Source organism: Melospiza melodia, unplaced genomic scaffold (genome assembly GCF_035770615.1).
Source record: "Melospiza melodia melodia isolate bMelMel2 unplaced genomic scaffold, bMelMel2.pri scaffold_197, whole genome shotgun sequence".
Lineage (NCBI taxonomy): Eukaryota > Metazoa > Chordata > Aves > Passeriformes > Passerellidae > Melospiza > Melospiza melodia.
This window is the reverse complement of record NW_026948536.1, coordinates 22,072-92,155: the sequence shown is the minus strand read 5'-3', so window position 1 is coordinate 92,155 and position 70,084 is coordinate 22,072. Positions and strand designations below refer to the sequence as shown.

The 70,084-nt window shown below is 48.7% G+C and overlaps 2 long non-coding RNA genes across 5 annotated transcripts; both read left to right on the top strand.

The window, feature by feature from the left end:
* Positions 1–9,994: 9,994 nt before the first annotated feature.
* LOC134433539 (uncharacterized) lies at positions 9,995–14,246 on the top strand. Of its 3 annotated transcripts, none has more exons than XR_010031611.1 (7): positions 9,995–10,274; positions 10,804–10,868; positions 11,488–11,551; positions 12,241–12,316; positions 12,438–12,697; positions 13,088–13,205; positions 13,800–14,246. It is a non-coding gene; the product is annotated as an uncharacterized LOC134433539 (long non-coding RNA). The 3 variants fall into 3 exon arrangements; XR_010031610.1 differs by having other exon boundaries at positions 12,438–12,747; positions 13,866–14,246; XR_010031609.1 differs by having other exon boundaries at positions 12,438–12,747.
* Positions 14,247–42,998: 28,752 nt separating this feature from the next.
* On the top strand, positions 42,999–43,979 carry LOC134433540 (uncharacterized). Of its 2 annotated transcripts, none has more exons than XR_010031612.1 (3): positions 42,999–43,086; positions 43,476–43,633; positions 43,755–43,979. It is a non-coding gene; the product is annotated as an uncharacterized LOC134433540 (long non-coding RNA). The 2 variants fall into 2 exon arrangements; XR_010031613.1 differs by lacking the exon at positions 42,999–43,086 and adding an exon at positions 43,118–43,203.
* Positions 43,980–70,084: the final 26,105 nt, after the last annotated feature.

Sequence of the window (70,084 nt, the reverse complement as noted above, 5' to 3'; positions counted from 1 at the left end):
GGGAAAGCAATCTCTTCTGCAAGGGCCTCTTAGGACAGCTGAAGGGAGAGAGGCTCTGCTTTTGATGGCAGCTTTCAGGCGGGCAGTGCAGAACAGCTCTGGTCTCTGTCGTGTTGTCCGGTGTGCCATGTTCCCTAGTGTGTCTTTGGGGTCCCTTTTGCCTTCCCACCTCAATCCCCTCAGCACAAGCATGATGTGTTGTGTTTTATGTCCCCCTGTTTGTCACGTTCTGTGTCACGGGTGTGTGCACACATTTGTGCTGGAGCTGTTCTGCCCTGCCGCATGGCCTGCTGCCGTAGTAAAAATTCCAGAAGTAGAAATCTTGACGCAGAAATATTTAATCAAATATAAAAAAATATGAATAAAAAGATATAAAAATTATGAAAAACTACTCGCATCAGATCTAATATAGAATATAAATTTAGTTTTAAATAGACATTGGTAAAGATAAATGTGTAAGTAAGCAATATACATTAAATATACATTATAAATACAAATATGAATATAAAAATTGAACATTAGGATAAAACCTATTTAAATTTTGTTTAAAATAAAGGGTTGGGGTCTTTTTTAGTCGTATTGTGTTAGAGGCAGGGTTTTTATTTTAAATAATATGAGTGTAGATATTATTGTCATATATTTCTAAATATTGAGATATACAAACAAGATATAAATATATATAAACACAAAATACAAAGAAACACAAATAACAGGAAGAGATGTAATGAAGAATACAAATAACAGTATACATAAGTATACATTTTAAATGTACATGTGAATATGGACCTGAAAAATAGAATTTTAAAAAATATTTAAATACACTTTAGAAAAAAGGGGTTCTTTTTGGCTTTAATTTGGATGGAGGTAAAGGTTTTATTTTAAATAATCCAAGTGTTACAGAAGTAAAAATCGTAACAGAAATATATACTTACTATGTAAAAATATGTATAAAAATACAAAAATACGTTTAAGTTTTAGGGATATATGCAATATGGAATAGAAATGTATTTATAAAAAGAAATGTATAAATGGACAGTGTACATCAATATACATTGTAAATAGAAATGTGAATGTTAATATGAAAAAATATTTAAAAAAAAACTTAAATATTTTTAAAATAAATTGATGTCTTTTTGTGGTTTTTTTTTTTTTTTTTTCTTGTGTAGTGTTTTTGTTTTGTCTTTTATCCTATTAGATTAGAGGCAGATGGTTTTTTTTCCCTCTTCCCGGTTGTTTTGGGGCATTTATTTCAGAGCAGTTTTCGGCAGGGGTCGCCCCTGTTCTTTATTGCCGCCTTCGCTTCTGCAGCCCCGAGGCGCGCTGCGCCCCCGGCTGGGGCGGGCGGCAGTGCTGCCGCCTTGTGGGCAGAGCGCGGTACTGCAGCCGTGCACCGAGAGGCCGCCAGCTTGGGAGTGGCGCGTGGCTGATGTCACGGAGTTTTGGTTGACCTTCTCAAGATGGCGGTGAAAAGGGCGGGGAAGTGGAGGACTGGGTGGGTGTAGCTGGACTGCCTGCACGGAATACCGACGTCATTGCGGCCCCGACGGATTTTTTTGTGGCGTTTCATGTGTACTCAAGACATGCTGTGGGCTCAGGGGCGCCGCGGGCAAGCGTATTTTGGCGGGTTTGTTACAGGCATCTGGGTAAATGCCTCGCTGTGCTGGGGTCCTCTCGCGTCCACTTTCCTGCCCTGAGGCAGCCGAGCCGGGCTGAATTGTTCCGAAGAGCCGAGTGTGGCCAGAAACAGCCTACTTGAACCGAAGAGCCGAGCGTGGCCGGAAACAGCCAACTTGAACCGAAGAGCCGAGCGTGGCCGGAAACAGCCAACTTGAACCGAAGAGCCGAGCGTGGCCGGAAACAGCCAACTTGAACTGAAGAGCCGAGCGTGGCCGGAAACAGCCAACTTGAACCGAAGAGCCCAGTGCAGCCGAAAATAGCCGAGTTTACACGAAGAGCCGATGATAGACGACTGGAACCGATAGCAGACTGTAGCCGACTTGAGCCGCATTTAGACAACGTGCCGAATACGACCGAATTTAGCCGAAGAGCTGAACTGAAACGAGTTTAGACCAAGAGCCGAACCAAGCCGCATTCAGCCGAGTTTAAACAGAACTGAATGACGGCGAAGTGCTGTGCCTGCAGTGCGCCGGTGCAGACGGCAGGGGGCGCTGTATAAAGTATAAAATATCAACTATCGATAAGAAGGGATAAAAGCTCTCTGTCAAGTGCAGCAGTAGAAAATTTCAGGCTCCCAGGGAATGAATAGTTTTCTTTAAATCATTTTCGTTTAAGAGTTTTTTTTACTCCCAGGTAGCCTGAAAGTTACTACTGCTGCTTTTTTATTCTAAAGCTAGAAAGGAAAACCAAGATTAGAAATGCAGAGAGAGAAAGAGAGAGAGAAAGAAAGAAAGAAAGAAAGACAGACAGACAAAAAAACCCAAAAACTAGAAGGGCAAGGAGAAACCTAGGAAAAAGAAAAACAAAAGAAAAAAAAACCAAAAAAAAAACCCACAGAAAAAAACCTCGGGATGGGTGAGGAAACCCCCCCCCCCCCCCGAAAAATCCAAGATGGGCAAGAAAAATCCCAGAAATACCACAGAAAAAAAAACAGGAAAAAAACAAAATAAAGACAAAACCAAAAATACCCATAAAACAACATCAAGGGCAAGAAAAAAACACAGAAGAAAACCTCAAGATGGGCATGAAAAAGCCCAGAAAAAAAAAAAAACAAAAAAAACCAGAAAAATATGTAAGAAAGGCAGAGGAAAAAAAAAAACACAGAAAAAAACCAAGAGGGGCAAGAAAAATCCCTGAAAACAGACCAGAGAAAAATCCCAAGATGGGTAAGAAAAAAAATCACAACAAAAAACCAAGATGGGGAAGAAAAAATCCAGAAAAGAAAAACCCAGGAAAAAAAAAAAACAAAAAAACTGAAAAAAAAAACTCAAGGGGGCAAGGAAAAACCAGAAAAAACACCAAGATCGGCAAGAAGAATCCCAGGAAAAAAATGCTGAATGGACCAGAAAAAACCCCGGGAAAACCAGGAAAAAAAAAAACAGGGAAAAAAACAAGAAAAAAAACCCCAAGATGGGCAAGAAAAAACCCAGAAAACACCCACAGAAAACCAAGGAAAAAACCCCAAGATGGGCGAGAAAACTCCCAGGAAAAAAAAACAAGATAGCCCAGAGAAAAACCTTAAAAAACCAAGAAAAAAAAAAAAAAAAAAACAGAAAAAAAAACTGGAAAAAAACCCAAGGATGGGCAAGAGCAATCCAGGAAAAAACTCAGAAAAAATCCCCCAAGATGGGCAAGAAGCAATCTGGAAATAACCCCCCAAGACTGGCAAGAAAAAAAAAACAGAAAAAACGCCAAGATGGGCAAGAAAAAACTGTCGTAAAAGGTGCCGTAAAGCGCGACTGTCGTAAAAGGTGCCGTAAAGCGCGACTGTCGTAAAAGGTGCCGTAAAGCGCGACTGTCGTAAAGAGTGCCGTAAAGCGCGACTGTCGTAAAAGGTGCCGTAAAGCGCGACTGTCGTAAAGACTGCCGTAAAGCGCGACTGTCGTAAAGGGTGCCGTAAAGCAAAGCTGTTGCAAAGACTGCTGTGAAGCGCGACTGTCGCAAAAGGTGCCGTAAAGCGCGACTGTCGCAAAAGGTGCCGTAAAGCGCGACTGCCGTAAAGACTGCCGTAAAGCGCGACTGTCGTAAAAGGCGACGCCGCAGCGCTGTGCCTGCAGTGCGCCTGTGCAGACGGCAGGGAGCGCTGTGCCTGCAGTGCGCCCATGCACACGGCAGGGGGCGCTGTATAAAGTATAAAATATCAACTATCTATAAGAAGGAATAAAAGCTCTATATCAGGGTCAGCAGTAGAAAATTTCAGGCTCCCAGGGAATAACTCGTTTTCTTTAAATCATTTTCGTTTTGGAGTTTTTTTAATCCCAGGTAGCTTGAAAGTTACTACTGCTGCTCTTTTATTCTAAAGCTAGAAAGGAAAACCAAGATTAGAAATGCAGGGAAAGAAAGAAAGAAAAAGAATAAAAGAAAATAAGGAAAGGAAATGAAATGAAAGGAAGAAAGAAGGAAGGACAGGAAGGGAGGAAGGAAGACAGACAAAAAACCCAAAAACGAGGAGGGCAAGGAGAAACCTAGGGGAAAAAAAAACAAAACAAAAAAGAAAACGAAAAAGAAAAAAAAAAAAAAAAAACAACAAAAAACAAACCCACATAAAAAAAAAACTCGAGATGGGTGAGAAACCTCCCCTCCCCGAAAAATCCAAGATGGGCAAGAAAAATCCCAGAAATACCACAGAAAAAAAAAAAAACAGGAAAAAAACAAAATAAAGAAAACAAAAAAAAAAAAAAAAAACAAAAAAAAACCAAAAACAAGAACAAGATGGGCAAGAAAAAAACGCAGAAGAAAACCCCAAGATGGGCATGAAAAAGTCCAGAATAAACCCCCAAGATGGGGGAGAAAAATCCCAGGAAAAAAAAAAATAAAAAGAAACAGAAAAAACCGTAAGAAAGGCAGAGAAAAAAAAAAAAAAACCCACAAAAGAACCCAAGATGGGCAAGAAAAATCCCTGAAAACAGACCAGAGAAAAACCCCAAAGTGGGCAAGAAATAAAATCAGAACAAAAAACCAAGATGGGGAAGAAAAAATCCAGAAAAGAAAAAAAAAAAGGCCAAGAAAAACCCAGGGAAAAAAAAAAAAACAACAAAAAACAAAAAACACCTGAAAAAAAAAACCCAAAGGGGGGCAAGGAAAAACCAAAAAAAACCCCAACAAGATGGGCAAGAAGAAATGAAGAAAAAACCCCAAGAAATGCCAGAAAAAAATCAAGGAAAAAGGGAGTAAAAGCCCCAAGAAACAAGGCAAGAAAGAGTGGCAATAAAGGCCACAAAAACTCAAGACAAAAAAAACCAAAAACAAGATATGCCAGAAAAAGGTACGAAAATGGTTCTGCCAGGTGCGATCAAGGTGAGCGGGTTCAGTTTCAGGTCCAGGAGATGAGCAAGTGTCAGATTAGTTTGGGGCACTGCTGTGCAATGCAGCCGTGACAGGATTTATGTTTAAATATAGTTTAAATAAATTGGGGATTGTTTGGCTTTTGTTGGGGTATGGGCTGGAGATTTCATAAAAAATATAAAACTAGAAATCCAAATATACCATATATATATGTCGATATCAATAAATATTTAATACATATAAATATAAGTAAAAGAAATCTATTGTGTCAAAAGAAAATATCTATTATTATATAAAAAGGTATTCTCTCCAATATATATAATATCTATAAATATAACAAATGAAAATTACAAATATAGATGTGAATAGAATTATGACAAACAAAATTATTTTTAAACTTTTAAATGTGTTTTAAATAAAGGGGTGTCTTTGCTTTTTATTTCATTAGAGGCAGGGTTTTATTTTAAATAATATAAGTACTATAGAAATGTAAATTGACACACAGAAATATATAATAAATATATAGAGATACAAAAATATAATACCAAACTATGAATAGAAATAGAAATCTATGTAACTAACATGAAGAGATGCAATATATAATATAATTTTTATTATACAGTAATATAAATTCTAAATATACATGCGACTATAAATATGAAAAATATATGATGGGGCCTCAGATCAGCACCAGGTGTGTGTGAGGATGATGGGGGCTCGGAGCAGCCCAGGTGTGAGCTGTTAGGATGATGGGGGCTCGGAGCAGCCCAGGTGTGAGTGTGAGGATGATGGGGGCTCAGATCAGCACCAGGTGTGAGTGTGAGGATGATGAGGGGCCAGGACGAGGCTGTTTTAGGGGGAGGCTTTGCCTCAGCTCCCTTTTGCATGGAACTGCTGAGTGGAGGGGTTTATGGGCCGCTCCCGGCGCTGTCTCATGGAAGGACTGCGAGAGCTTCCCACAGGGTCGGGGGGACACCTGGATCCGCGCTTGGGTACGTGGAGCATCGCTTAAAGGAGGTGCCGAGGGACAAATCTTTGTGCCGGGGAGCAGCAGCCGAACAGGTGAGCCCGTGTGGGTTTGGAGCGGGGAATTTTCTCCTTCCCCTTTGCAATTTCATCTTGCTAGTCCCTCCCCGGTTCCCCAGGAACAAAAATGGAGCTTATGAAGACAAAAGGAATTAAGGAGAAGGAAGCAGCTCCTCTTCTTTTATTGTCTGCGTTTGACCTGAGGGGATCCCTCTTGACTTGTGGATTTAAGGGTGTTGATTGCAGGAAAAGCTGCCTTTTCCAGGCTGTTAGGGGTATCCCGGGGGTGACAGGGAATCCTTGCGTTCTATTCTAAGGGGAATGGGAAAAGTATTCTTGTGGCATTATGGGTTTGATTTGAAGGCAGCCCACCCCATTTTCATCACCCTCGGGTTTAAATGGAGGGGGCAGCCCTTGTGTCCCTCCTTTTGAAGGGTTTGAATGGAGGTTGAAATCGCCCTTTCCCATCAGTCGAAGGCTTTCATTTGGGGAGCGCCCCTTCTTTTCTGCTCTCCTAGGGGGTGAAATTTTAGGGGAGAACGCATTTCTTTGCCCTTGTTGAAGTGAGGTGCGCCCCGTCTGCGGTTTCGGGGTTGGCTTGCGGGAAGCCGCAGCTCCGGCAGCGTTTGCAGGGCTGCAATGGGGCTGTGCCGCTGCATTGGAGGGCGCTTCTCGTGCCCGCGGCCCGGCCCGGAACGTTCCGGCTCGGGAGCGCTGCTGGCACGGCCCGGGCAGCTGCCGGGGCGCACGGGGGATTCGGCGCGGCCGGGCCGGCCAAGGGCGGCAGTGGCGGAGCCGCGCCGGTGCGAGCCGCACGGAGCCGAGGGGAGCCGGGCCGGGCCGGCCAAGGGCGGCAGAGGCGGCGCGGGCGCTGCTGCGCCGGCCCGGGCGGTGCCGGCCGCTCCGTCCGCTCCGGGCGCGGGGCTCGGGCGCCGCCGGTAGCCCCGGGCCCGGTGCCGGCCCCGCCGGGCAGGGGCAGCGGGCGGGGCTCCCCGGGGCGGCGCCGGCCCCGCGTGCCGGAGCAGCCGCCGCAGGAGCCGCTTTCCTGCCGGGAGCCGCGCTCCGTCCGGGGCCGGCAGCGAGCGCGGGGTTCGGCCGCACCAGGTTCGGCGGTGCCGTGGCTCGGAGGCGCTTTGGAGGCTGGGTGGCATCGCTGGGTTTGGTTTGCAGCGGGTGTCCGCTAAGGGATACGGTGTTCTTCCTGAGGGGCACGGTTCTCGGTGCCGGTAGGGATGATAATGGTTTGTTTTGGATTGGGTTTTGTAGTCGGATTTTTTTTTTTTTTTTCCCGGGTATTATGTTTAGAAGGGAGCGCAGTGGTTTTTACGGGTCGTAGCGTGAAGCAGCGGTTCGCATTTTAATTCTGTTGCGGTGGCTTTTATTAGCGTGAGTGTGTAGTGTTTGTTTTGGGGGGCTTGAGGTAGCGTCCTGTCGTTCATAGCAGCGGGTTTTTAATCTTTATAATTGCATGTGTGTTTATCGTCTTCCAGGGCTTTTATTTGTTTGGTTTATTTGATTGTAGTGTATGTTTTATGGCTACGGGTAATTTGGGGGACATTGTTTATGGTTACGTTTGTCTTTAGTCTTTGTGTTTGTTTCTAGGTGGTATTTTTATTTTGATAGCTTGAGGCACTATGGGTTTATTCAGTTGGGAATAATTTTTTGGTTGCAGATTTAAGTTTATCTGGTTTTTGGTATTATTCCTGTTGTTGGTTTCTTTATTTTCTTGTTGTTGTTGTTGTTGTCTTTTAATGTATTTGAGTATTGTTTATCAGGGTTTTCTTTGGGAACATGGGTATTTATATGGTGGGTTTTTAAAGTATTTATTTATTTGGGTAGTTAATTTCTTAGTTTTTAGTGGTTGAGATGTTTTTCCATTTTGTTAATTAGTTCAGGTTTTAAAGTTATTTTTACAGAGGATTGTTTATTCCTTGAGTTAGTGTAGAGGTAGAATTTTGTTGGGTTTTTTTTTTTAGTAACGTCATTCAGGGTGAGTGGCACTGGCTTGAGTTTAGTAGATTGGTTTGACTTTTTTTTAGTACTTTTTGTAATTTGCTGTGTGTGTTTCTATAGGATTTTCTTTTATTTTGGTTCCATTTTTCTGTCGTGATGAGAATTGTTATTGAAAAGAGTGTTCTTTGTTTTTTTGCTGACACTTGTTTGGCTGTTGGAGGTATCTTGATGTTTTTGGAAGACATTGGTGGGAATTTGACGCTGTTTGTTTTGTCGTTTCATTTAGGAATTGGATTTTAAATATGCAATTATGACTCTAACTATATTGAAACAAAAGAAATAGATGTGTAGCAATGGGAATGAGCCAATTTTATTTTTATATATTCGGTCAATTTTTAAAATTTAACATGTAACATAAGTCATTATATGTTACAATAAGTTATTCTAATTTTAATAGAGTATTGTGTATGTTTATAGATATATGAATAGAGAATATAAATGTAAATACAACCCAAACAAAAATACAAATATATAAATGTATTGCAACTATATGCAGATATATAAAAAATTAATATTAAATTGTAAATGTAAAATAACATAAATTGATACAATATATAATACAAGTAATACTGCATATTATATTTTATGAAAATATATTTTATTTTATGAAAAATATTATCGGAAATGGATATAAAATAGATATAAATACGGATGTGATATATCTATCTATCTATATCTATCATTTGTTGTATATTATGATAAATATTAATATAAAGAAATATTTAGGTAGTTTAAAATAATGGATGGTTTTGTTTTTTCTTTGCCAAAGCAGGGGTTTTCGTGTAAAAATTACAAATACAAATAATATAAAGGTAGAAATATAAGTATAGAAATATATCATAAACACATTAAAGATTTATATAAAAATTAGAAATATAAGGAAAAATAAGTTGTAGCAGTAGATATGGTAAATAATTTAAAAAATATTTCCCGTATATTTTTTGAATAAGGTGCATATTATATATAGTTATTAATATAATGCATCAATATAAACGATAAATATATATAAAATATCAACTATCTGTAAGAAGGAATAAAAGCTCTATGTCACGTGCAGCAGTAGAAAATTTCAGGCTCCCAGGGAATAAATAGTTTTCTTTAAATCATTTTCGTTTTGGATTTTTTTTTTTTTTACTCTCGGGTAGCCTGAAAGTTTCTACTGCTGCTTTTTTATTCTAAAGGTGGAAAGGTAAACCAAGATTAGAAATACAAGAAAGGGGAAGGGAAAGGGAAGGGAAAGGGAAGGGAAAGGGAAGGGAAAGGGAAGGGAAAGGAAAGGAAAGGAAAGGAAAGGAAAGGAAAGGAAAGGAAAGGAAAGGAAAGGAAAGGAAAGGAAAGGAAAGGAAAGGAAAGGAAAGGAAAGGAAAGGAAAGGAAAGGAAAGGAAAGGAAAGGAAAGGAAAGGAAAGGAAAGGGGAAGGAAAGGAAAGGGGAAGGGAAGGGGAAGGGAAGTGGTGAAAAACAGAGTGAAAAAAGTAAAAAGAGTTGGAGGGAAAAAGAGAGGGCATTGGAGAGGAGCGGTGCTGCCTCAGGTCCTTCCCAGCCCTGGGGCGAAGGACCTGTTTGATGCCCAGGAGGGACTGCAGCTCCCGGTGGCGGGGGACGGAGCGGTGGCTGTCAGCCCGAGACTACAACTCCCGGCAGGCCATGCTGCTGGCGCGGCGTGTGACGCAACGGCTGACGCGGCACATGAGTGGCTGGCGTGCCAGGCGGCCGCGCGGGGCTGTGCGCGCGCAGCTGCCGGCGCCTCTCCCGCGCGGGACAGCGACGCTGGAGGGGCGCAGCCTCCGTCTGGCCGCCCGCCCGGAGCTGAGCAGCGCGGAAGGAGCGTCCGCCCGGTTCCTCGGCCGCACTCAGCGGTGCCGGGGGCGGGGGCGCTGCCGCCCGCCGATGGCGGAGGGCGAGGCGGTGCTTTGCTGCCGCGGGCCGGGAGCTGCAGGAGCCGCCCCGGGCGAGCGGCGCCGGGCGCTGCCGCGGTCCCGGTGGGGCGGCCGCCCTCGGGCTGGCGGAGGCGCCGGAGGAGCCCCCGAGCTGCAGCCGTCTCCCTCGGGCTGCTGCCGGTGCTGCGGGCGGAGGCGGCTCCGCCGCGTGTTGGGCGCTGCGAGCAGGGAGCGCTGCGGTATCGCCGGCATGACGGGGTTGCTGCCTGCGTTAGTGCTCGTGGCTCTTTGTGCCGTGACAGCGGATGGAGCGGCGCTGAGCGGTAAAGCCAGAGATGGCCGGGAGAATGCCCAGCGCAGGGAGCGGGCGGGCTGTATGCTTCGGATGGCACAGGTGCGAGCTGCAAAGTCACCCCCCCTTCCGCCCCTGCCCTCCCGAGCCCCAGGGAAAATGCTTTCCAGCATTGTCGAGCTTCTGAAAGACAAAACTTGTGATCTGACACTTGCATCCAGAAAAGGTTTCTGTCTAGATTAGCAAATGCCTCAATTGTTCTTGGTTACATCCCATGACCGGTTTTAGGCAGCGACTTTATAATGCTTTTAGGATTTTCTTGTACAATGGTGAGAAAATAGGCAGGTCTGATAGTGGTTTCACTTTTTGTTCTACTTCACGTTCCGTAAGATTCTTTTATGCAAGCACTTGTTTTAAAATTCTACTGTAAGCGTTTATGGTTCACTTTTTTTTTCTTTGCAGCACCCGTGACTTTTTTTTCCCTCTAAATCAGGAGTAAATATAGCTGAGTAAAATTACCTTGATTTTCTTCCTTCTTTTTTAACTGAATTGTTTTTATTAAAAATCCTATTTGAATATGTAGAAAAAGTGGGGATGTCTTGTAATATATCGTAGCTTTTCTTGTTTACAGGATACTCAGAAAATATGTCTCCCTTAGAGTCCCACAGAAACGTTCTCAGTGCGATCTCTATCAAGGTATGTATTTACAAGTAAGTGGTCTCTTTAGATATTGGCCTGTGAATTACCTTTTCCTGTAATACAGAGCTTGCGTTCTGTGGGTTATGATAAAGCTGTAAAACATGTCAAAATGGTTTTGCAAGTCTGAATCGTTGAAGGCAGCAAGAAGTGGATTTAGAGCCTGTTCTTGAGCAGACAAAGGGAAAAAGTGTGGCTTTGATGCTGAACTTGTCATTTTTCATTTGACTTGTCTTGCATTATTTAAGAGTAGAGAGAACTAGAAAAAGAGAGAAATCGAATTGGTTCTTGAGCACTCCTCAAATGCTCACCATGATCCAGTGTAGAGCCGAAGGGAAGGGTGATGGAACAGAGCTCTGTGCTTTAGAAGGAAATAAATTTAAAGCTGACCTCCGCACAGAGTCTCACTAACTTCTGTGGTTTTAAAATACAAGATAAGTTTAGGAAGTGTTGGAAGTTAGTGTTTTGGGAAAGAAATGGCAGTTCCACAGAACATTCCATTGAACAGAGGCTCTGGGAACGATTCATGTTGTAAGTGCTGTCACTGCAATCAGTTGGTGGTTCAGCCTTGAAACGTGCACCTGGCCTTCTATAAAGCACTGTTTTGTTTGCCTTTCAGTGCTATGAGTCTTGATCAATTGGAGAAGAGCCCAAGAGAAATTTTTCATCCCTTGATATAAAAGGTAGGAAGTGACTTTTTTGGTTTGGTTCTTTTTCTTTATTATTTTCTGGAAATAAAAGTAATTAAGTATAGGTACTACTGGTTTGTTTCTTCCAGTAGCAGGTGATAATAATAGTAGTAGTACTAGTAAAAATCATAATAGAAATAATAACAATAGTAATGTAATACTACTTAAACTGTCTTTATCCATTGGACTGGCCATTTCAAATCAAAACTTCTAAACACAAATCAAACCATCATCCTTGTAGAATCTTTCACAGCAGTGGGCTAAAGATCCTGGTTTTGTTGACAGCATTTATTGGTTCTGGAAGAACAAGAGGGAAGTACAAGCCTAACTACTTCTAGCTCACAGACCCGTCCAGTGAACCCAGCTTTGTGTTTTGGTGGGCTTGTGATGACTTTGAAATCAATTGCTCATTCCAGTAAAAAAAATTCATGTTTTTTTGAACGTGACAGCAGAAATAACTTTAGGCACCAACTGAATAATAATAGATCACCAGTTTAAGTTAAAAATTCATGCTATACTATCAAAATTTAAAGGTAAATTATTATGTATTAGGTGATGGTATAAAGTGTATGTTCTAATGTGTAATGCAAAGATACATACGTACCTGAAAGTCCTTAGAGGAAACAAATTTTTATGTCTGCTGTTTGATTATTTACCATACGATATTTGGTTTCATTTCCCAGGAATCAGTGAATTTTAACTTTGGAGTCCCCTATGCTAAGGATGCTCAGCTTACAGGTGATGAAATGTTCAGTAATGGTGAGTTTTTCACCTTCTCTTTAATTGCTATGCTGATCTGAATAAGAAAAAAAAAAAACAAAAGCAAGGGAAAAAAAAGGATGGTTTATTATCTTTTACGCTGTTATGTTTGTTTCCTCAGTATTTGCTGCAGCTCTGCTTACCCAAGCTTTGGGTTCCTTCTGTCCCACTGGGAGTTGCCCAATTTGGTTGCATCTGGTGAAATTCACCCTGAGACCTTACAGAACCAGCTCCAACTACATGAGAGCCATTTGCAGTTCTCTCCAGACGCCTGGAGAATGGGCGACGTTTCTGAGGATCCGGCGAGCGTGCTTCTGTCAAAACTCAGTCTGTGAAATTCCTGGGGAAAACCCTTCTGTGTCCTGAAGGGTTCAAACTCTGGTGAGGATCCAGTTATCAGGTGCTCACCTGGATGGTTCCAGCTGCCAAAGGTAACACTTGTACTCTTGCCCTGTAGTTTACATCTATTGTATTTTTGTTATTTTGCAAGATTTTTTGTCTTTGCAAAATACTGTGCATTTCACTCTTTGGAACCTCTCAGATGGTTCTTTGGTGCAGCACCACCCCAGGGGACACTTGGCTGCTGTCCTGAAGGGGTTGGTGGCTAGAATTGTAAATCCTGGAGAGTTTGTGAGTCTTCTGTCCCCAGGGAGGTGTCATGCTTTGTTTACTTTTGTTCTGTTGGTTAGGCGCTGCTTCTCGTTGCAAGTATGAATTTCAAACTGCCCTGTTCTTATTTTAACTGTTTTCCTGGTTCTCTCCGCCCGGCAGGGAAAGACTCTCGTGTCCTTGTCGTCGGGCTCGGTGCTGTCCAAGAAGATACGGGGACTAAAAAAATCATAAGAAGCAAAATACGACTGCAGGGAAAAGAAGCTGGAGAGAACAGAAGGTGATATTGTTATCCTTACCCTGTATTAGAGACATCCGCTGCGCTTTGATGCTGGCAGCTGCCAGGGGCTTGTTAGCTCTTTGTAGGCAGGTGTAGGTGTTCACTTGTAGTTTTTTTCTCTGGACAAGTCAATTCAAACTTTGCTAAGCTTATATTTGCAGATTACTCTCTAGCACAGTCCAGCATGACATTTTTGAATGTTGTAAAAATACCATGTTACTTGGAAATTGCTAATGAAGAGAAGCTTTAGGGGAAGATAAGATTTCAGGGTTGGAAGATGTGAGAAGAATTTTGTGGGGACGTTAGACTGAAGTAAAGCACACTTGAAGCTGGACTGGCACGCTGGCAGGTCCCCTATTAAACAGTAGTGCTGAGATTAGCCTGGGGGTTGCCCGTTGTTTCTGTAGAAATCAATGTTTCCTGGTCTTCAGAGGGAAGCTGCTTTGAAAAGCTGGAAGGTGCAGCATGCTGACAATCCCCGTGCTTTGGATTAAAAGTAGATTTCAGAAGGGTCCTAAGCTTTTGTCTTTTCCTAGAAGTCGATGTAATCCTATCGAGGAGTTTTTAATTCTGTGTTGCCATGTCATCCATCAGAGCCCTGTTGTACTAATCTTCATACAAGTACAAAACAACAAATCAGACCCTGTCCCAACCACTTAGAGCCCAGAACACGATTTCCTCGGGCTGCCATTTGTGTGCCATCGGTACTCACCGTGGAAGGGAGCTGGGGATTGTTGCAGCTGTTGGGAACGAACTGCTTCTCGTCACACAGAAATGGAATTGGGACGACGCCTCGGCCAGCCCCTCTGTGCCATCGTCTCCTGAATCTGCAGCAGAGCAGTTCCAGTCCATCCGGGCACGTGTAATCCAGTTCCTGATGATCTGAGCACACAGAGCAGCGCTCAGCTGCTGTGGGGGGCTCAGGGAGGGCAGAGTGTGCATTGTCATCTTCCTGAACCTACAGACAAATCAAAGTGAGAAGCCACAGCGTGGAAATCAGTCACATATATGCTAAATAAAACTTGCAGATTTTTTTAAGAATTGTTGTTGCTTGTTCTTTGTTGTGCTTCAGTGCTTAGAAAACCTCCCTTTAAAATCAGTTAAATTCATCAGTTGAACCTTTGTTTGCAGACCTTCACTGAGCAGAATTCATTGCTGACTCAGTGCACGCTGTGCCGGCCTCCCGGGAGTGTGAGGAGCTCATGTGTGCTACTTTTTGCTTTAGGACGCTCTAAGGTATTTATTCCTTTTGGGATACATGATGAGAATTCCCAAGAGAGGTAGTTATAAAGTATGACATCGGGAAAAAACCTGTGTGGTTGGAATGTTGTTGCTGTCAAAAGTTAATTTTTTTTTAGCCAGTAGTTAGCTTTTTGCTTTATTTTTGTGGTATCAGTATTTTATTGTTTAAAAAATTGCTTCAAAATAACTTCTGTGGCTGGCCATCAGTACCTTGTTCAGATTTGCCTATTTGCTTGTAGCTAAAATGTTCACGTCTTGTTTATCATTCTATTTAAGAAACTGCTGCCCAGCCAACTAATAACTGAATATCTATCTGTCTGGGACATGGGGAGAGGATTTAGGTAATATCTTTGTTTCCAGAAAAGAGTTGTAGTGTAGTTTCTAAATAGAGGAGAAGAGGGTGAAGACTCTGGGCTCTGATGCCGTTGGGGCACCCCAAGGTCCCCAGGAGAGGGAGCCCCACTGGGGTGCAGGAGCAGATGTGTTCTCATGTAATATAGAATAAATTATAAATATAAATATGAAAATTATAAATATGAAAATATTTTTTAAAATCGTTACATAAAGCAGGCTTTTTTTATTTGTCAATAGGCAGGGTTTTGATTATAAAAATTATAAATACAAATAATATGAAGGTAGAAATGTAAGTATAGGAATATATCATAAATAAATACAGATATATATATATATATAAAAAGTTTAAAAACAAGAAAAAATTAGTTGTAGCAGTAGATATGATACATAAATAATAATTTAAATCCATTTCTAGAATTTTATGTATATTATATGTAATTAATAATACACTGCATCAAAAGAAACTAACTATAAATGTGCGTATAATTATACTAAGTATAAAAATATTTCAATATCGTTTGAAAGAAGGTGGTTTTTTGTATTTATTTGGCTAGAGATGGGGGTTTTATTTTGAATAAAAGAAATATTATAGAAATATAAATCTAAATATAGAAATATACAGTCAATATAGAAAGATATTTATAAAAACACGAACGAACGACGCCGCCTTCGGCCGAATGCAACGAGCTCAGCCGAACCAAGGCGAGACCGGCCGAACCTGACGGCCTCGAGCGAACCGAGGCCAGGCTTGCGAGGCTGCCTGAACCGAGCCGAGCTCAGCCGAACCGAGCCCGCTGCTCTCGTGCGCGCTAATTAGCGCGAGCGCGGTCACAGCCTAATGAGCTCCTGCGGCACGCCGCGCTCCCGATCGTGTCCGTGCGATGGCCGGGCCGCCCGCGGGACGCGGCAGCAGGAGAGCCCCGAGCCGGGCGAGTTTAACGTGAGGCGCCGCCGCTTGCCCGCTCTCAGGGAGCCGAGCGGAGTCGCGTCGAGCGCACTGAGCGGCTCCGAGTTCGGCCGAAGCGAGGCGAGCCGAGCCGCGCCGAACGTACAGAGCGGCTCCGAGTTCCGCCGAAGCGAGGCGAGCCGAGCCGCGCCGAGTGCGCTGAGCGGCTCCGAGTTCTGCCGAAGCGAGTCGAGCCGCGCCGAGCGCAGAGAGCGGCTCCGAGTTCGGCCGAAGCGCAGAGAGCAGAGCCGCGCTGAAGAGGCGAGTACAGCCGAATGCAGCCGACAATAGCCGAGTTTAGCCGAGCAGCTGTGAGCCTTGAGGTGAGCGTGCATCATTGCCGGTTTGGGATTGAGTGAAATGCACTAAGGAAACCAGCTTTGGGGAGGGAGGCAGGGAAATCCTCTCTTAACGTTTACCAATTCTTCCGTCAAACTCATCACGGCAGCACAGCGTGAAGACTGAAAGTGTAAGAAGATGTGGAGGGAAACAGAGAATCTGACAGGAGCATGGAATGCACAAGTGCACGAATTTTGCTTTTTGCTTGGATGTAAATTCAGAAGTTTTAAGGAATTTGGGAAGAAGAAGGGACATTTCAGAAGAAGAAGTTGTTGTTGTTACAGTCCTGGCAAAATCTTTTGTTCTAGCTAATAAAAGAAGTTAGTTTAAAAAACAAAAAAAAAAAAAAGTGGTTTTTTTTTCTTCACTGTTATATTCATTGGTGGTATATGGTGTGTTGTTTTATTTCTTGGTGTTATTAACTCTGTGTAAATTGTTTTTTGCGTGAAGCTAACTTTGGATGGGTTGTTTTGTATTTGAGGTAGGATTAATTTCAATAGGTTTCTTTCATAGACTTCTGATAGGTATTACTGGGATTTTGGTTTTGTTTACTGTATGCATAAACATAGAGATTTGGTAGGGCCAGCTGGGCTGCTGGAGTTTTGGGTGTGAATTTATTAGATGGCTTTTGTTAAACACAGAATAATTATAGAAGGTAACAGCAAATTACTCAATTACCCAATTTATCCAGCTAAGTAACCTTACCACAAAGTTTTATATCTTGCCAGTTTTCTGTTCTTCTGCTCCAAGTAGTTGTTGCAAAAAAGAAAGTACTGCTATTTTTCTGAAGAACTTTCTTCTCTAACAAGCCCTTTACTCCCCTTGAATCTGAGTCAGAGCTAAACAGCTGCAGCTGCTCTGAGGGCTTGGTGGGATTCGCCCCCTCCCTTTTCCTGGGTGGCATGGGAACGAGAGGCGGGCACCACCAGGGGTTATTAACCCCAGCCGTGGCTGAGGGGCTTCATACCCTGTCTGGGATGTGTTGGGGTAAGAGCTCTCCTCCCATTTCAGCGAAGAGGCTCTTTCATCTCGTCTCAGCTTGTTTTCAGCAGGTGTTGCTGGCCATCTAAAGCACAGAGGCTTGGAAGATTCTGTGAAGAAAACAGCATAGAACACAGGGAATGTTTAGGTTTGTGATTTTGGGTTTTGTGTTTAGGGGTGGTAAGGTGCCTTTGTAATTTTTGGTTTTGCTCTGTTTTTTTTTTTTTTTTTTTTTTTTTTTTTTTTTTTTTTTTTAATTGAGGAGTGAGACTCCCTGAAATACCAAGCTGTGTCAAGCACAACAAATTTTCAGCAGATTCATGATGTCTTAAGAGGGATCTGCCCAGTGTCCAAGATGATGTTTGAGACTGAGGCTTCTGATGAGTTGAGGATTGTGATGGGGAGAGGGAGGGTGAGCACGTGTCCAGTTAGGAGTTATTGTGGATGGAGGGAGGTTTGCAGGCAGCAGGGTGAGAAAGGGTGTTTATTTGTTTATTTGAGGGCCCCCCCACACAAGGCTGTTCAGAAGCCTAGCAGAGGCATTCCCGTGTGTTACAGCACACAAGGTCATCCACTGCACTCACAGCAATGCCATTTAACTTTGCCTTTCTCTTACCCAGGTGCCACCCCTAATGAAGGCCACAGCCTTGGAATCAGGATGAAGCTGGAGCCTGAGGGAGCCAGGCACACTCAGGAAAGGGCAAGTAGCTGACTTGCAGGGATTTGGCCCGCGTAACTCTGGATCACACTTTGGTTTCGGTTTACTTTATTGTAGCTGACCAAGAGGCTCCTCGGCACTCATGAGGCCCTCGGAGGCAGACTCATTTCAGGTGCAACGTGGATCCACGTCACCGATCATCCAAAAGATAAGTCGGGGGCCATGGCCTGGAGATGAGTGAATAGTGGGTTGGGAGTTCTTGGGGCAGATTTAAAAATGAGCAGAGGGAAAGGCAATCTTGTCCAAGGGCCTCTTAGGACAGCTAAAGGGAGAGGCTCTACTTTTGATGGCAGCTTTCAGGCGGGCAGTGCAGAACAGCTCCGGTGTGCGTCGTGTTGTCCGGTGTGCCGTGTTCCCTAGTGTGTCTTTGGGGTCCCTTTTGCCCTCTTCCCTCGAGGCCCCCACCACAAGCATGATGTGTCGTGTTTCACGTCCCCCTGTTTGTCACGTTCTGTGTCACGGGTGTCTGCAGGTATTTGTGCCGGAGCTGTTCTGCCCTGCTGCATGGCGTGCTTCAGTAGGACAAACCATGGGGAGTTGGAATTTGTGACGTGGGCTGTACTTGGGCTCTAGCTGCTCTTCCTAGATTGACATAAGGTGTTTGCAGCTTGTGAGTTACCCTGGTGGTGTTTGACATATGTTCTAGCTTTCTTTCAGGTGTAGCTGCATTCCAGGTGTCGCAGAGGGTCAGGGTTAGGAGGTGCCGGGCCTTCTTAGGAGCGCGGTGAGTAGCAGAGTGGTGGGGTTTTGGCCGATGCGGTGCCAAGGTCAGGCACTGATGTTTGGTTCTCTTTAATCTAGCTGTTTGAGAGACACCGGCCCGGTGCCAGCAGGACCTTCCCAGCTGACGAGGTGGCCTTTCTATGCACCTGAGACAGACTGGCATCCCCAGATGTCTGAGAGATAAGTAGAGGGCTGTGACCCACAGAGGGGATGAAGGCATGGTGCTGGTTTGGGAATTACTGGCAGGGGTTTTTGGGTCCGATTTGGAGGTGGGGGGTGTTCATGAAGTGGCCCCTTAGGCCCCATACAAGCCACGTCTCACTTTTGATCCCAGTGCTGAGGAGCGCAGGGCAGAGCAGTCCCGGTGTGTCTCGTGTCATGTGTCTGTTGTGCATTATGTGTTGTTTGTGTATGCAATGTCTTTTACCTTAGGGGGGCCTGTCATAAACCTTGGCATCCTTGTTAGCATCTGTGATCACTGCATTCCCTGGCCTGGCATCCAGGCCACAGAACTTTTGACTGGGGAGCTCAGACAGGCATCAGACTCTCTTCTCTCTTTGGAAGCATCCAGTCAGGTGTCTTGTCAGGTCTTGTTCTGAGCTGTACGGACAGCTGTGCCCCACCTGGATCCATTGTGGTGGAGTAGGACTTGTAAGAATGTGAGGGCAGGCAGAGGATTCTGAGCATAGGATTCCTAGGCATCGATCTTTGCTGTTCTTGGAATAAATCCTTCAGTTAGCATCTTCTTCCTCCAGGGTTCTCTGAGCCTCATCAGCTGACCGTCAGTTTGAACTCAGTCATCTCCTTTTGCATTCTCTCAGTCCTTGCAGCCATTTTCCTTGCCAAGAGATTTCTGTTCCTGTTGTGTCCCTGTTGTCTGTCCTGTCCTGCCTGTCCTGATTCACGGGTGTCAGCACACGTATGTGCCGGAGCTGCTCTGCCCTGCCGCACAGCCTGGTGCGATAGGAGAGGGCCCGGGGACTTGGAATGTGTAATGTGGGGTGTAGTTGGACTCTAGGTGGGATTTGTAGATGGACACAGGATATCTGGAGCTCCTCAGTTATCCTGCAACAGTTTGACTCTTGTCCTACCTTTTTTTTCAGATTGAGATGGATTGAATCGGTGCCAGAGGGCCCCATCCCGTTGAGGGGATTGCCCCGAGCAGGTGAGGCCCCATTTGTCTCTGCAGCAGAAGTGTGTATGGTGACTGTGTTACAGCACTGTTCTTTGTCTTTCTTTTTAGGAAGTCAATCTGGATACCAGCAGCCAAGGTGAGCAGTGGAGAGAAATGGTTCTTATTGCTCAGCTCTCAAGAACAACAATTTTTCAGCAGATGGATCATGTCGCAAGAGAGGTCTGCCCAGTGTCAAGGATGATGTTTGAGATTGAAGCTTCAGGTGAGTTGAGGGTTGTGCATGGGAGAGAGAGGGTGATCAGGTATCCATTTAGGAGTTCTTGGGAGGGGGTTTGCAGGCAGCAGGGTGAGAAAGGGTGTTTATTTGTTTATTTGAGGGCCCCCCCACACAAGGCTGTTCAGAAGCCTAGCAGAGGCATTCCCGTGTGTTACAGCACACAAGGTCATCCACTGCACTCACAGCAATGCCATTTAACTTTGCCTTTCTCTTACCCAGGTGCCACCCCTAATGAAGGCCACAGCCTTGGAATCAGGATGAAGCTGGAGCCTGAGGGAGCCAGGCACACTCAGGAAAGGGCAAGTAGCTGACTTGCAGGGATTTGGCCCGCGTAACTCTGGATCACACTTTGGTTTCGGTTTACTTTATTGTAGCTGACCAAGAGGCTCCTCGGCACTCATGAGGCCCTCGGAGGCAGACTCATTTCAGGTGCAACGTGGATCCACGTCACCGATCATCCAAAAGATAAGTCGGGGGCCATGGCCTGGAGATGAGTGAATAGTGGGTTGGGAGTTCTTGGGGCAGATTTAAAAATGAGCAGAGGGAAAGGCAATCTTGTCCAAGGGCCTCTTAGGACAGCTAAAGGGAGAGGCTCTACTTTTGATGGCAGCTTTCAGGCGGGCAGTGCAGAACAGCTCCGGTGTGCGTCGTGTTGTCCGGTGTGCCGTGTTCCCTAGTGTGTCTTTGGGGTCCCTTTTGCCCTCTTCCCTCGAGGCCCCCACCACAAGCATGATGTGTCGTGTTTCACGTCCCCCTGTTTGTCACGTTCTGTGTCACGGGTGTCTGCAGGTGTTTGTGCCGGAGCTGTTCTGCCCTGCTGCATGGCGTGCTTCAGTAGGACAAACCATGGGGAGTTGGAATTTGTGACGTGGGCTGTACTTGGGCTCTAGCTGCTCTTCCTAGATTGACATAAGGTGTTTGCAGCTTGTGAGTTACCCTGGTGGTGTTTGACATATGTTCTAGCTTTCTTTCAGGTGTAGCTGCATTCCAGGTGTCGCAGAGGGTCAGGGTTAGGAGGTGCCGGGCCTTCTTAGGAGCGCGGTGAGTAGCAGAGTGGTGGGGTTTTGGCCGATGCGGTGCCAAGGTCAGGCACTGATGTTTGGTTCTCTTTAATCTAGCTGTTTGAGAGACACCGGCCCGGTGCCAGCAGGACCTTCCCAGCTGACGAGGTGGCCTTTCTATGCACCTGAGACAGACTGGCATCCCCAGATGTCTGAGAGATAAGTAGAGGGCTGTGACCCACAGAGGGGATGAAGGCATGGTGCTGGTTTGGGAATTACTGGCAGGGGTTTTTGGGTCCGATTTGGAGGTGGGGGGTGTTCATGAAGTGGCCCCTTAGGCCCCATACAAGCCACGTCTCACTTTTGATCCCAGTGCTGAGGAGCGCAGGGCAGAGCAGTCCCGGTGTGTCTCGTGTCATGTGTCTGTTGTGCATTATGTGTTGTTTGTGTATGCAATGTCTTTTACCTTAGGGGGGCCTGTCATAAACCTTGGCATCCTTGTTAGCATCTGTGATCACTGCATTCCCTGGCCTGGCATCCAGGCCACAGAACTTTTGACTGGGGAGCTCAGACAGGCATCAGACTCTCTTCTCTCTTTGGAAGCATCCAGTCAGGTGTCTTGTCAGGTCTTGTTCTGAGCTGTACGGACAGCTGTGCCCCACCTGGATCCATTGTGGTGGAGTAGGACTTGTAAGAATGTGAGGGCAGGCAGAGGATTCTGAGCATAGGATTCCTAGGCATCGATCTTTGCTGTTCTTGGAATAAATCCTTCAGTTAGCATCTTCTTCCTCCAGGGTTCTCTGAGCCTCATCAGCTGACCGTCAGTTTGAACTCAGTCATCTCCTTTTGCATTCTCTCAGTCCTTGCAGCCATTTTCCTTGCCAAGAGATTTCTGTTCCTGTTGTGTCCCTGTTGTCTGTCCTGTCCTGCCTGTCCTGATTCACGGGTGTCAGCACACGTATGTGCCGGAGCTGCTCTGCCCTGCCGCACAGCCTGGTGCGATAGGAGAGGGCCCGGGGACTTGGAATGTGTAATGTGGGGTGTAGTTGGACTCTAGGTGGGATTTGTAGATGGACACAGGATATCTGGAGCTCCTCAGTTATCCTGCAACAGTTTGACTCTTGTCCTACCTTTTTTTTCAGATTGAGATGGATTGAATCGGTGCCAGAGGGCCCCATCCCGTTGAGGGGATTGCCCCGAGCAGGTGAGGCCCCATTTGTCTCTGCAGCAGAAGTGTGTATGGTGACTGTGTTACAGCACTGTTCTTTGTCTTTCTTTTTAGGAAGTCAATCTGGATACCAGCAGCCAAGGTGAGCAGTGGAGAGAAATGGTTCTTATTGCTCAGCTCACAAGAACAACAATTTTTCAGCAGATGGATCATGTCGCAAGAGAGGTCTGCCCAGTGTCAAGGATGATGTTTGAGATTGAAGCTTCAGGTGAGTTGAGGGTTGTGCATGGGAGAGAGAGGGTGATCAGGTATCCATTTAGGAGTTCTTGGGAGGGGGTTTGCAGGCAGCAGGGTGAGAAAGGGTGTTTATTTGTTTATTTGAGGGCCCCCCCACACAAGGCTGTTCAGAAGCCTAGCAGAGGCATTCCCGTGTGTTACAGCACACAAGGTCATCCACTGCACTCACAGCAATGCCATTTAACTTTGCCTTTCTCTTACCCAGGTGCCACCCCTAATGAAGGCCACAGCCTTGGAATCAGGATGAAGCTGGAGCCTGAGGGAGCCAGGCACACTCAGGAAAGGGCAAGTAGCTGACTTGCAGGGATTTGGCCCGCGTAACTCTGGATCACACTTTGGTTTCGGTTTACTTTATTGTAGCTGACCAAGAGGCTCCTCGGCACTCATGAGGCCCTCGGAGGCAGACTCATTTCAGGTGCAACGTGGATCCACGTCACCGATCATCCAAAAGATAAGTCGGGGGCCATGGCCTGGAGATGAGTGAATAGTGGGTTGGGAGTTCTTGGGGCAGATTTAAAAATGAGCAGAGGGAAAGGCAATCTTGTCCAAGGGCCTCTTAGGACAGCTAAAGGGAGAGGCTCTACTTTTGATGGCAGCTTTCAGGCGGGCAGTGCAGAACAGCTCCGGTGTGCGTCGTGTTGTCCGGTGTGCCGTGTTCCCTAGTGTGTCTTTGGGGTCCCTTTTGCCCTCTTCCCTCGAGGCCCCCACCACAAGCATGATGTGTCGTGTTTCACGTCCCCCTGTTTGTCACGTTCTGTGTCACGGGTGTCTGCAGGTGTTTGTGCCGGAGCTGTTCTGCCCTGCTGCATGGCGTGCTTCAGTAGGACAAACCATGGGGAGTTGGAATTTGTGACGTGGGCTGTACTTGGGCTCTAGCTGCTCTTCCTAGATTGACATAAGGTGTTTGCAGCTTGTGAGTTACCCTGGTGGTGTTTGACATATGTTCTAGCTTTCTTTCAGGTGTAGCTGCATTCCAGGTGTCGCAGAGGGTCAGGGTTAGGAGGTGCCGGGCCTTCTTAGGAGCGCGGTGAGTAGCAGAGTGGTGGGGTTTTGGCCGATGCGGTGCCAAGGTCAGGCACTGATGTTTGGTTCTCTTTAATCTAGCTGTTTGAGAGACACCGGCCCGGTGCCAGCAGGACCTTCCCAGCTGACGAGGTGGCCTTTCTATGCACCTGAGACAGACTGGCATCCCCAGATGTCTGAGAGATAAGTAGAGGGCTGTGACCCACAGAGGGGATGAAGGCATGGTGCTGGTTTGGGAATTACTGGCAGGGGTTTTTGGGTCCGATTTGGAGGTGGGGGGTGTTCATGAAGTGGCCCCTTAGGCCCCATACAAGCCACGTCTCACTTTTGATCCCAGTGCTGAGGAGCGCAGGGCAGAGCAGTCCCGGTGTGTCTCGTGTCATGTGTCTGTTGTGCATTATGTGTTGTTTGTGTATGCAATGTCTTTTACCTTAGGGGGGCCTGTCATAAACCTTGGCATCCTTGTTAGCATCTGTGATCACTGCATTCCCTGGCCTGGCATCCAGGCCACAGAACTTTTGACTGGGGAGCTCAGACAGGCATCAGACTCTCTTCTCTCTTTGGAAGCATCCAGTCAGGTGTCTTGTCAGGTCTTGTTCTGAGCTGTACGGACAGCTGTGCCCCACCTGGATCCATTGTGGTGGAGTAGGACTTGTAAGAATGTGAGGGCAGGCAGAGGATTCTGAGCATAGGATTCCTAGGCATCGATCTTTGCTGTTCTTGGAATAAATCCTTCAGTTAGCATCTTCTTCCTCCAGGGTTCTCTGAGCCTCATCAGCTGACCGTCAGTTTGAACTCAGTCATCTCCTTTTGCATTCTCTCAGTCCTTGCAGCCATTTTCCTTGCCAAGAGATTTCTGTTCCTGTTGTGTCCCTGTTGTCTGTCCTGTCCTGCCTGTCCTGATTCACGGGTGTCAGCACACGTATGTGCCGGAGCTGCTCTGCCCTGCCGCACAGCCTGGTGCGATAGGAGAGGGCCCGGGGACTTGGAATGTGTAATGTGGGGTGTAGTTGGACTCTAGGTGGGATTTGTAGATGGACACAGGATATCTGGAGCTCCTCAGTTATCCTGCAACAGTTTGACTCTTGTCCTACCTTTTTTTTCAGATTGAGATGGATTGAATCGGTGCCAGAGGGCCCCATCCCGTTGAGGGGATTGCCCCGAGCAGGTGAGGCCCCATTTGTCTCTGCAGCAGAAGTGTGTATGGTGACTGTGTTACAGCACTGTTCTTTGTCTTTCTTTTTAGGAAGTCAATCTGGATACCAGCAGCCAAGGTGAGCAGTGGAGAGAAATGGTTCTTATTGCTCAGCTCTCAAGAACAACAATTTTTCAGCAGATGGATCATGTCGCAAGAGAGGTCTGCCCAGTGTCAAGGATGATGTTTGAGATTGAAGCTTCAGGTGAGTTGAGGGTTGTGCATGGGAGAGAGAGGGTGATCAGGTATCCATTTAGGAGTTCTTGGGAGGGGGTTTGCAGGCAGCAGGGTGAGAAAGGGTGTTTATTTGTTTATTTGAGGGCCCCCCCACACAAGGCTGTTCAGAAGCCTAGCAGAGGCATTCCCGTGTGTTACAGCACACAAGGTCATCCACTGCACTCACAGCAATGCCATTTAACTTTGCCTTTCTCTTACCCAGGTGCCACCCCTAATGAAGGCCACAGCCTTGGAATCAGGATGAAGCTGGAGCCTGAGGGAGCCAGGCACACTCAGGAAAGGGCAAGTAGCTGACTTGCAGGGATTTGGCCCGCGTAACTCTGGATCACACTTTGGTTTCGGTTTACTTTATTGTAGCTGACCAAGAGGCTCCTCGGCACTCATGAGGCCCTCGGAGGCAGACTCATTTCAGGTGCAACGTGGATCCACGTCACCGATCATCCAAAAGATAAGTCGGGGGCCATGGCCTGGAGATGAGTGAATAGTGGGTTGGGAGTTCTTGGGGCAGATTTAAAAATGAGCAGAGGGAAAGGCAATCTTGTCCAAGGGCCTCTTAGGACAGCTAAAGGGAGAGGCTCTACTTTTGATGGCAGCTTTCAGGCGGGCAGTGCAGAACAGCTCCGGTGTGCGTCGTGTTGTCCGGTGTGCCGTGTTCCCTAGTGTGTCTTTGGGGTCCCTTTTGCCCTCTTCCCTCGAGGCCCCCACCACAAGCATGATGTGTCGTGTTTCACGTCCCCCTGTTTGTCACGTTCTGTGTCACGGGTGTCTGCAGGTGTTTGTGCCGGAGCTGTTCTGCCCTGCTGCATGGCGTGCTTCAGTAGGACAAACCATGGGGAGTTGGAATTTGTGACGTGGGCTGTACTTGGGCTCTAGCTGCTCTTCCTAGATTGACATAAGGTGTTTGCAGCTTGTGAGTTACCCTGGTGGTGTTTGACATATGTTCTAGCTTTCTTTCAGGTGTAGCTGCATTCCAGGTGTCGCAGAGGGTCAGGGTTAGGAGGTGCCGGGCCTTCTTAGGAGCGCGGTGAGTAGCAGAGTGGTGGGGTTTTGGCCGATGCGGTGCCAAGGTCAGGCACTGATGTTTGGTTCTCTTTAATCTAGCTGTTTGAGAGACACCGGCCCGGTGCCAGCAGGACCTTCCCAGCTGACGAGGTGGCCTTTCTATGCACCTGAGACAGACTGGCATCCCCAGATGTCTGAGAGATAAGTAGAGGGCTGTGACCCACAGAGGGGATGAAGGCATGGTGCTGGTTTGGGAATTACTGGCAGGGGTTTTTGGGTCCGATTTGGAGGTGGGGGGTGTTCATGAAGTGGCCCCTTAGGCCCCATACAAGCCACGTCTCACTTTTGATCCCAGTGCTGAGGAGCGCAGGGCAGAGCAGTCCCGGTGTGTCTCGTGTCATGTGTCTGTTGTGCATTATGTGTTGTTTGTGTATGCAATGTCTTTTACCTTAGGGGGGCCTGTCATAAACCTTGGCATCCTTGTTAGCATCTGTGATCACTGCATTCCCTGGCCTGGCATCCAGGCCACAGAACTTTTGACTGGGGAGCTCAGACAGGCATCAGACTCTCTTCTCTCTTTGGAAGCATCCAGTCAGGTGTCTTGTCAGGTCTTGTTCTGAGCTGTACGGACAGCTGTGCCCCACCTGGATCCATTGTGGTGGAGTAGGACTTGTAAGAATGTGAGGGCAGGCAGAGGATTCTGAGCATAGGATTCCTAGGCATCGATCTTTGCTGTTCTTGGAATAAATCCTTCAGTTAGCATCTTCTTCCTCCAGGGTTCTCTGAGCCTCATCAGCTGACCGTCAGTTTGAACTCAGTCATCTCCTTTTGCATTCTCTCAGTCCTTGCAGCCATTTTCCTTGCCAAGAGATTTCTGTTCCTGTTGTGTCCCTGTTGTCTGTCCTGTCCTGCCTGTCCTGATTCACGGGTGTCAGCACACGTATGTGCCGGAGCTGCTCTGCCCTGCCGCACAGCCTGGTGCGATAGGAGAGGGCCCGGGGACTTGGAATGTGTAATGTGGGGTGTAGTTGGACTCTAGGTGGGATTTGTAGATGGACACAGGATATCTGGAGCTCCTCAGTTATCCTGCAACAGTTTGACTCTTGTCCTACCTTTTTTTTCAGATTGAGATGGATTGAATCGGTGCCAGAGGGCCCCATCCCGTTGAGGGGATTGCCCCGAGCAGGTGAGGCCCCATTTGTCTCTGCAGCAGAAGTGTGTATGGTGACTGTGTTACAGCACTGTTCTTTGTCTTTCTTTTTAGGAAGTCAATCTGGATACCAGCAGCCAAGGTGAGCAGTGGAGAGAAATGGTTCTTATTGCTCAGCTCTCAAGAACAACAATTTTTCAGCAGATGGATCATGTCGCAAGAGAGGTCTGCCCAGTGTCAAGGATGATGTTTGAGATTGAAGCTTCAGGTGAGTTGAGGGTTGTGCATGGGAGAGAGAGGGTGATCAGGTATCCATTTAGGAGTTCTTGGGAGGGGGTTTGCAGGCAGCAGGGTGAGAAAGGGTGTTTATTTGTTTATTTGAGGGCCCCCCCACACAAGGCTGTTCAGAAGCCTAGCAGAGGCATTCCCGTGTGTTACAGCACACAAGGTCATCCACTGCACTCACAGCAATGCCATTTAACTTTGCCTTTCTCTTACCCAGGTGCCACCCCTAATGAAGGCCACAGCCTTGGAATCAGGATGAAGCTGGAGCCTGAGGGAGCCAGGCACACTCAGGAAAGGGCAAGTAGCTGACTTGCAGGGATTTGGCCCGCGTAACTCTGGATCACACTTTGGTTTCGGTTTACTTTATTGTAGCTGACCAAGAGGCTCCTCGGCACTCATGAGGCCCTCGGAGGCAGACTCATTTCAGGTGCAACGTGGATCCACGTCACCGATCATCCAAAAGATAAGTCGGGGGCCATGGCCTGGAGATGAGTGAATAGTGGGTTGGGAGTTCTTGGGGCAGATTTAAAAATGAGCAGAGGGAAAGGCAATCTTGTCCAAGGGCCTCTTAGGACAGCTAAAGGGAGAGGCTCTACTTTTGATGGCAGCTTTCAGGCGGGCAGTGCAGAACAGCTCCGGTGTGCGTCGTGTTGTCCGGTGTGCCGTGTTCCCTAGTGTGTCTTTGGGGTCCCTTTTGCCCTCTTCCCTCGAGGCCCCCACCACAAGCATGATGTGTCGTGTTTCACGTCCCCCTGTTTGTCACGTTCTGTGTCACGGGTGTCTGCAGGTGTTTGTGCCGGAGCTGTTCTGCCCTGCTGCATGGCGTGCTTCAGTAGGACAAACCATGGGGAGTTGGAATTTGTGACGTGGGCTGTACTTGGGCTCTAGCTGCTCTTCCTAGATTGACATAAGGTGTTTGCAGCTTGTGAGTTACCCTGGTGGTGTTTGACATATGTTCTAGCTTTCTTTCAGGTGTAGCTGCATTCCAGGTGTCGCAGAGGGTCAGGGTTAGGAGGTGCCGGGCCTTCTTAGGAGCGCGGTGAGTAGCAGAGTGGTGGGGTTTTGGCCGATGCGGTGCCAAGGTCAGGCACTGATGTTTGGTTCTCTTTAATCTAGCTGTTTGAGAGACACCGGCCCGGTGCCAGCAGGACCTTCCCAGCTGACGAGGTGGCCTTTCTATGCACCTGAGACAGACTGGCATCCCCAGATGTCTGAGAGATAAGTAGAGGGCTGTGACCCACAGAGGGGATGAAGGCATGGTGCTGGTTTGGGAATTACTGGCAGGGGTTTTTGGGTCCGATTTGGAGGTGGGGGGTGTTCATGAAGTGGCCCCTTAGGCCCCATACAAGCCACGTCTCACTTTTGATCCCAGTGCTGAGGAGCGCAGGGCAGAGCAGTCCCGGTGTGTCTCGTGTCATGTGTCTGTTGTGCATTATGTGTTGTTTGTGTATGCAATGTCTTTTACCTTAGGGGGGCCTGTCATAAACCTTGGCATCCTTGTTAGCATCTGTGATCACTGCATTCCCTGGCCTGGCATCCAGGCCACAGAACTTTTGACTGGGGAGCTCAGACAGGCATCAGACTCTCTTCTCTCTTTGGAAGCATCCAGTCAGGTGTCTTGTCAGGTCTTGTTCTGAGCTGTACGGACAGCTGTGCCCCACCTGGATCCATTGTGGTGGAGTAGGACTTGTAAGAATGTGAGGGCAGGCAGAGGATTCTGAGCATAGGATTCCTAGGCATCGATCTTTGCTGTTCTTGGAATAAATCCTTCAGTTAGCATCTTCTTCCTCCAGGGTTCTCTGAGCCTCATCAGCTGACCGTCAGTTTGAACTCAGTCATCTCCTTTTGCATTCTCTCAGTCCTTGCAGCCATTTTCCTTGCCAAGAGATTTCTGTTCCTGTTGTGTCCCTGTTGTCTGTCCTGTCCTGCCTGTCCTGATTCACGGGTGTCAGCACACGTATGTGCCGGAGCTGCTCTGCCCTGCCGCACAGCCTGGTGCGATAGGAGAGGGCCCGGGGACTTGGAATGTGTAATGTGGGGTGTAGTTGGACTCTAGGTGGGATTTGTAGATGGACACAGGATATCTGGAGCTCCTCAGTTATCCTGCAACAGTTTGACTCTTGTCCTACCTTTTTTTTCAGATTGAGATGGATTGAATCGGTGCCAGAGGGCCCCATCCCGTTGAGGGGATTGCCCCGAGCAGGTGAGGCCCCATTTGTCTCTGCAGCAGAAGTGTGTATGGTGACTGTGTTACAGCACTGTTCTTTGTCTTTCTTTTTAGGAAGTCAATCTGGATACCAGCAGCCAAGGTGAGCAGTGGAGAGAAATGGTTCTTATTGCTCAGCTCTCAAGAACAACAATTTTTCAGCAGATGGATCATGTCGCAAGAGAGGTCTGCCCAGTGTCAAGGATGATGTTTGAGATTGAAGCTTCAGGTGAGTTGAGGGTTGTGCATGGGAGAGAGAGGGTGATCAGGTATCCATTTAGGAGTTCTTGGGAGGGGGTTTGCAGGCAGCAGGGTGAGAAAGGGTGTTTATTTGTTTATTTGAGGGCCCCCCCACACAAGGCTGTTCAGAAGCCTAGCAGAGGCATTCCCGTGTGTTACAGCACACAAGGTCATCCACTGCACTCACAGCAATGCCATTTAACTTTGCCTTTCTCTTACCCAGGTGCCACCCCTAATGAAGGCCACAGCCTTGGAATCAGGATGAAGCTGGAGCCTGAGGGAGCCAGGCACACTCAGGAAAGGGCAAGTAGCTGACTTGCAGGGATTTGGCCCGCGTAACTCTGGATCACACTTTGGTTTCGGTTTACTTTATTGTAGCTGACCAAGAGGCTCCTCGGCACTCATGAGGCCCTCGGAGGCAGACTCATTTCAGGTGCAACGTGGATCCACGTCACCGATCATCCAAAAGATAAGTCGGGGGCCATGGCCTGGAGATGAGTGAATAGTGGGTTGGGAGTTCTTGGGGCAGATTTAAAAATGAGCAGAGGGAAAGGCAATCTTGTCCAAGGGCCTCTTAGGACAGCTAAAGGGAGAGGCTCTACTTTTGATGGCAGCTTTCAGGCGGGCAGTGCAGAACAGCTCCGGTGTGCGTCGTGTTGTCCGGTGTGCCGTGTTCCCTAGTGTGTCTTTGGGGTCCCTTTTGCCCTCTTCCCTCGAGGCCCCCACCACAAGCATGATGTGTCGTGTTTCACGTCCCCCTGTTTGTCACGTTCTGTGTCACGGGTGTCTGCAGGTGTTTGTGCCGGAGCTGTTCTGCCCTGCTGCATGGCGTGCTTCAGTAGGACAAACCATGGGGAGTTGGAATTTGTGACGTGGGCTGTACTTGGGCTCTAGCTGCTCTTCCTAGATTGACATAAGGTGTTTGCAGCTTGTGAGTTACCCTGGTGGTGTTTGACATATGTTCTAGCTTTCTTTCAGGTGTAGCTGCATTCCAGGTGTCGCAGAGGGTCAGGGTTAGGAGGTGCCGGGCCTTCTTAGGAGCGCGGTGAGTAGCAGAGTGGTGGGGTTTTGGCCGATGCGGTGCCAAGGTCAGGCACTGATGTTTGGTTCTCTTTAATCTAGCTGTTTGAGAGACACCGGCCCGGTGCCAGCAGGACCTTCCCAGCTGACGAGGTGGCCTTTCTATGCACCTGAGACAGACTGGCATCCCCAGATGTCTGAGAGATAAGTAGAGGGCTGTGACCCACAGAGGGGATGAAGGCATGGTGCTGGTTTGGGAATTACTGGCAGGGGTTTTTGGGTCCGATTTGGAGGTGGGGGGTGTTCATGAAGTGGCCCCTTAGGCCCCATACAAGCCACGTCTCACTTTTGATCCCAGTGCTGAGGAGCGCAGGGCAGAGCAGTCCCGGTGTGTCTCGTGTCATGTGTCTGTTGTGCATTATGTGTTGTTTGTGTATGCAATGTCTTTTACCTTAGGGGGGCCTGTCATAAACCTTGGCATCCTTGTTAGCATCTGTGATCACTGCATTCCCTGGCCTGGCATCCAGGCCACAGAACTTTTGACTGGGGAGCTCAGACAGGCATCAGACTCTCTTCTCTCTTTGGAAGCATCCAGTCAGGTGTCTTGTCAGGTCTTGTTCTGAGCTGTACGGACAGCTGTGCCCCACCTGGATCCATTGTGGTGGAGTAGGACTTGTAAGAATGTGAGGGCAGGCAGAGGATTCTGAGCATAGGATTCCTAGGCATCGATCTTTGCTGTTCTTGGAATAAATCCTTCAGTTAGCATCTTCTTCCTCCAGGGTTCTCTGAGCCTCATCAGCTGACCGTCAGTTTGAACTCAGTCATCTCCTTTTGCATTCTCTCAGTCCTTGCAGCCATTTTCCTTGCCAAGAGATTTCTGTTCCTGTTGTGTCCCTGTTGTCTGTCCTGTCCTGCCTGTCCTGATTCACGGGTGTCAGCACACGTATGTGCCGGAGCTGCTCTGCCCTGCCGCACAGCCTGGTGCGATAGGAGAGGGCCCGGGGACTTGGAATGTGTAATGTGGGGTGTAGTTGGACTCTAGGTGGGATTTGTAGATGGACACAGGATATCTGGAGCTCCTCAGTTATCCTGCAACAGTTTGACTCTTGTCCTACCTTTTTTTTCAGATTGAGATGGATTGAATCGGTGCCAGAGGGCCCCATCCCGTTGAGGGGATTGCCCCGAGCAGGTGAGGCCCCATTTGTCTCTGCAGCAGAAGTGTGTATGGTGACTGTGTTACAGCACTGTTCTTTGTCTTTCTTTTTAGGAAGTCAATCTGGATACCAGCAGCCAAGGTGAGCAGTGGAGAGAAATGGTTCTTATTGCTCAGCTCTCAAGAACAACAATTTTTCAGCAGATGGATCATGTCGCAAGAGAGGTCTGCCCAGTGTCAAGGATGATGTTTGAGATTGAAGCTTCAGGTGAGTTGAGGGTTGTGCATGGGAGAGAGAGGGTGATCAGGTATCCATTTAGGAGTTCTTGGGAGGGGGTTTGCAGGCAGCAGGGTGAGAAAGGGTGTTTATTTGTTTATTTGAGGGCCCCCCCACACAAGGCTGTTCAGAAGCCTAGCAGAGGCATTCCCGTGTGTTACAGCACACAAGGTCATCCACTGCACTCACAGCAATGCCATTTAACTTTGCCTTTCTCTTACCCAGGTGCCACCCCTAATGAAGGCCACAGCCTTGGAATCAGGATGAAGCTGGAGCCTGAGGGAGCCAGGCACACTCAGGAAAGGGCAAGTAGCTGACTTGCAGGGATTTGGCCCGCGTAACTCTGGATCACACTTTGGTTTCGGTTTACTTTATTGTAGCTGACCAAGAGGCTCCTCGGCACTCATGAGGCCCTCGGAGGCAGACTCATTTCAGGTGCAACGTGGATCCACGTCACCGATCATCCAAAAGATAAGTCGGGGGCCATGGCCTGGAGATGAGTGAATAGTGGGTTGGGAGTTCTTGGGGCAGATTTAAAAATGAGCAGAGGGAAAGGCAATCTTGTCCAAGGGCCTCTTAGGACAGCTAAAGGGAGAGGCTCTACTTTTGATGGCAGCTTTCAGGCGGGCAGTGCAGAACAGCTCCGGTGTGCGTCGTGTTGTCCGGTGTGCCGTGTTCCCTAGTGTGTCTTTGGGGTCCCTTTTGCCCTCTTCCCTCGAGGCCCCCACCACAAGCATGATGTGTCGTGTTTCACGTCCCCCTGTTTGTCACGTTCTGTGTCACGGGTGTCTGCAGGTGTTTGTGCCGGAGCTGTTCTGCCCTGCTGCATGGCGTGCTTCAGTAGGACAAACCATGGGGAGTTGGAATTTGTGACGTGGGCTGTACTTGGGCTCTAGCTGCTCTTCCTAGATTGACATAAGGTGTTTGCAGCTTGTGAGTTACCCTGGTGGTGTTTGACATATGTTCTAGCTTTCTTTCAGGTGTAGCTGCATTCCAGGTGTCGCAGAGGGTCAGGGTTAGGAGGTGCCGGGCCTTCTTAGGAGCGCGGTGAGTAGCAGAGTGGTGGGGTTTTGGCCGATGCGGTGCCAAGGTCAGGCACTGATGTTTGGTTCTCTTTAATCTAGCTGTTTGAGAGACACCGGCCCGGTGCCAGCAGGACCTTCCCAGCTGACGAGGTGGCCTTTCTATGCACCTGAGACAGACTGGCATCCCCAGATGTCTGAGAGATAAGTAGAGGGCTGTGACCCACAGAGGGGATGAAGGCATGGTGCTGGTTTGGGAATTACTGGCAGGGGTTTTTGGGTCCGATTTGGAGGTGGGGGGTGTTCATGAAGTGGCCCCTTAGGCCCCATACAAGCCACGTCTCACTTTTGATCCCAGTGCTGAGGAGCGCAGGGCAGAGCAGTCCCGGTGTGTCTCGTGTCATGTGTCTGTTGTGCATTATGTGTTGTTTGTGTATGCAATGTCTTTTACCTTAGGGGGGCCTGTCATAAACCTTGGCATCCTTGTTAGCATCTGTGATCACTGCATTCCCTGGCCTGGCATCCAGGCCACAGAACTTTTGACTGGGGAGCTCAGACAGGCATCAGACTCTCTTCTCTCTTTGGAAGCATCCAGTCAGGTGTCTTGTCAGGTCTTGTTCTGAGCTGTACGGACAGCTGTGCCCCACCTGGATCCATTGTGGTGGAGTAGGACTTGTAAGAATGTGAGGGCAGGCAGAGGATTCTGAGCATAGGATTCCTAGGCATCGATCTTTGCTGTTCTTGGAATAAATCCTTCAGTTAGCATCTTCTTCCTCCAGGGTTCTCTGAGCCTCATCAGCTGACCGTCAGTTTGAACTCAGTCATCTCCTTTTGCATTCTCTCAGTCCTTGCAGCCATTTTCCTTGCCAAGAGATTTCTGTTCCTGTTGTGTCCCTGTTGTCTGTCCTGTCCTGCCTGTCCTGATTCACGGGTGTCAGCACACGTATGTGCCGGAGCTGCTCTGCCCTGCCGCACAGCCTGGTGCGATAGGAGAGGGCCCGGGGACTTGGAATGTGTAATGTGGGGTGTAGTTGGACTCTAGGTGGGATTTGTAGATGGACACAGGATATCTGGAGCTCCTCAGTTATCCTGCAACAGTTTGACTCTTGTCCTACCTTTTTTTTCAGATTGAGATGGATTGAATCGGTGCCAGAGGGCCCCATCCCGTTGAGGGGATTGCCCCGAGCAGGTGAGGCCCCATTTGTCTCTGCAGCAGAAGTGTGTATGGTGACTGTGTTACAGCACTGTTCTTTGTCTTTCTTTTTAGGAAGTCAATCTGGATACCAGCAGCCAAGGTGAGCAGTGGAGAGAAATGGTTCTTATTGCTCAGCTCTCAAGAACAACAATTTTTCAGCAGATGGATCATGTCGCAAGAGAGGTCTGCCCAGTGTCAAGGATGATGTTTGAGATTGAAGCTTCAGGTGAGTTGAGGGTTGTGCATGGGAGAGAGAGGGTGATCAGGTATCCATTTAGGAGTTCTTGGGAGGGGGTTTGCAGGCAGCAGGGTGAGAAAGGGTGTTTATTTGTTTATTTGAGGGCCCCCCCACACAAGGCTGTTCAGAAGCCTAGCAGAGGCATTCCCGTGTGTTACAGCACACAAGGTCATCCACTGCACTCACAGCAATGCCATTTAACTTTGCCTTTCTCTTACCCAGGTGCCACCCCTAATGAAGGCCACAGCCTTGGAATCAGGATGAAGCTGGAGCCTGAGGGAGCCAGGCACACTCAGGAAAGGGCAAGTAGCTGACTTGCAGGGATTTGGCCCGCGTAACTCTGGATCACACTTTGGTTTCGGTTTACTTTATTGTAGCTGACCAAGAGGCTCCTCGGCACTCATGAGGCCCTCGGAGGCAGACTCATTTCAGGTGCAACGTGGATCCACGTCACCGATCATCCAAAAGATAAGTCGGGGGCCATGGCCTGGAGATGAGTGAATAGTGGGTTGGGAGTTCTTGGGGCAGATTTAAAAATGAGCAGAGGGAAAGGCAATCTTGTCCAAGGGCCTCTTAGGACAGCTAAAGGGAGAGGCTCTACTTTTGATGGCAGCTTTCAGGCGGGCAGTGCAGAACAGCTCCGGTGTGCGTCGTGTTGTCCGGTGTGCCGTGTTCCCTAGTGTGTCTTTGGGGTCCCTTTTGCCCTCTTCCCTCGAGGCCCCCACCACAAGCATGATGTGTCGTGTTTCACGTCCCCCTGTTTGTCACGTTCTGTGTCACGGGTGTCTGCAGGTGTTTGTGCCGGAGCTGTTCTGCCCTGCTGCATGGCGTGCTTCAGTAGGACAAACCATGGGGAGTTGGAATTTGTGACGTGGGCTGTACTTGGGCTCTAGCTGCTCTTCCTAGATTGACATAAGGTGTTTGCAGCTTGTGAGTTACCCTGGTGGTGTTTGACATATGTTCTAGCTTTCTTTCAGGTGTAGCTGCATTCCAGGTGTCGCAGAGGGTCAGGGTTAGGAGGTGCCGGGCCTTCTTAGGAGCGCGGTGAGTAGCAGAGTGGTGGGGTTTTGGCCGATGCGGTGCCAAGGTCAGGCACTGATGTTTGGTTCTCTTTAATCTAGCTGTTTGAGAGACACCGGCCCGGTGCCAGCAGGACCTTCCCAGCTGACGAGGTGGCCTTTCTATGCACCTGAGACAGACTGGCATCCCCAGATGTCTGAGAGATAAGTAGAGGGCTGTGACCCACAGAGGGGATGAAGGCATGGTGCTGGTTTGGGAATTACTGGCAGGGGTTTTTGGGTCCGATTTGGAGGTGGGGGGTGTTCATGAAGTGGCCCCTTAGGCCCCATACAAGCCACGTCTCACTTTTGATCCCAGTGCTGAGGAGCGCAGGGCAGAGCAGTCCCGGTGTGTCTCGTGTCATGTGTCTGTTGTGCATTATGTGTTGTTTGTGTATGCAATGTCTTTTACCTTAGGGGGGCCTGTCATAAACCTTGGCATCCTTGTTAGCATCTGTGATCACTGCATTCCCTGGCCTGGCATCCAGGCCACAGAACTTTTGACTGGGGAGCTCAGACAGGCATCAGACTCTCTTCTCTCTTTGGAAGCATCCAGTCAGGTGTCTTGTCAGGTCTTGTTCTGAGCTGTACGGACAGCTGTGCCCCACCTGGATCCATTGTGGTGGAGTAGGACTTGTAAGAATGTGAGGGCAGGCAGAGGATTCTGAGCATAGGATTCCTAGGCATCGATCTTTGCTGTTCTTGGAATAAATCCTTCAGTTAGCATCTTCTTCCTCCAGGGTTCTCTGAGCCTCATCAGCTGACCGTCAGTTTGAACTCAGTCATCTCCTTTTGCATTCTCTCAGTCCTTGCAGCCATTTTCCTTGCCAAGAGATTTCTGTTCCTGTTGTGTCCCTGTTGTCTGTCCTGTCCTGCCTGTCCTGATTCACGGGTGTCAGCACACGTATGTGCCGGAGCTGCTCTGCCCTGCCGCACAGCCTGGTGCGATAGGAGAGGGCCCGGGGACTTGGAATGTGTAATGTGGGGTGTAGTTGGACTCTAGGTGGGATTTGTAGATGGACACAGGATATCTGGAGCTCCTCAGTTATCCTGCAACAGTTTGACTCTTGTCCTACCTTTTTTTTCAGATTGAGATGGATTGAATCGGTGCCAGAGGGCCCCATCCCGTTGAGGGGATTGCCCCGAGCAGGTGAGGCCCCATTTGTCTCTGCAGCAGAAGTGTGTATGGTGACTGTGTTACAGCACTGTTCTTTGTCTTTCTTTTTAGGAAGTCAATCTGGATACCAGCAGCCAAGGTGAGCAGTGGAGAGAAATGGTTCTTATTGCTCAGCTCTCAAGAACAACAATTTTTCAGCAGATGGATCATGTCGCAAGAGAGGTCTGCCCAGTGTCAAGGATGATGTTTGAGATTGAAGCTTCAGGTGAGTTGAGGGTTGTGCATGGGAGAGAGAGGGTGATCAGGTATCCATTTAGGAGTTCTTGGGAGGGGGTTTGCAGGCAGCAGGGTGAGAAAGGGTGTTTATTTGTTTATTTGAGGGCCCCCCCACACAAGGCTGTTCAGAAGCCTAGCAGAGGCATTCCCGTGTGTTACAGCACACAAGGTCATCCACTGCACTCACAGCAATGCCATTTAACTTTGCCTTTCTCTTACCCAGGTGCCACCCCTAATGAAGGCCACAGCCTTGGAATCAGGATGAAGCTGGAGCCTGAGGGAGCCAGGCACACTCAGGAAAGGGCAAGTAGCTGACTTGCAGGGATTTGGCCCGCGTAACTCTGGATCACACTTTGGTTTCGGTTTACTTTATTGTAGCTGACCAAGAGGCTCCTCGGCACTCATGAGGCCCTCGGAGGCAGACTCATTTCAGGTGCAACGTGGATCCACGTCACCGATCATCCAAAAGATAAGTCGGGGGCCATGGCCTGGAGATGAGTGAATAGTGGGTTGGGAGTTCTTGGGGCAGATTTAAAAATGAGCAGAGGGAAAGGCAATCTTGTCCAAGGGCCTCTTAGGACAGCTAAAGGGAGAGGCTCTACTTTTGATGGCAGCTTTCAGGCGGGCAGTGCAGAACAGCTCCGGTGTGCGTCGTGTTGTCCGGTGTGCCGTGTTCCCTAGTGTGTCTTTGGGGTCCCTTTTGCCCTCTTCCCTCGAGGCCCCCACCACAAGCATGATGTGTCGTGTTTCACGTCCCCCTGTTTGTCACGTTCTGTGTCACGGGTGTCTGCAGGTGTTTGTGCCGGAGCTGTTCTGCCCTGCTGCATGGCGTGCTTCAGTAGGACAAACCATGGGGAGTTGGAATTTGTGACGTGGGCTGTACTTGGGCTCTAGCTGCTCTTCCTAGATTGACATAAGGTGTTTGCAGCTTGTGAGTTACCCTGGTGGTGTTTGACATATGTTCTAGCTTTCTTTCAGGTGTAGCTGCATTCCAGGTGTCGCAGAGGGTCAGGGTTAGGAGGTGCCGGGCCTTCTTAGGAGCGCGGTGAGTAGCAGAGTGGTGGGGTTTTGGCCGATGCGGTGCCAAGGTCAGGCACTGATGTTTGGTTCTCTTTAATCTAGCTGTTTGAGAGACACCGGCCCGGTGCCAGCAGGACCTTCCCAGCTGACGAGGTGGCCTTTCTATGCACCTGAGACAGACTGGCATCCCCAGATGTCTGAGAGATAAGTAGAGGGCTGTGACCCACAGAGGGGATGAAGGCATGGTGCTGGTTTGGGAATTACTGGCAGGGGTTTTTGGGTCCGATTTGGAGGTGGGGGGTGTTCATGAAGTGGCCCCTTAGGCCCCATACAAGCCACGTCTCACTTTTGATCCCAGTGCTGAGGAGCGCAGGGCAGAGCAGTCCCGGTGTGTCTCGTGTCATGTGTCTGTTGTGCATTATGTGTTGTTTGTGTATGCAATGTCTTTTACCTTAGGGGGGCCTGTCATAAACCTTGGCATCCTTGTTAGCATCTGTGATCACTGCATTCCCTGGCCTGGCATCCAGGCCACAGAACTTTTGACTGGGGAGCTCAGACAGGCATCAGACTCTCTTCTCTCTTTGGAAGCATCCAGTCAGGTGTCTTGTCAGGTCTTGTTCTGAGCTGTACGGACAGCTGTGCCCCACCTGGATCCATTGTGGTGGAGTAGGACTTGTAAGAATGTGAGGGCAGGCAGAGGATTCTGAGCATAGGATTCCTAGGCATCGATCTTTGCTGTTCTTGGAATAAATCCTTCAGTTAGCATCTTCTTCCTCCAGGGTTCTCTGAGCCTCATCAGCTGACCGTCAGTTTGAACTCAGTCATCTCCTTTTGCATTCTCTCAGTCCTTGCAGCCATTTTCCTTGCCAAGAGATTTCTGTTCCTGTTGTGTCCCTGTTGTCTGTCCTGTCCTGCCTGTCCTGATTCACGGGTGTCAGCACACGTATGTGCCGGAGCTGCTCTGCCCTGCCGCACAGCCTGGTGCGATAGGAGAGGGCCCGGGGACTTGGAATGTGTAATGTGGGGTGTAGTTGGACTCTAGGTGGGATTTGTAGATGGACACAGGATATCTGGAGCTCCTCAGTTATCCTGCAACAGTTTGACTCTTGTCCTACCTTTTTTTTCAGATTGAGATGGATTGAATCGGTGCCAGAGGGCCCCATCCCGTTGAGGGGATTGCCCCGAGCAGGTGAGGCCCCATTTGTCTCTGCAGCAGAAGTGTGTATGGTGACTGTGTTACAGCACTGTTCTTTGTCTTTCTTTTTAGGAAGTCAATCTGGATACCAGCAGCCAAGGTGAGCAGTGGAGAGAAATGGTTCTTATTGCTCAGCTCTCAAGAACAACAATTTTTCAGCAGATGGATCATGTCGCAAGAGAGGTCTGCCCAGTGTCAAGGATGATGTTTGAGATTGAAGCTTCAGGTGAGTTGAGGGTTGTGCATGGGAGAGAGAGGGTGATCAGGTATCCATTTAGGAGTTCTTGGGAGGGGGTTTGCAGGCAGCAGGGTGAGAAAGGGTGTTTATTTGTTTATTTGAGGGCCCCCCCACACAAGGCTGTTCAGAAGCCTAGCAGAGGCATTCCCGTGTGTTACAGCACACAAGGTCATCCACTGCACTCACAGCAATGCCATTTAACTTTGCCTTTCTCTTACCCAGGTGCCACCCCTAATGAAGGCCACAGCCTTGGAATCAGGATGAAGCTGGAGCCTGAGGGAGCCAGGCACACTCAGGAAAGGGCAAGTAGCTGACTTGCAGGGATTTGGCCCGCGTAACTCTGGATCACACTTTGGTTTCGGTTTACTTTATTGTAGCTGACCAAGAGGCTCCTCGGCACTCATGAGGCCCTCGGAGGCAGACTCATTTCAGGTGCAACGTGGATCCACGTCACCGATCATCCAAAAGATAAGTCGGGGGCCATGGCCTGGAGATGAGTGAATAGTGGGTTGGGAGTTCTTGGGGCAGATTTAAAAATGAGCAGAGGGAAAGGCAATCTTGTCCAAGGGCCTCTTAGGACAGCTAAAGGGAGAGGCTCTACTTTTGATGGCAGCTTTCAGGCGGGCAGTGCAGAACAGCTCCGGTGTGCGTCGTGTTGTCCGGTGTGCCGTGTTCCCTAGTGTGTCTTTGGGGTCCCTTTTGCCCTCTTCCCTCGAGGCCCCCACCACAAGCATGATGTGTCGTGTTTCACGTCCCCCTGTTTGTCACGTTCTGTGTCACGGGTGTCTGCAGGTGTTTGTGCCGGAGCTGTTCTGCCCTGCTGCATGGCGTGCTTCAGTAGGACAAACCATGGGGAGTTGGAATTTGTAATGTGGGGTGTACTTGGGCTCTAGATGGGATTTGTCGATGGACAAATGATTTCTGGAGCTCTTAAGTTATCCTTCAACTGTCTGCCTCCTTTCCTAACTTTTTTTTCAGATGCACCTCCTGAGATGACTACAGTAGTGCTGGAGGTTCCATCTTCTCAAAGGGTATAGGGTTCAAGAATTCATCTTGCAGAGAGTTATATCAAGTCCTGGCTTGTATTGTATGTACCTATCTTGACTTGTACACGTGTGTACTTACACAGCATGTAAGTGTGTCGCCTTATATGGTGTATGCTTACACCCTGTGTACACTTGCACTGTTTTCCTCAGCTTATATATTGTGTGTACTTACATTGTGCCATTTATGATCGGAGCTGCCCTGCCCTGGCACGTAGTCACAGTTAGGTAGAACATTTATCAAAATTTTACTGGTCATCTGTGTTCTATGGGATTTTGGGTACAAAATTTATCGGTCCCGAGCGGGGACAAGTCCTGGCTGTCAGATAGCCACTCATTGACCCTTCCTGTCATCTCACAGGTCCCCGAGCCTGCTGATTTCCCCAGAATCTACCATTTGACGTCAGGGAGCAGCAGCCAGAAGATGTGTTACAGCACTTTCTTCTGCGTCTCGAGTAAGGGATGCAGTGAGCGTGTAAATGGAAAGAGTGTGTGAGCGTGTGTGAGAGCATGTGACTGTGTCTGTGTCTGCTCGTCTCTGCATGTGTGAGCACATGCTGACTGGATTTAAGCTTGTGTGTGTGACTTGTGCTTTCCAGGTTTTGCAACTCATTGTTAAATTTAGAATAAAAAATCCCCAGCTGGGTTACATTGTATGTTCTGACATGGTATGTACCTATGTTGGCTTAAAACCCAGAAAAACAGACGAAGATAGGCAAGAAAAAACCCAGGAAAAAACCCCAAGATGGGTGAGAAAAAACCCAGAAAAATACCCCGATGCTGGGCAAGAAGAAACCTAGAGAAAAACCTGAAAATGGGCAAGAAAAAAAACCAGAAAAAAACAGGAAAAAACCCTGAAGGTGGGCAAGAAAAAACCCAGAAAAAAACCCAGAAGAAAATTCCAACAAGGGCAAGAAAAGACCCAGAAAACACCCAGAAAAAATCGCAACCAAAGTATAAATATAGAAATGTGTTTCAAATATATGCAGATAAATAATTTAACAATTCTTTATATAAAATATAAAATAACATAAATCAACACAATCCGTAATACTGCATATATCTTATTATAGTGTATTATAGGATATTGATATAAAATAGATTATTTATGTGTATCGTATCTTATTTATATAGTTTGTTATATATTACACCATATTGATATACTGTATGTTTTTTTAAGTAGTTTAAAATAAAGGGGGATTTTGTTTTTTATTTGGCAAAAGCAAGTGTTTTAGTATAAAAATTATGAATACAAATAATATAAAGCTAGAAATCTAAGTATAGAAATAGACAATAAATAGCTAAAAGTTAATATAAAAATTAAAAATATGTACCATATCTACTGCTACAACTTACAGATTAATTCTTTTTTAACTTATTTTTTCTTATATTATGTGAATAGGATACATATTATATATTATTATATTCACATTTATGTTTATATTTAAGCATTATATTAGTCATGCAAGCTATAAATATAAAAACAGTTCAATATAGTTTAAAAGAATAGAGCTTTTTATTTCTTTAGTTAGGATGGGATTTTTATTTTAAACAATAAAAGCATGATAGAAATGTAATTTCAAACATAGAAATATACAATCGATATAGAAAGATATTTATCAAACCAGAAAATATAAGTAAATATAAATAATAGGAACAGACAGAATATGTTATATAAATTACATGCTACATCAATGTCCACTGTAAAGATGCATGTGAAATTTTATATTTCTATTTTTCTTATTTATATTATGTAAACATGGCTTTAAATCAAGGGGGCTTGTTTGGTTCTGGTCGGGTAAGAGGCAGGTTTTTGGCATTTATTTCAGAGCAGTTTTTGTTGGGGGTCGCCCCTGTTATTTTTTGCCGCCTTCTCTGCCCGCAGCCCTGAGGCGCGCTGCGCCCCTGGCTGGGGCGGGCGGCAGTGCTGCCGCTTTGTGGGCAGAGCGCGGTACTGCAGCTCTCAGCCGCCAGGCAGCCGAGAGCCCGCCATGTTGGGAGTGGCGAGTTGCGGATGTCACGGAGTTTTTCTTGACCTTCTCAAGATGGCGGCGTCAAGGGCTGGGAAGTCGAGGACCCGGCTCGGTCTAATCGGCTGCCTGCATGGAACACCGACGCCAGGGCGGCCCCGACGGCTTTTCATGTGGCATTTTTAGTGTCTAAGACACGGACTATGTGGTCAGCAGCGCTGCGGGCGTCCGTATTTAGGCGGGTTGCTGACAGGCATCTGCCTAATCGCCTATCTCTTCCGAGGGTCCTCTTTCACTCGCCAGCTTGGGAAGGGCACGTCGTGAATGTCGCGGACTTTCTTTGACCTTCTCAGGATGGCGGCGAAATGGGCGGGGAAATCGCACACCCCTGTAAATCTGCCCCCCTGTGGCCACAGAGCGGGATCGCATCCCCCGAGCCAGCGCCCTGCCCCTCGCCGCTGAGTGCCGGGGGCGGGGCAAGGACGCCGCTGCCGAGCGAGGGAAGGGCGAGGGGCGGGAGCTTGCGGTGGTCGGGCCAGGGTCTGTAAATGGCGGGGACGGGGGAAGGACATTCGGGAGTGCAAAGGGACGCGATGGCCGAGAAGAATGGCCGCGGCGGGGGGGGCCCGGCGGGACCGGTTTCGGCGGGCGGCGGAGGTGCGGTCGTAGCGCTCCGGGGCAGCGGACGGGGGCAGGCGAGCGGCATCGGAACAGGGCGGCAGCCCCCGAGCCCGCGCCCGCCCCGCTCCAGGCTCTGGGAGCGACCGCGGGCCGGACAATCCCGGCGGGGCGGCCCCGGGCAGGCGGCGGAGCGGGGCCGTGGCGCTCCCCGCCCTCGCTGCCGACAGCTTTGGAAGGTCGGGCCGGGCGCCCGTCCCGTCCCGTCCCGCCGCGTCCCGGTCTCTGTAAACTCCTCTCTGCCTTTGCAGGTCTGTGCTGGACAGTGGGAGAAAGGTCCGTGCTGGTTGCTGTGTCCTCGGTGAGCAGAGAGCTCTGACCTTGGCCGCATGGGCTGCTGAGTGCTGGAACAATGGGGATGCGCTTTTATTTATTTAGTGACCTTTACAGATTTATTCCCCTGTTTCAGGTGAGCGTGCATCATTGCCGGTTTGGGATTGAGTGAAATGCGCTGAGGAACCCAGTTCTGGGGAGGGAGGGAAATCCTCTCTTAACATTTACCAAAATCTTTTGTCAACTCATCACGGCAGGACAGCGTGAAGACTGAAAATGTAAGAAGATGTGGAGGGAAACAGAGAATCTGACAGTAGCATCGAACGTACAAGTGCACGAATTTTGCTTTTTTGCTTGGATTTAAACTCCGAAGTTGTAAGGAATTTGGGAATGAGAAGGGACCTTTCAGAAGAAGAAGGAGTTGTTGTTACAGTCCTGGCAAAAGCCTTTGTTCTAGCTAATAAAAGAAGTTAGTGAAGAAAAAAAAACACTTTTTTTTCTTTTTGTTTTTTAAACTATTATATTAATTGGTCGTATATGGTGTGTTGTTCTATTTCTTGCTGTTATTAACTCTGTGTAGATTGTTTTTTGAGTGAAGCTGACTTTGGATGGGTTGGTTTGTATTTGAGGTAGGAGTAATTTCAATAGGTTTCTTTCATAGACTTCTGATAGGTATTACTGCGATTTTGGTTTTGTTTACTGTATGTATAAACCTAGAGCTTTGGTAGGGCCAGCTGGGCTGCTGGAGTTTTGGGTGTGAATTTATTAGAGGGCTTTTGTTAAATGCAGTTTTTAATTTTTGAAATGTTTTTCAATGTAGTGGTTTTAAGGTGGTTTTTAAGAACTCGTTGTATTGTTTTATGTTGTTTGTAGTTGGTGTATGATAAGGGATGTGGTGTGACTTTTTGGACGCTATGGTTTTGGTGTTCCTAAGTTCTGATTTCTTTCTGGTTTGATAGTTTTTTTTATTTATATTTTTTGGGACAGGGGCATTTATATGGTGGGGTGTTATAGGCAATATTTTTTTAATTTAGTTCGTGGTATTTTTTAGTATTTTAATAATTTAGATTTTTTATTTTCATGGTTTTAATATTTTTTTAATTTTGTCAAATAGCTTTTATAGATTATATGTTATTATTTGTGCATAAAGGTAGAGGTTTTTTTTTAGTAATGTTTAGGGTCAGTTGTACAGTTTTGAGTGTAGTGAGTTGCTTTGCTTGAATTTTTACTGGGCGTTTTTATTAGCAGCTGTGTCATTTTCAAGGTGTATTTGGGTGTTTGAGATATTGGTGTAGGAGGCAGTTTATGATGAGAATGTGCGGAGGTTTAGGGCTACTTTCAAATCCCACTATCAGTTATTTACAGTTTGGTTTATTTCAGTTTTTATTGGGGTTCAATGTTGTGGGATGTTTGTTCTGTTAGTAATAGAAATAGGTTTTATTTTGCTGTGCTGCGATGGGATGAGCTTGTGCTGCGTACTGCTGCTGACAAAGGTACAGTATTTTTATGGCTCTGATGTGACAGGTTAATGAATTTATATGGTCTAATATATAGATGAAAATAGAAATAAATATAAATTTAAAAATAAATATAACATTACAGTGGTAAAGAAATCTAGCAATCAAATAGATAAATACGTAAAACTAATTGATATATACTATGTTACAATTATATACCATATATTATATAATCTATTATATATATAAACAAAGATATATATATATATAGAATGTAAATATAAAAATGTTAAAATAAATTGGAGATTTTTTGGGGTTTTTTTAGGTTATAGGCTGTTTTTTTTTTATAAATAATATAAATAGAAATAATATAAAAGTAGAAATCCAGATATCGGTATATAAATTACATATTTATATATCTATAAACATTTAATATGAATAAATATAAGTAAAAGAAATACATATTATAAAAATAATAGATCTATTATTTTTTTATTAAAAGGTATTCTCTCTAATCTATCACATCTATAAGTATAATAAATTAAATTTGTAGATGTGAATAGAATTTTAACTAATGTTTAAATAAAGGGGTGTCCTTGGTTTTTATTTGGTTATAGGCAGGAGTTTCATTTTAAATAATATAAGTATTATAAAAATGTGAATCTTTATATTCATAGTTCAGCAATTTGAAATATATAATAATTATATAAAGAGAATCTTAACTAAAATATAAATATAAGTAAGTAAAATGCAGATTTGTAATATAGAATATAAATAACATTATATGGCAATATAAATTATAAATGGGAATAAAAATATAAAAATATGTAAATATATTTTAAAGGAAAGGGAATTTTTTGGCTTTCATTTCAGTAGAGGCAGGGGTTTTATTTTAAATAACATAAGTGTTACAGAAGTACAAATCTTGACACAGGAATATATAATCAATATATCAAAATATGTATAAAATATATAAATAAGTGCTTGGAGTAGATGTAATATAGAATATAAATTTATTTATAAATTGACATTGATAAAGATAAATGTATAAGTAAGCAATATACATTAGTATACATTGTAAATACAAATGTGAATATAAATATGAAAACATAAGGATATAGATTTAAATATCTTTTAAAAGAAAGGGTTGGGGTTTTTTTTGGTTCTTACTGGGTTAGAGGCAGGGTTTTTATTATAAATAATATGAATATGGATATTACTGTTATAAATATACATAGAAATATCAAATATATCAATATTGAGAAATATATATCTTGATTATTTAAGTAAATATAAATATCAGGAAGAGATGTAATGGAGAATACAAATAAGAGTATACATTAGTATACATTTTAAATGTACAAGTGAATATGAGCCTGAAAAAAAGATTATTAAAAAAAAATCCTGTCTCAAATTAAAGCCAAAAAGAACCCCTTTTTTTAAACTGAATTTCAATATTTTTCAAAATTCAAAGTGTTACAGAAGTAAAAATCCTAACACAAATAAATAATAAATATATGAAGATATTAATAAAAATATATAAATAAATATAAGGAATACTAACAGATGTAAAATAGAAAATAAATTTATAAAGTAATCGGACATTAAAAATGAAAAGTTAAACATTATACACACCAATATACATTGTGAATATAAATTTGGATATAAATATAATAAACATAATTTTTAAAAAAATTAAATACACATAAATTTAAGGGGTTCTTTTTGGCTTTTATATGGGTAGAGGCAGAGTAATTTTTTTAAAGAAAGTAAGTATATATTTTTGTTAGCATTTTTACTTTTGTAACACTTACAACGTAAAAATATGTATAAAAATAAATCAATACATTTAGGTATTAGGGATAGATGTAATATAGAATATAAATTTATTTATAAATAAAATGTATAAATAGACAGTATACATCAATATACATTGTAAATAAAAAGGTGAGTATTATTATGAAAAATATTCGTAAAAATATTTAAATATTTCTTAAAAGAACTTACTCGGTTTTGGTTTTTGTTTTCTTTTTTATCCTATGAGGTTAGAGGCAGGAGGGTTTTTTTTCTTCTTCCTGGTTGTTTTGCGGCATTTATTTCAGAGGAGTTTTTGGCGTGGGTCGGCCCTGTTTTTTTGCCGCGTTCCCTGCCTTCACCTTGTTTGAGAGTCCCAAGCACCTCCAGCAATATGCCACCAGGAACTTGGGCTGCTGACTTTTGCTTACCTGGGGAAAGGGTCAGCAGTTGTGTTCAGGAGCCTGGGGAAAGGTGTGGCCAGCTGTCTGCTGAAATTTCACCTTGCACAGGATGCCTCCCAAACCTAAGCTGCCGCCACCGCAAAGTCCGGCTGGTTTGAGGGTCCCAAATGGCTCCAGCAATCTTCCATCAGGAATCTGGGCTGCTGAGTTTTCTTCTACTGGGGAAGGGCTGGCAGTGGTGCTAAGGAGGCCATGAAGCGGCTGGCTGCCTGCTCAAATTCTGTATTGCGAAATGTGCCTCCCACACCCCAGCTGGCACAAGCGGCAACTCCAGGTGCTTTTGCCTCGGCACCTCTCTCCAGGCATCTGCCATCAGGAATCTGACAAGCTGAGTTACGCTTTGCTGTGTAATGGGCAGCATTGGTGTCCAGGGCCCATACTGACCTGCTTTGTGCTGAATTTCTGCATTGCACAGGACGCCTCCGAGACCCAAACTGCCACCTCAGCTGAGTCGAGCTTCTTTGAGAGTCCCAAGCGCCACCAGCAATGTGCAACAAGGAACCCGGGGGGCTGAGTTTTGCTTACCTGTGGAAAGTGTCAGCATTAGTGTTCAGAAGCCTGGGGACTGGAGGGGCCGGCTTTCTGCTGGAATTTAACATTGCGCAGGATGCCTCCCAGACCCAAGCTGCCACCTCACCTGACTCAAGCTCATTTGAGAGTTCCAAGCGCCTTGAGCAATCTGCCACCAGGAACTTGGGCTGCTGACTTTTGCTTACGTGGGGAAAGGGTACGCCCTAATGATCAGGGGCCTGTGGTCTGGAGTGGACGGCCGTCTGCATGCTGAAGTCCAGGATGCCTCTCAGACCCAAGCTGCCACCACCTCAAAGTCAGGCTGGTTTGAGGATCCGAAATGGCTTCACCAATCGGCCATCAGGAACCTGAGCTGGTGAGTTACACTTCCCTGTCTCAAGGGCGGCATTTGTGTACAGGGCCCAGGGGCCCTTAGTGGCCGACTGCCTTCTGAAATTCCGCATTGCGCAAGATGCCTCCCAGACCCAAGTTGCCACCTCAGCCGAGTCGAGCTCGTTTGAGAGTCCCAAGCGCCACCACCAATCTGCAATAAGGAACCTGGGGGGCTGTGTTTTGGTTACCTGGGCAAAGGGTCAGCATGTGTCTTCAGGAGCCTGGGGACAGGAGTGGCCGGCTGCCTGCTAAAATTTCACATTGCGCAGGATGCCTCCGAGACCCAAGCTGCCACCTCAGCCGAGTTGAGCTCGTTTGAGAGTCCCAAGCGCCTGCACCAATCTGCAACAAGGAACCTGGGGGGCTGAGTTTTGCTTACCTGTGGAAAGGGTCAGCATTAGTGTTCAGGAGCCTGGGGACAGGAGTGGCCGGCTGTCTGCTGAAATCTAACATTGCACTGGATGCCTGCTGGACCCAAGCTGCCACCACCGCAGAGCCAGGCTGGTTTGAAGGTTTCAACTGGCCCCAGAAATCTGCCATCAAGAACCTGAGCAGGTGAGTTACACTTCCCTGTGTCCAGGGCAGCACTGTTTTTCAGGGCCCAGGGGCCCTTAGTGGCCGACTGCCTTCTGAAATTCCGCATTGCGCAGGATGCCTCCCAGACCCAAGTTGCCACCTCAGCCGAGTCGAGCTCGTTTGAGAGTCCCAAGCGCCACCACCAATCTGCAATAAGGAACCTGGGGGGCTGTGTTTTGCTTACCTGGGCAAAGGGTCAGCATGTGTCTTCAGGAGCCTGGGGAGAGGAGTGGCCGGCTGCCTGCTAAAATTTCACATTGCGCAGGATGCCTCCCAGACCCAAGCTGCCACCTAAGCGGAGTCGAGCTCATTTGAGAGTTCCAAGCGCCTTGAGCAATCTGCCACCAGGAACCTGGGGGCTGAGTTTTGGTTACCTGGGCAAAGGGTCAGCATGTGTCTTCAGGAGCCTGGGGACAGGTGTGGCCGGCTGTCTGTTGAAATTTCACATTGCGCAGGATGCCTCCCAGACCCAAGGTGCCACCACCGAAAAGGAAGGCTGGTTTGAGGGTCCCAAATGGCTCCAGCAATCTGACATCAGGAACTGGAGCTGGTGAGTTACACTTCCCTGTGTAAAGGGCAGTATTGGTATACAGGGCCCGGGGGCCCTTAGTGGCCGGCTGCCTTCTGAAATTCCGCATTGCGCAGGATGCCTCCCAGACCCAGGCTGCCACCTCACCTGAGTCGAACTATTTTGAGAGTCGCAAGCTCCTCCAGCAATATGCCACCAGGAACTTGGGATGCTGGCTTTTGCTTTCCTGGGGAAAGGGTCAGCAGTAGTGTTCTGGAGCCTGGGGACCGGAGCAGCTGGCTGTCTGCTGAAATTCTGCATTGTGCAGGATGCCTCCCAGACCCAAGCTGTCACCACCGCAGAGTCAGGCTGCTTTGAGGGTCCCAAATGGCTCCAGCAATCTTCCATCAGGAACCTGGGCGTCTGAGTTTTCTTCTTCTTGGAAAGGGTTGGCATTGGTGTTAAGGAGTCCTCAGCTGAAGCGGCTGGCTGTCTGCGCAAATTCTGCATTGCCAAATGTGCCTCCCAGACTCAAGCTGGCCCCAGTGGTAACTGCAGGTGCTTTTGCCTCGGCACCTATCTCCTGCCATCTGCCATCAGGAACCTGGAAGATGAGTTACACTTCCTTGTGCAATGGGCGGCATTTGTGTCCAGTGCCCAGGGGCCCGTAGCGGCCTACTGTCTGCTGAATTTCCGCATTGCGCAGGATGCCTCCCAGACCGAAGCTGCCACCTCAGCCGAGTCGAGTTTGTTTGAGAGTCCCAAACGCCTCCACCAATCTGCAACAAGGAACCTGGGGGCCTGAGTTTTGCTTAGCTGGGGCAAGGGTCATCATTACTTTTAAAGAGCCTGTGGGCTGGCGTGGCTGTCTGTGTGCCTTCTGAAATACCGCATTGCACCGGATGCCTCCCAGACATAAGCTGCCACCTCAGCCAAGTCGAGCTCATTTGAGAGTCCCTAGCACCACCAGCAATCTGCAACAAGGAACCTGGGCGTCTGAGTTTTGCTTACCTGGGGGAAAGGGTCAGCATTAGTTTTCAGGAGCCTGGGGATGGGAGTGGGTGGCTGCCTGCTGAAATTTAACATGGTGCAGGATGCCTCCCAGACCCAAGCTGCCACCACCGCAAAGTCAGGCTGGTTTAAGGATCCCCAATGGCCCCAGCAATCTGCCATCAGGAACGTGAGCTGGTGAGTTACACTTCCCTGTGTAAAGTGCGGCATTGGTTTTTAGGGCCCAGGGGCCCTTAGTGACCGGCTCTGCTGAAATTCTGTATTGTCCAGGAAGCCTCCCAGTCCCAAGCTGCCACCTCACCTGAGTCGAGCTTGTTTGAGAGTCCCAAGCTCCATCACCAATCTGCAACAAGGACCCTGGGGGGTGAGTTGTGCTGACCTGGGGAAAGGGTCAGCAGTAGTGTTTAGGAGCCTGTGGACCGGTGTGGCCAGCTGTCTGCTGAAATTTAACATTGCGCAGGATGCCTCCCAGACCCAAGCTGCCACCTAAGCGGAGTCGAACTCGTTTGAGAGTCCCAAGCGCCTCCACCAATCTGAAATAAGGAACCTGGGGGGCTGTGTTTTGCTTACCTGGGCAAAGGGTCAGCATGTGTCTTCGGGAGGCTGGGGACAGGAGTGGCTGGCTGTCTGCTGAAATTTCACATTGCGCAGGATGCCTTCTCAACCCAAGCTGCCACCACCACAAAGTCCGGCTGGTTTGAGGGTCCCAAATGGATCCAGCAGTCTTCCATCAGGAACCTGGGCGTCTGAGTTTTCTTCTTCTTGGAAAGGGCTGGCATTGGTGTTAAGGAGTCCTCAGCTGAAGCGGCTGGCTGTCTGCTCAAATTCTGCATTGCCAAATGTGCCTCCCAGACTCAAGCTGGCCCCAGTGGTAACTGCAGGTGCTTTTGCCTCGGCACCTGTCTCCTGCCATCTGCCATCAGGAACCTGGAAGATGAGTTACACTTCCTTGTGCAATGGGCGGCATTTGTGTCCAGTGCCCAGGGGCCCGTAGCGGCCGGCTGTCTGCTGAAATTCCGCATTGCGCAGGATGCCTCCCAGACCGAAGCTGCCACCTCAGCCGAGTCGAGTTTGTTTGAGAGTCCCAAACGCCTCCACCAATCTGCAACAAGGAACCTGGGGGCCTGAGTTTTGCTTAGCTGGGGCAAGGGTCATCATTACTTTTAAAGAGCCTGTGGGCTGAAGTGGCTGTCTGTGTGCCTTCTAAAATACCGCATTGCACAGGATGCCTCCCAGACGTAAGCTGCCACCTCAGCCAAGTCGAGCTCATTTGAGAGTCCCTAGCACCACCAGCAATCTGCAACAAGGAACCTGGGCGTCTGAGTTTTGCTTACCTGGGGGAAAGGGTCAGCATTAGTGTTCAGGAGCCTGGGGACGGGAGTGGGCGGTTGCCTGGGGAAATTTAACATGGTGCAGGAAGCCTCCCAGACCCAAGCTGCCACCACCGCAAAGTCAGGCTGGTTTAAGGATCCCCAATGGCCCCAGCAATCTGCCATCAGGAACCTGAGCTGGTGAGTTACACTTCCCTGTGTAAAGGGCGGCATTGGTTTTTAGGGCCCAGGGGCCCTTAGTGACGGGCTGTCTGCTGAAATTCTGCATTGTCCAGGAAGCCTCCCAGTCCCAAGCTGCCACCTCACCTGAGTCGAGCTTGTTTGAGAGTCCCAAGCTCCTTCACCAATCTGCAACAAGGAACCTGGGGGGTGAGTTGTGCTGACCTGGGGAAAGGGTCAGCAGTAGTGTTAAGGAGCCTGTGGACCGGTGTGGCCAGCTGTCTGCTGAAATTTCACATTGTGCAGGATTCCTCCCAGGCCCAAGCTGCCGTCACCGCAAGGTCAGGCTGGTTTGAGGGTCCCAAATGGCTCCAGCAATCTGACATCAGGAACCTGAGCTGGAGAGTTACACTTCCCTGTCTAAAGAGCGGCTTTGGTTTTCAGGGCCCAGGAACCTTAGTGGCTGACTGCCTTGTGAAATTGCACCTTGCGCAGGATGCCTCCAAGACCCAAGCTGCTACCTCAGCCGAGTCGAACTCGTTTGAGAGTCAAAAGCGGCTCCAGCAATCTGGAACCAGGAACCTGGGGGGTGAGTTTTGCTGACCTGGGTAAAGGGTCAGCAGTAGTGTTAAGGAGCCTGTGGACCGGTGTGGCCAGCTGTCTGCTGAAATTTCACATTGCGCAGGATGCCTCCCAGACCCAAGCTGCCACCACCGCAAAGTCAGGCTGGTTTGAGGGTCTCAAATGGCTCCACCAATCTGACATCAGGAACCTGAGCTGGTGAGTTACACTTCCCTGTCTTAAGGGCGGCTTTGGTTTTCAGGGCCCAGGGGTCCTTAGTGGCCGACTGCTTTCTGAAATTCCGCATTGCGCAGGATGCCTCCCAGACCCAAGCTGCCACCTCAGCCGAGTCGAGCTCGTTTGAGAGTCCCAAGCGCCTCCACCAATCTGCCACCAGGAACTTGGGGGTTGAGTTTTGCTCACCTGGGTAAAGGGTCAGCAGTAGTGTTAAGGAGCCTGTGGACCGGTGTGGCCAGCTGTCTGCTGAAATTTCACATTGTGCAGGATTCCTCCCGGGCCCAAGCTGCCATCACCGCAAGGTCAGGCTGGTTTGAGGGTCCCAAATGGCTCCAGCAATCTGACATCAGGAACCTGAGCTGGAGAGTTACACTTCCCTGTCTAAAGAGCGGCTTTGGTTTTCAGGGCCCAGGGGCCTTAGTGGCTGACTGCCTTGTGAAATTGCACCTTGCGCAGGATGCCTCCAAGACCCAAGCTGCTACCTCAGCCGAGTCGAACTCGTTTGAGAGTCAAAAGCTGCTCCAGCAATCTGGAACCAGGAACCTGGGGGGTGAGTTTTGCTGACCTGGGTAAAGGGTCAGCAGTAGTGTTAAGGAGCCTGTGGACCGGTGTGGCCAGCTGTCTGCTGAAATTTCACATTGCGCAGGATGCCTCCCAGACCCAAGCTGCCACCACCGCAAAGTCAGGCTGGTTTGAGGGTCTCAAATGGCTCCACCAATCTGACATCAGGAACCTGAGCTGGTGAGTTACACTTCCCTATCTAAAGGGCGGCTTTGGTTTTCAGGGCCCAGGGGTCCTTAGTGGCCGACTGCTTTCTGAAATTCCGCATTGCGCAGGATGCCTCCCAGACCCAAGCTGCCACCTCAGCCGAGTCGAGCTCGTTTGAGAGTCCCAAGCGCCTCCACCAATCTGCCACCAGGAACTTGGGGGTTGAGTTTTGCTCACCTGGGTAAAGGGTCAGCATGTGTCTTCAGGAGGCTGGGGACAGGAGTGGCCGGATGTCTGCTGAAATTTCACATTGCACAGGATGCCTCCCAGACCCAAGCTGCCACCACCTAAAAGTCAGGCTGGTTTGAGGGTCCCAAATGGCTCCACCAATCTGACATCTGGAACCGGAGCTGGTGAGTTCCACTTCCCTGTGTAAAGGGCATTATTGGTATACAGGGCCCAGGGGCCTTTAGTGGCCGGTTGCATTCTGAAATTCTGCAATGCGCAGGATCCCTCCCAGACCCAGGCTGCCACCTCACCTGAGTCGAACTTGTTTGAGACTCCCAAGCTCCTATAGCAATATGCCATCAGGAACCTGGGCTGCTGAGTTTTCTTCTTCTGGGAAAGGGCTGGCAGTGGTGTTCCGGAGGTCTTGCCTGGAGTGGCTGTCTGCCTGCTGAAATTCCGCATTGCGCAGGATGCCTGCCGGACCAAGGTGCCTCCACCGCAGAGTCAGGCTGGTTTGAGGGTCCCAAATGGCCCCAGAAATCTGCCATCAAGAACCTGAGCTGGTGAGTTACACTTCCCTGTGTAAAGGGCAGCATCTTTTTTCAGGGCCCAGGGGCCATTAGTGACCTGCTGTGTGCTGAATTTCTGCATTACGCAGGATGCCACCCTGACCCAAGCTGCCACCGCTGCAGAGTGAGGAGGCTTTGAGGCTCCCAAATGGCTTCAGCAATCTCCCATCAGCAACTTGGGGTGCTGAGTTTTCTTCTTCTGGGACAGGGCTGGCATTTGTGTTCAGGAGGCCCTGACTAGATTGGCTGGCTGCCTGCTGATATTTCTGCTTTGCCAAACGTGCCTCCCAGACCGAAGCCGGCACCAGTTCCAGCTCCAGCTGCTTTGTCCTCGGCACGTGTCTCCTGCCATCTGCCATCAGGAACCCGGGTGGTTGGGTTACATTTCCCTGCGTAATGGGCGGCATTTTTGTCCAGTGCCCAGGGGCCCTTAGCGGCCGGCCGCCTGGTGAAATTCCGCATTGGGCAGGATGCCTCCCGCACCCCAGCTGCCACCACCGCAAAGTCAAGCTGGTTTGGGAGTCTCAAGTGGCTCCAGCAATCTTCCTTCAGGAACCTGAGCTGCTGAGTTACACTTCCCTGTGTAATGGGCAGCATTGGTGTCCCGGGCCCTTAGTGGCCTGCTGTGTCCTGAAATTCTGCATTGGTCTGGATGCGTCCCAGCCCCAAGCTGCCACCTGTGCCTAGTTGATCTTTTTGAGAGTCCCAAGCGCCTCGAACAATATGCCACCAGGAACTTGGGTGGCTGAGTTTTCCTTATCTGGGAAAAGGGACAGGACTAATTTTAAGGATCCCGTGGCCCGGAGCGGCCGGCTGTCTGCCTGCTGAAGTTCTGCATTGCTCAGGATGCCTCCCCGACCAAAGCTGCCACCTCACTCGCGTCGAGCTCATTTGAGAGTCCCAAGTGCCTCCACTAATCTGCAACAAGGAACCTGGGGGGCTGAGTTTTGCTTACCTGGGAAAAGGGACAGCACTAGTGTTTAGGAGCCTCTGGTCCAGAGGGGCTGGCTGTCTGCCATCTGAAATTCTGCATCGCACAGTATGCCTCCCAGACCCTAGCTGCCTGCACCGCAAAGTCAGGCTGGTTTGAAGGTTCAGAATGTCCCCAGCAATCTTCCATGAAGAACCCGAGCTGGTGAGTTACACTTACCTGGGGTAACGGGTGGCATTTGTGTCCAGGGCGCAGGGGCCCTTTGTGGACGGCTGTCTGGTGAAATTCTGTATTGCACAGGATCCCTCCCGGACCCAAGCTGCCACCGCCGCCTAGTCAGGCTGGTTTGAGGGTCCCAAATAGCTCCAGCAATATTCCATCAGGAACCTGGGCTGCTGAGTTTTCTTCTTCTGGGACAGGGCTGGCGTTGTTCAGGAGGCCTTGCCTCGAGCGGCTGACTGCCTGCTGAAATTCTGCATTGCCAAATGTGCCTCCCAGACCCAAGCCGGCACCAGTTCCAAGTCCAGCTCCTTTTCCCTCGGCACGTGTCTCCTGCCATCTGCCATCAGGAACCCGGGTGGCTGAGTAACGCTTCCCTGAGAAATGGGCTGGCGTTCCTGTTCAGGGGCCGGGGGCCCTTAGTGGACGGCTAGCTCCCGAAATTCCGCATTGCGCAGGATGCCTCCCAGATACAAGTTGCCATAGGTGCCGAGTCGAGACGGTTTGAGACTCCCAAGCGCCTCCAGCAATTTGAAATCAGGAACCCGGGTTGCTCGGTTTTCTTTACCTGGGAAAAGGGTATGTATTAGTGTTCAGGGGCGTTTGGCCCGGAGTGGCCGGCTGTTTGCCTTCTGAACTTCTGCATTTCCCAATCTGCCTCCCAGACCCAGTTGGCCCCTGTCCCAATACTAGCTGCTTTGGCCTCGGCACGTGTCTCCTATCTCCCATCAGGAACCTGGCAGCTGAGTCACGCTTACCTGAGAAAAGGGCTGGTGTTCACATTCAGGGCCCAGGGGCCCTTCGTGACCATCAGCCGGCTAAAATTCTGCATTGCGCAGGATGGCTCCCAGACCCAAGCTGCCACCACCGTACAGTCAGTCTCGTTTGAGGGTCCCAAATGGCTCCAGCAATATTCCATCAGGAACCTGGGATGCTGAGTTGTCTTCTTCTGGGAAAGGGCCGGCATTGGTGTTCAGGAGGCCTTGCCCGGAGTTGCTGGCTGCCTGCTGAAATTTCTGTATTGCCAAATATGCCTCTTCGAGCCAAGGTGGCACGAGTTCCAACTCCAGCTGCTTTTTCTTCAGCACGCGTCTCCTGCCGTCTGCCATCAGGAACCTCGGCCGGTGAGTTACACTTCCCTGTGTAAAGGGCTGCCTATTGTGTTCAGGTCCTAGGGGCCGTCCGCCTACTCACCTTTTGCCTTGCGCAGGTGCCCCCTAGACCTCAGGTGGAATCAGTTCCAACTCTAGCTGGTTTCACAGCGCTAAGTGGCTTCTGTAATCTGCCATCTGGAACGTGATCCGGTGAGTGTGGATTGATAGGGGAAAAGGCCGGTCTCCGTGTTGAGGGGCCTGTTGTCCGGAGAGGCCCATCGCCTGCTGAACTTCTGCATTGCAGAGGTTGCCTCCCGGACTCTAGCTGCCACCACTGCAAAGTCAGGCTACTTTGACAGCGCCCAGCGTCTCCCGGAGTCTGCCATCAGGACCCTGCGCCGTTGAGCGTCGTTTCCCAGGGCAACGGGTCAGCATTTTTTTTCAGGCGCCTCAGGCCCAGCGTGTTCCGCTGCCTGTTGAAATTCCCTATTGCACAGGATGCTTCCAGGTCGTAAGCTGGCACAACTTGCAGGTCAGGCTGGTTTGAGCGTCTTAAGGCGCTCCTGCAATCTGCCATCAGGAACGTAGTCTGTTGCATTTTCTTTCCAGGGAAAAGACCTTGCTTTGGTGTTTGGGTGCCCGCGGCCTGGAGCGGCTGTTTGGCTCCTAAAATTCTGCATTGCACCAGATGCCTTGCAGACCCAAGCCGGCAGTAGTGAACACTCAGGCTGCATTAACAATAACTGGTGCCTCCTGCAAAGGGACACCAGGAACCCGGAACGGTTAGTTTTGTTTACCTAGGAAACGGGGTGGCATTTTTGGTAAGGACTCAGCCGCCACGAGTGCCCAGCCGGCTCCTCATATTTCGCATGGCACAGGATGCCTCTCAAGCCCACCCCAGCACCTCTGCAAAATCAGGCCGCGTAGTCAGTCCCAAGCGCCTCCTCTGAACCAACCCGGGCAGGTGAGTTTCGTTTGCCAGGGGAAAGGGCCGGTGTTTGCGTTCACGGGCCTGTAGCCCGGAGCGGTGCGGTGTCTGCTGAAATTCTATTTTGTGAAGCATGCCTTCCAGATTCCAGCTGGCACCAGGGACACCTCAAGGTACTTTGGTAGTGCCAAGTGCCTCATGCAAATTGCCATCTCGAACCTGAGTTAGTTAGCTGTCATTGCTAGGGAAAAGGGCCAGCACCCGTGTTCAGAGGTCTACGGACCAGAGGGGCCGGCCGCTTGCTGAAAAACGTGCCTCGCGCCAGACGTCTCACAGACACAAGCCGTCACCACCCCAAAGTCAGGTGGCTTTGTGAGTCTTAAATGCCTCCTGCAAACCTTCCCCAGCTGTCCCTCATTGTTAAGGGTTTTGATTGACAGAAAAAAATCTGTTTTTTCATTGCTTGAGGGATTTAAATTGAGGAGAACCCTTCGTTTCACAATATTTTTGGAGAACGAATTATAGGGTAGAATCAGTTTATTTGTCATGTTATCAGTTTCAGTGGACCTAACTGCCCCGCTGTCTAATTTTTATGGGTTCACTTGAAGAAAGCTGTGTCTTTTTCAGCATTTTTAGGATTTAAGTATTCATTTCTGGCCACTTTTTTTCCGTGCCTTTGGAACAGGTATCTTAGAGAAGAGCAAGCCCGGCGTGTACTTAACACATAAGCCACCCAGGAGGTTTTTTTTCCTCATTTTTATTTCTAATGCAGTTAGGCCTAATTAGGAGCCCCAATGAGACTTAGACTATTTACGTCATTATCATTCTTCTCCACCCTACTTTGTCCTACATGATGTTCTACTTAGCAATTACCAAAGACTAATTATGTAAGGCAGCAGCATATCACCCAATGTATCTATCTATGTAACCTTAAGAAAAAGTTTAATGTCTTACCAGTTTTCTGTTCTTCTGCTGCCAGTAGTCACTGTGAAAATGGAAAGCACTATTTTTTCTATGAAGAGCTTTCTTCTTTAACAAGCCTTTTGCTCCTCTTGAATCTGAGTCAGAGGAGCTAAACTGCTGCAGCTCTTCTGAGGGCTTTTATACCCGGTGGGATTAGTCCCCTCCCTTTTCCAGGGCATCATGGGAACGAGAGGCGGGCACTATCAGGGGTATATTAACCCCAGCCTTGGTTGGGGGCCTTCATTCCCTCCCTGGGAACTGCTGGGGTAAGAGCTCTCCTCTCATTTCAGTGAAGAGTCTCTTTTAGCTTATCTCAGCTCATTTTCAGCAGGTGTTTCTGGGCATCTAAAGTAACAGAGGCTTGGGAAATACAGTGAAGAAAATGCCATGGAATACAGGGAGTATTTAGGTTTGTGGTTTTGAGTTTCGTGTTTTGGGGGGGTAAAGTACGTTTGTAGTTTCTGGTTTTGTTCTTGTGTTTGGTTTTTTTTTTTTTTTTTCTTCCATTGTTTTTAGTAGGAGGGTAGCTTTCACAGATTCCAGGGTGTGTCAACTCCAGTACATTTTTCAGCAGATTAATCATGTCATAAGAGGGATCGTCCCTGTGTCCAAGAAGATGCGTGCGATTGGGGCTTCAGGGGATTTGAGAATTGAGAGTAGGTGAAGTGAGGGTGAGTAGGTATCCAGTTGGGAGTTCTTGGGGGGGGGGTGTTTGTAGGCAGCAGGGTGTGAAAGGGTGTTTATTTCAGGGCTCCCCCACCCAAGGTTTTCAGAAGCATAGCAGCGGCATTTTCCTGTCTTTCTCACACAAGGTCATCCACTGCAGTCACAGGAATGCCATTCAACATTCCCTTTGTTTAACCCAGTTGCCATTCTCAATAAAGGCCGCAGCCTTGGAGTCAGGATGAAGCTGGAGCCTGAGGGAGCCAGGCCCACTCAGGAGAGGGCAAGTAGCTGCCTTGCTGGGATTTGGCCCACATAACTCTGGACTCGCACTTTGCTTTTGGTTTTCTTTATTGTAGCTGACCGAGAGGCACGCAGGCCCTTACGAGGCCCTCGGAGGCAGACTTATTTCAGGTGCAACATGGATTCCCATCACCCATGATTGAAAAGATAAGTCGGGGGCCACTGCCTGGAGATGGGAGAGTAGCAGATTTGGAGTTCTTGGGCCAAATTTAAAAATGAGCAGAGGGGAATGCAATCTTGTCCAAGGGCCTCTTAGGACAGCTAAAGGGAGAGGCTCTACTTTTGATGGCAGCTTTCAGGCGGGCAGCGCAGAACAGCTCCGGTCTGTGTCATGTTGTCCACTGTGCCGTGTTTACTAGTGTGTCTTTGGCATGCCTTTTGCCTTCTCCCCTTAGAGGCCCTCAAAACAAGCATGATGTCTCGTGGTTCTCGTTCCCCTCTTTGTCACGTTCCGTGTCACGGGTGTCTGCACATATTTGTGCCGGAGCTGTTCTGCCCTGCCGCCAGGCCTGCTGCAATAGGACAAGCCCTGGGGAGTTGGAATTAGTAATGTGGGATGTACTTGAGCTCTAGATGCTCTTCCTAGACTGACATAAGGTGTTTGCAGCTTTTGAGTTATCCTGGTGGTGTTTGACATATGTTCTAACTTTCTTTCAGGTGCAGATGCATTCCAGGTGTGGCAGAGGGTCAGGGTTAGGAGGTGCCGGGCCTTCTTAGGAGCGCGGTGAGTAGCAGAGTGGTGGGGTTTTGGCCGATGCGGTGCCAAGGTCAGGCACTGATGTTTGGTTCTCTTTAATCTAGCTATCTGAGAGACACCAGCCCGGTGCCAGCAGGACCTTCCCAGCTGACGAGGTGGCCTTTCTCTGCACCTGAGACGGACTGGCATCCCCAGATGTCTGAGAGATAAGTAGAGGGCTGTGACCCACAGAGGGGATGAAGGCATGGTGCTGGTTTGGGAATTACTGGGAGGGGTTTTTGAGTCCGATTTGGAGGTGGGGGGTGTTCATGAAGTGGCCCCTTAGGCCCCATAGAAGCCACGTCTCACTTTTGATCCCAGTGCTGCGGTGTGCAGGGCAGAGCAGTCCCGGTGTGTCTCGTGTCACTTGTCTGTTGTGCATTATGTGTTGTTTGTGTATGCCATGTCTTTTACCTTAGGGGGGCCTGTCAGAAACCCTAGCATCCTTGTTAGCATCTGTGATCTCTGCATTCCCTGGCCTGGAAGCCAGGCCACAAAACTTTTGACTGGGGAGCTCAGACAGGCATCAGACTCTCTTCTCTCTTTGGAACCATCCAGTCAGGTGTCTTGTCAGGTCTTGTTCTGAGCTGTCCGGACAGCTATGCCCCACCTGGATCCATTGTGGTGGATTAGGACTTGTAAGAATGTGAGGGCAGGCAGAGGATTTTGACCATAGGATTCCTAGGCATCGATCTTTGCTGTTCTTGGAATAAATCCTTCAGTTACCTTCTTCCTCCAGGGTTCTCTGAGCTTCATCAGCTCACCATCAGTTTCAACTCGGTCATGTTCTTTTGCATTCTATCAGTCCTTGCGACCATTTTCGTTGCCGGAAGATTTCTGTCTGTGTGTTGTGTGCTTTGTTTGTCCTGTCCTGCCTGTCCTGTGTCACGGGTGTCAGCACACGTATGTGCCGGAGCTGCTCTGCCCTGCCGCATAGCCTGGTGCAATAGTAGAAATCCCGGGGACTTGGAATGTGTAATGTGGGGTGTAGTTGGACTCTAGGTGGGATTTGTAGATGGACACAGGATATATGGAGCTCCTCAGTTATCCTGCAACAGTTTGACTCTTGTCCTATTTTTTTTTTTCAGATTGAGATGGATTAAATCTGTGCCAGAGGGCCCCATCCCGTTGAGGGGGTTGCCCCGAGCAGGTGAGGCCCCATTTGTCTCTGCAGCAGAAGTGTGTGTGGTGACTGTGTTACCGCACTGTTCTTTGTCTTTCTTTTTAGGAAGTCACTCTGGATACCAGCAGCCAAGGTGAGCAGCGGAGAGAAGTGGTTCTTATTGCTCAGCTCTCAAGAACAACAATTTTTCAGCAGATGGATCATGTCGCAAGAGAGATCTGCCCAGTGTCAAGGATGATGTTTGAGATTGAAGCTTCAGGTGAGTTGAGGGTTGTGACTGGGAGAGAGAGGGTGATCAGGTATCCAGGTAGGAGGTCTTGGGAGGGCGTTTGCAGGCAGCAGGGTGAGAAAGGGTGTTTATTTGAGGGCCCCCTCACACAAGGCTCTTCAGAAGCCTAGCAGAGGCATTCCCATGTCTCGCAGCACACAAGGTCATCCACTGTACTCACAGCAATGCCATTTAACTTTGCCTTTCTCTTACCCAGGTACCACCCCTAATGCAGGCCACAGCCTTGGAATCAGGATGAAGCTGGAGCCTGAGGGAGCCAGGCACACTCAGGAGAGGGCAAGTAGCTGACTGGCTGGGATATGTCCCCCATAATTCTGGACTCATACTTTTGTTTTGGTTTTCTTTATTGTAGCTGACCAAGAGGCTAACGGGCTATCAGGGGCCCTCCGAGGCAGACTCATTTCAGGACCAATGTGGATTGCCATCACTCATCATCCAAAAGATAAGTTGGGGGCCTTGGCCTGGAGATGGGAGTGTAGCAGATTGGGAGTTTTTGGGCCAGATTTAACAAATAGTGGAGGGAAAAGTAATCTTGTCCAAGGGCATGTAAGGACAAGTGAAGCGAGAGATTCTACTTTTGATGGCAGCTTTTAGGCGGGCAGTGCAGAACAGCTCCGGTCTGTTTGGTGTTGTCCCATGTGCCTGTTACCTGCTGTGTCTTTGGGGTCCCTTTTGCCTTCTCCGCTCGAGGCCTTCACCGCAAGCATGATGTGTTGTGTTTCATGTCCCCCTGTTGGTCACGTTCTGTGTCACGGGTGTCTGCCCATTTTTGTGCTGGAGCTCTTTTGCCCTGCCACTAGGCCTGCTGCAATAGGACAAACCATGGGGAGTTGAAATTTGTAATGTGGGATGTACTTGAGCTCTAGATGCTCTTCCTAGATTGACATAAGGTGTTTACAGCTTTTGAGTTATCCTGGTGGTGTTTGACATATGTTCTAACTTTCTTTCAGGTGCAGATGCATTCCAGGTGTGGCAGAGGGTCAGGGTTAGGAGGTGCCGGGCCTTCTTAGGAGCGCGGTGAGTAGCAGAGTGGTGGGGTTTTGGCCGATGCGGTGCCAAGGTCAGGCACTGATGTTTGGTTCTCTTTAATCTAGCTGTCTGAGAGACACCAGCCCGGTGCCAGCAGGACCTTCCCAGCTGACGAGGTGGCCTTTCTCTGCACCTGAGACGGACTGGCATCCCCAGATGTCTGAGAGATAAGTAGAGGGCTGTGACCCACAGAGGGGATGAAGGCATGGTGCTGGTTTGGGAATTACTGGGAGGGGTTTTTGAGTCCGATTTGGAGGTGGGCGGTGTTCATGAAGTGGCCCCTTACGCCCCATAAAAGCCACGTCTCACTGTTGATCACAGTGCTGTGGTGCGCAGGGCAGAGCAGTCCCGGTGTGTCTCGTGTCCTTTGTCTGTTGTGCATTATGTGTTGTTTGTGTATGCCATGTCTTTTACCTTAGGGGGGCCTGTCAGAAACCTTGGCATCCTTGTTAGCATCTGTGATCTCTGCATTCCCTGGCCTGGCAGCCCGGCCACAGAACTTTTGACTGGGGAGCTCAGACAGGCATCAGACTCTCTTCTCTCTTTGGAAGCATCCAGTCAGGTGTCTTGCCAGGTCTTGTTCTGAGCTGTCCGGACAGCTGTGCCCCACCTGGATCCATTTTGGTGGATTAGGACTTGTAAGAATGTGAGGGCAGGCAGAGGATTCTGAGCATAGGATTCCTAGGCATCGATCTTTGCTGTTCTTGGAATAAATCCTTCAGTTAGCATCTTCTTCCTCCAGGGTTCTCTGAGCCTCATCAGCTGACCGTCAGTTTGAACTCAGTCATCTCCTTTTGCATTCTCTCAGTCCTTGCAACCATTTTCCTTGCCAAGAGATTTCTGTTCCTGTTGTGCCCCCGTTGTCTGTCCTGTCCTGTCTGTCCTGTGTCACGGGTGTCAGCACACCTATGAGCCGGAGGTGCTCTGCCCTGCCGCATAGCCTGGTGCAATAGTAGAAATCCCGGGGACTTGGAATGTGTAATGTGGGGTGTAGTTGGACTCTAGGTGGGATTTGTAGATGGACACAGGATATCTGGAGCTCCTCAGTTATCCTGCAACAGTTTGACTCTTGTCCTACCTTTTTTTTCAGATTGAGATGGATTAAATCGGTGCCAGAGGGCCCCATCCCGTTGAGGGGATTGCCCCGAGCAGGTGAGGCCCCATTTGTCTCTGCAGCAGAAGTGTGTATGGTGACTGTGTTACCGCACTGTTCTTTGTCTTTCTTTTTAGGAAGTCAATCTGGATACCAGCAGCCAAGGTCAGCAGCGGAGAGAAGTGGTTCTTATTGCTCAGCTCTCAAGTACAACAATATTTCAGCGGATTGATCATGTTGCAAGAGAGGTCTGCCCAGTGTCAAGGATGATGTTTGAGATTGAAGCTTCAGGTGAGTTGAGGATTGTGACTAGGAGAGGGCGGGTGATCAGGTATCGAGTTAGGAGGTCTTGGGAGGGGGTTTGCAGGCAGCAGGGTGAGAAAGGGTGTTTATTTGAGGGCCCTCCCACACAAGGCTGTTCAGAAGCTTAGCAGAGGCATTCCCATGTCTCGCAGCACACAAGGTCATCCACTGCACTCACAGCAATGCCATTTAACTTTGCCTTTCTCTAACCCAGGTGCCACCCCTAATGAAGGCCACAGCCTTGGAATCAGGATGAAGCTGGAGCCTCAGGGAGCCAGGCACACTCAGGAGAGGGCAAGTAGCTGACTGGCTGGGATATGTCCCCCATAATTCTGGACTCATACTTTTGTTTTGGTTTTCTTTATTGTAGCTGACCAAGAGGCTAACGGGCTATCAGGGGCCCTCCGAGGCAGACTCATTTCAGGACCAATGTGGATTGCCATCACTCATCATCCAAAAGATAAGTTGGGGGCCTTGGCCTGGAGATGGGAGTGTAGCAGATTGGGAGTTTTTGGGCCAGATTTAACAAATAGCGGAGGCAGAAGCAATCTTGTCCAAGGGCATGTTAGGACAAATGAAGGGAGAGACTCTACTTTTGATGGCAGCTTTTAGGCGGGCAGTGCAGAACAGCTCCGGTCTGTTTGGTGTTGTCCCGTGTGCCTGTTACCTGCTGTGTCTTTGGGGTCCCTTTTGCCCTCTTCCCTCGAGGCCCTCACCGCAAGCATGATGTGTTGTGTTTCACGTCCCCCTGTTGGTCACGTTCCGTGTCACGGGTGTCTGCACATATTTGTCCCGGGGCTCTTTTGCCCTGCCGCCTGGCCTGCTGCAATAGGACAAACCATGGGGAGTTGAAATTTGTAATGTGGGATGTACTTGGGGTCTAGATGCTCTTCCTAGATTGATATAAGGTGTTTGCAGCTTTTGAGTTATCCTGGTGGTGTTTGACATATGTTCTAACTTTCTTTCAGGTGCAGATGCATTCCAGGTGTGGCAGAGGGTCAGGGTTAGGAGGTGCCGGGCCTTCTTAGGAGCGCGGTGAGTAGCAGAGTGGTGGGGTTTTGGCCGATGCGGTGCCAAGGTCAGGCACTGATGTTTGGTTCTCTTTAATCTAGCTGTCTGAGAGACACCAGCCCGGTGCCAGCAGGACCTTCCCAGCTGACGAGGTGGCCTTTCTCTGCACCTGAGACGGACTGGCATCCCCAGATGTCTGAGAGATAAGTAGAGGGCTGTGACCCACAGAGGGGATGAAGGCATGGTGCTGGTTTGGGAATTACTGGGAGGGGTTTTTGAGTCCGATTTGGAGGTGGGCGGTGTTCATGAAGTGGCCCCTTACGCCCCATAAAAGCCACGTCTCACTGTTGATCACAGTGCTGTGGTGCGCAGGGCAGAGCAGTCCCGGTGTGTCTCGTGTCCTTTGTCTGTTGTGCATTATGTGTTGTTTGTGTATGCCATGTCTTTTACCTTAGGGGGGCCTGTCAGAAACCTTGGCATCCTTGTTAGCATCTGTGATCTCTGCATTCCCTGGCCTGGCAGCCCGGCCACAGAACTTTTGACTGGGGAGCTCAGACAGGCATCAGACTCTCTTCTCTCTTTGGAAGCATCCAGTCAGGTGTCTTGCCAGGTCTTGTTCTGAGCTGTCCGGACAGCTGTGCCCCACCTGGATCCATTTTGGTGGATTAGGACTTGTAAGAATGTGAGGGCAGGCAGAGGATTCTGAGCATAGGATTCCTAGGCATCGATCTTTGCTGTTCTTGGAATAAATCCTTCAGTTAGCATCTTCTTCCTCCAGGGTTCTCTGAGCCTCATCAGCTGACCGTCAGTTTGAACTCAGTCATCTCCTTTTGCATTCTCTCAGTCCTTGCAACCATTTTCCTTGCCAAGAGATTTCTGTTCCTGTTGTGCCCCCGTTGTCTGTCCTGTCCTGTCTGTCCTGTGTCACGGGTGTCAGCACACCTATGAGCCGGAGGTGCTCTGCCCTGCCGCATAGCCTGGTGCAATAGTAGAAATCCCGGGGACTTGGAATGTGTAATGTGGGGTGTAGTTGGACTCTAGGTGGGATTTGTAGATGGACACAGGATATCTGGAGCTCCTCAGTTATCCTGCAACAGTTTGACTCTTGTCCTACCTTTTTTTTCAGATTGAGATGGATTAAATCGGTGCCAGAGGGCCCCATCCCGTTGAGGGGATTGCCCCGAGCAGGTGAGGCCCCATTTGTCTCTGCAGCAGAAGTGTGTGTGGTGACTGTGTTACCGCACTGTTCTTTGTCTTTCTTTTTAGGAAGTCAATCTGGATACCAGCAGCCAAGGTCAGCAGCGGAGAGAAGTGGTTCTTATTGCTCAGCTCTCAAGTACAACAATATTTCAGCGGATTGATCATGTTGCAAGAGAGGTCTGCCCAGTGTCAAGGATGATGTTTGAGATTGAAGCTTCAGGTGAGTTGAGGATTGTGACTAGGAGAGGGCGGGTGATCAGGTATCGAGTTAGGAGGTCTTGGGAGGGGGTTTGCAGGCAGCAGGGTGAGAAAGGGTGTTTATTTGAGGGCCCTCCCACACAAGGCTGTTCAGAAGCTTAGCAGAGGCATTCCCATGTCTCGCAGCACACAAGGTCATCCACTGCACTCACAGCAATGCCATTTAACTTTGCCTTTCTCTAACCCAGGTGCCACCCCTAATGAAGGCCACAGCCTTGGAATCAGGATGAAGCTGGAGCCTCAGGGAGCCAGGCACACTCAGGAGAGGGCAAGTAGCTGACTGGCTGGGATATGTCCCCCATAATTCTGGACTCATACTTTTGTTTTGGTTTTCTTTATTGTAGCTGACCAAGAGGCTAACGGGCTATCAGGGGCCCTCCGAGGCAGACTCATTTCAGGACCAATGTGGATTGCCATCACTCATCATCCAAAAGATAAGTTGGGGGCCTTGGCCTGGAGATGGGAGTGTAGCAGATTGGGAGTTTTTGGGCCAGATTTAACAAATAGCGGAGGCAGAAGCAATCTTGTCCAAGGGCATGTTAGGACAAATGAAGGGAGAGACTCTACTTTTGATGGCAGCTTTTAGGCGGGCAGTGCAGAACAGCTCCGGTCTGTTTGGTGTTGTCCCGTGTGCCTGTTACCTGCTGTGTCTTTGGGGTCCCTTTTGCCCTCTTCCCTCGAGGCCCTCACCGCAAGCATGATGTGTTGTGTTTCACGTCCCCCTGTTGGTCACGTTCCGTGTCACGGGTGTCTGCACATATTTGTCCCGGGGCTCTTTTGCCCTGCCGCCTGGCCTGCTGCAATAGGACAAACCATGGGGAGTTGAAATTTGTAATGTGGGATGTACTTGGGGTCTAGATGCTCTTCCTAGATTGATATAAGGTGTTTGCAGCTTTTGAGTTATCCTGGTGGTGTTTGACATATGTTCTAACTTTCTTTCAGGTGCAGATGCATTCCAGGTGTGGCAGAGGGTCAGGGTTAGGAGGTGCCGGGCCTTCTTAGGAGCGCGGTGAGTAGCAGAGTGGTGGGGTTTTGGCCGATGCGGTGCCAAGGTCAGGCACTGATGTTTGGTTCTCTTTAATCTAGCTGTCTGAGAGACACCAGCCCGGTGCCAGCAGGACCTTCCCAGCTGACGAGGTGGCCTTTCTCTGCACCTGAGACGGACTGGCATCCCCAGATGTCTGAGAGATAAGTAGAGGGCTGTGACCCACAGAGGGGATGAAGGCATGGTGCTGGTTTGGGAATTACTGGGAGGGGTTTTTGAGTCCGATTTGGAGGTGGGCGGTGTTCATGAAGTGGCCCCTTACGCCCCATAAAAGCCACGTCTCACTGTTGATCACAGTGCTGTGGTGCGCAGGGCAGAGCAGTCCCGGTGTGTCTCGTGTCCTTTGTCTGTTGTGCATTATGTGTTGTTTGTGTATGCCATGTCTTTTACCTTAGGGGGGCCTGTCAGAAACCTTGGCATCCTTGTTAGCATCTGTGATCTCTGCATTCCCTGGCCTGGCAGCCCGGCCACAGAACTTTTGACTGGGGAGCTCAGACAGGCATCAGACTCTCTTCTCTCTTTGGAAGCATCCAGTCAGGTGTCTTGCCAGGTCTTGTTCTGAGCTGTCCGGACAGCTGTGCCCCACCTGGATCCATTTTGGTGGATTAGGACTTGTAAGAATGTGAGGGCAGGCAGAGGATTCTGAGCATAGGATTCCTAGGCATCGATCTTTGCTGTTCTTGGAATAAATCCTTCAGTTAGCATCTTCTTCCTCCAGGGTTCTCTGAGCCTCATCAGCTGACCGTCAGTTTGAACTCAGTCATCTCCTTTTGCATTCTCTCAGTCCTTGCAACCATTTTCCTTGCCAAGAGATTTCTGTTCCTGTTGTGCCCCCGTTGTCTGTCCTGTCCTGTCTGTCCTGTGTCACGGGTGTCAGCACACCTATGAGCCGGAGGTGCTCTGCCCTGCCGCATAGCCTGGTGCAATAGTAGAAATCCCGGGGACTTGGAATGTGTAATGTGGGGTGTAGTTGGACTCTAGGTGGGATTTGTAGATGGACACAGGATATCTGGAGCTCCTCAGTTATCCTGCAACAGTTTGACTCTTGTCCTACCTTTTTTTTCAGATTGAGATGGATTAAATCGGTGCCAGAGGGCCCCATCCCGTTGAGGGGATTGCCCCGAGCAGGTGAGGCCCCATTTGTCTCTGCAGCAGAAGTGTGTGTGGTGACTGTGTTACCGCACTGTTCTTTGTCTTTCTTTTTAGGAAGTCAATCTGGATACCAGCAGCCAAGGTCAGCAGCGGAGAGAAGTGGTTCTTATTGCTCAGCTCTCAAGTACAACAATATTTCAGCGGATTGATCATGTTGCAAGAGAGGTCTGCCCAGTGTCAAGGATGATGTTTGAGATTGAAGCTTCAGGTGAGTTGAGGATTGTGACTAGGAGAGGGCGGGTGATCAGGTATCGAGTTAGGAGGTCTTGGGAGGGGGTTTGCAGGCAGCAGGGTGAGAAAGGGTGTTTATTTGAGGGCCCTCCCACACAAGGCTGTTCAGAAGCTTAGCAGAGGCATTCCCATGTCTCGCAGCACACAAGGTCATCCACTGCACTCACAGCAATGCCATTTAACTTTGCCTTTCTCTAACCCAGGTGCCACCCCTAATGAAGGCCACAGCCTTGGAATCAGGATGAAGCTGGAGCCTCAGGGAGCCAGGCACACTCAGGAGAGGGCAAGTAGCTGACTGGCTGGGATATGTCCCCCATAATTCTGGACTCATACTTTTGTTTTGGTTTTCTTTATTGTAGCTGACCAAGAGGCTAACGGGCTATCAGGGGCCCTCCGAGGCAGACTCATTTCAGGACCAATGTGGATTGCCATCACTCATCATCCAAAAGATAAGTTGGGGGCCTTGGCCTGGAGATGGGAGTGTAGCAGATTGGGAGTTTTTGGGCCAGATTTAACAAATAGCGGAGGCAGAAGCAATCTTGTCCAAGGGCATGTTAGGACAAATGAAGGGAGAGACTCTACTTTTGATGGCAGCTTTTAGGCGGGCAGTGCAGAACAGCTCCGGTCTGTTTGGTGTTGTCCCGTGTGCCTGTTACCTGCTGTGTCTTTGGGGTCCCTTTTGCCCTCTTCCCTCGAGGCCCTCACCGCAAGCATGATGTGTTGTGTTTCACGTCCCCCTGTTGGTCACGTTCCGTGTCACGGGTGTCTGCACATATTTGTCCCGGGGCTCTTTTGCCCTGCCGCCTGGCCTGCTGCAATAGGACAAACCATGGGGAGTTGAAATTTGTAATGTGGGATGTACTTGGGGTCTAGATGCTCTTCCTAGATTGATATAAGGTGTTTGCAGCTTTTGAGTTATCCTGGTGGTGTTCGACATATGTTCTAACTTTCTTTCAGGTGCAGATGCATTCCAGGTGTGGCAGAGGGTCAGGGTTAGGAGGTGCCGGGCCTTCTTAGGAGCGCGGTGAGTAGCAGAGTGGTGGGGTTTTGGCCGATGCGGTGCCAAGGTCAGGCACTGATGTTTGGTTCTCTTTAATCTAGCTGTCTGAGAGACACCAGCCCGGTGCCAGCAGGACCTTCCCAGCTGACGAGGTGGCCTTTCTCTGCACCTGAGACGGACTGGCATCCCCAGATGTCTGAGAGATAAGTAGAGGGCTGTGACCCACAGAGGGGATGAAGGCATGGTGCTGGTTTGGGAATTACTGGGAGGGGTTTTTGAGTCCGATTTGGAGGTGGGCGGTGTTCATGAAGTGGCCCCTTACGCCCCATAAAAGCCACGTCTCACTGTTGATCACAGTGCTGTGGTGCGCAGGGCAGAGCAGTCCCGGTGTGTCTCGTGTCCTTTGTCTGTTGTGCATTATGTGTTGTTTGTGTATGCCATGTCTTTTACCTTAGGGGGGCCTGTCAGAAACCTTGGCATCCTTGTTAGCATCTGTGATCTCTGCATTCC